This window comes from Taudactylus pleione, unplaced genomic scaffold (genome assembly GCF_031769625.1).
Source record: "Taudactylus pleione unplaced genomic scaffold, aTauple2 ptg000547l, whole genome shotgun sequence".
NCBI classification, from domain to species: Eukaryota; Metazoa; Chordata; class Amphibia; order Anura; family Myobatrachidae; genus Taudactylus; species Taudactylus pleione.
The window spans coordinates 3,536,033-3,596,980 of NW_028284949.1; the positions used below are offsets into that span (position 1 = coordinate 3,536,033).

A 60,948-nucleotide genomic window follows, 5' to 3' on the forward strand; every position below is an offset into this window, starting at 1 on the left:
ATACACCCCAAAAACAAACCCCAAAGAGGTTCTTGTGGTTCTTTTTTTATAGCAATATTTTATTTTTATTGAAACAAAGAAAACTTTACAATCATGAGGGATTATAAAATACAGAACATCACAATATATCCAAGATGTCAACATACAATAATAAAATTGAGTTTGAGTGTATCTTGTTTTACTTTGTCGTCGTGTCATCAGACAAACGAGAAGAGAAATTCCATGTCATGATGCAGGTTCCTCATGAATACATTTCACATGAAAAGTTTTTATTCTGTGTCATCAATTTTGTAATTTTCGTTGATAAACATAACAATAACACAAAGATTCATCATTGAAGAGATGAATAAGCTTAAAAGAGTTAACTAATTGTGTCTTATTTGAAGATAGGAAAAGCTCTGTAAGAGAGGAAGGAGAAGAGAAGACAAGAAAAAGGAGAGATTAGAGGAGGGGAGGGTATAGGAGAGATAGCCAGGAGAGTATGAGGGGAAGGAAGGGGAGAAGGGTGAAGGGATGTGGCAGACCCAGGACAAGGGAGCAACCATAGTGTATGATAATATGAAGTCATGAATCATGTGTCGTACTTCACAAATGGAGTCTATGGTTATCAGAAGCTAATTGAGATTGTAGCCACTTTACGCGAAGTTCCTTTTGAAGGGAGGCTTCCACCCAATCCATTTTAAATATAAAGAAGAGTTTGGGGTATATTTACTAAGGTGCGGGTTTTTAGAAGTGGTTTTGTTGCCCATAGCAACCAATCAGATTCTAGCTATTACCTTCTAGAAGGTGCTAGATAAATGTTAAGTAGAACCTGATTGGTTGCTATGGGCAACAAAACCACCTCTAAAAACCTGCACCTTAATAAATATACCCCTTTGTCTTTAAACATATTGAGAGAAGGAGGGTGAGGAGAGAGCCATTGCTGCAGGATACTCTTTCGTGCTACATTGGATATTATAGTAATGACCTTCCGACTACCCAGTGTTAAGCGAGCACAGGGATCAAGAAACCCCAGTACAGCCCATTCTGAGGTCACCGCAAATGTTTGAATGCTATTTGAAGATATAAAGTGTTCAATTTGCACCCAGAATTGTTTAATCTGATCACAGCTTCAGACACAGTGAAACAAGGTGGCAGGAGAGGTGTTGCATTTGGGGCAATAAGAACAGTTAGATAGGCCCGTGATGGGGATAAGTAGCCCCTATAAAATACGCACGTGATGGGGATATGTAGATGGGCATAAGTAGCCTCTATAAAATATTTGAAATATAATTTCTCTGTATGCGGTCACCGATAAGGCACTTAGGAGCTTATTCAGACCCGGTCGTTAGCTTTACGAGCTTGCAACCGGGTCAATGTTGCTCCAGTGCGCATGCGCATGATGGAGCCGGCTCCATCATGCGCATGCGCGAGACCCGGCTAACGATGGGTGATCCGTCGTTAGGGGTCTCGTAGCAGACGGGGCGAGCTGTCGATGTTGAGTGACAGCTCGCTCCGTTTGCTGGGTGGGCCGGGGGAGTGCCCGGCCAAACGGAGGCTTTCCTGTTGAAATGCTTGCCGTTTGGGGGCGGCCCCACTGACATCATCAGTGATGTCAGTGGGGAGCTTCATGCTCAAACAGAGCAGGAAGCTCCCTGGGGCTTAAGGTTGACGAGACCCTACCTTAGGGTCTCGTTGTAAGCCCCGATGGTCGCAATGGTCTTGACCATCACGACCATCACCCTTAGTGGTCGTTAGAGCTGTGGGTGTTAACCCACAGCCTAACGACCGACATGGAGGCGGCCGTTCAGGATGCAAGCGGCCGCCCTGTTTCAGAACGACCGCTTGCATCCTACGACCGCCTCTGAATGAGGCCCTTAGTGAGTATGAGAGAGTATTTAATATGTTGGACATTTGGAGATGTGGAAACTGTTCCTGCCATACCGTAATACCCGTGCAGTGATCACGAGAGAAAGAGGGTGCGCGTACAAGAGAATAAAAAGAAGAAATCTATCTGGGGACGTGGTTATGTTGGGTGAAGGCCGAATCTAGTAATTTGTTCCAGTCATTTAGTGAGAGATTATGGAGAACTTTGTCAACATAATGTTTAGATTGAAAATAGGCGAAGGTTTGGAGTTTTAGGAAGTCAAATTTTTCTACAGCTTGTGAAAAATGTAATGATGTGTGCAGAGAAGTATCTACTATACATCCTGCTTTTGACCAAGAGTGAAAGGGATAATTGGCTTGATCATTTTGAAATGCTGGGTTACCCCATAGTGGGAGAAAAAGAGATAAATATGGGTTTAGATTCCATGATTTTCAAATTTTAAACCATATTGATCTTGTGGAGGTTAATATTGGGTTGTCTAGAGCCGCAAGAGGAATGTCTTTTTTTTGCCAAATGTAGAAATGTCACTAAATGTGTATCCGGAATGAGCTGTTGTTCTAGCTCTGAATTAGCATAATGATTGGTAGAGTAGATCCAGTCTTTAATGTAACGGCATATGGCTGCCTGATTATAGAAGGCAATATGAGGAAAGTTTATTCCTCCTTCTTTTTTGTTTTTTTGGAGAATTTTAAGACTAGTTCTTGGTTATTACCATTCCATATAAATCTACGAAAAGCTGCATTTAAAATTTGTTAATCTTTATTAGATATTACTAAGGGCAGGACTTGTAAGGGATACAGAATTTTTGGAAAAGTTATCATTTTTATGAGCTGGGCTCGCCCCAGAAACGAGAGTTGTAGGTTTTGCCAGTTTTTAGTTCTAGCGTGATTTGTTCTTGTGGTTCTGAGCCAACAGCAACATCTCCCCCAGAGTGCCCCTTCTCTAAAAGTGAGAATACAATATATATGTTTAAGTAGGGACAAGGATAGACCACAGACTCCTCTCCAGCCTGATCATGATCCATATACATAACCAGACACCTCCCCCCTACAATATAGTCACCTTAGCAAAAACGGGCCAATAGCGAAGGAGGTGATGTCACAACTGGCAAGATAAATACCCACAACAAAGATGGCCACCATTCACTCACCCTGAGAAAGGACAGCAAGGCCGACACGCATTGGAGTACACCCACTACCATCTACCATTATACCCATGACAAAGACAAGCACCGACGGACCTAAGTCTCCTCGCTGCCCGGTCACCCAACGAGTGGAGCGTGCAGTACAGCCTCTGGAACCCTACCTACCCCGACCTCAGGAAGGATCATGCGGGCACCCGGCATGAGTATTACGGTCCGGGACATCGAGACGACCAGAAGAAAAGAATAGGATGCTACATGGATCAGATGAGGCCTCACCAAGACTTTTTTGTAGCATAAGCGAGACTGAATTTCATCCCACTAAGTGACGCCACCTGCCGCTGTTCACGGCCAAAAGTAGAGGTGAGGAATGCCCACCTACCACAGCTGGAACATCTACCTTGGGATTGATCATCCCAGATATATATGCCTTGGAACTCACCATAACCCCCTTATAAGTTGATGCAATACACTATTTTATAATAATAATTGCTGAACACTTATCCCTTCCCCTACCAGGGGACATGCACACAGAGATCTAATACACAGCCCCTCCCCTTTGTATACCCGAGAAATCCTGGAGCACTGTGACTCCCAATAACAGGATCAGGATTTTAATGCACAATTTACAGGTTATTGTCTATATACCTATAGCTGCAGAGATTCATTAAACCGGAGATCTGCATTATCCAACACAGGCACAGATATATATTAATCTTATAATCGTACAGTCAGGATATTTAAGAGCAATTATTGATTTTAATATTTGTATTTTTTTTATTTTGTCACCTTTTTTGTCTTGTTTGTGTTAGGAACACCTTCATCCACTTACTAAGGGGGGTGATATCTCTAACCCTTATTTTATAATAAATGAATAAAGAATATGTTTTAATTTGTACAACAAAACATTATACATCACAATATTTATATTGTTTACACTATCGTGTCCCCACAACAGAGTTTTTGCCTTTTTCTTTTGCAATCTGCAAAACCTTCCCTGTGTCTACTATACTATGCCTACTCAGGGGAACACCTCCAACATCATTTCATTCATTACTTTAGGATTTTCCTTAAATATCTAAAAGATTATTGGTTATATACTTCTATGTTTTGCTACGAGTTTATATTGTAGATATTCCCAGTTAAAAACCTGAGCCCGAGAGGAGATGGCGAACAACCAGGAAGAAGAAGAGAAGAAGAACTCCATAAAACAGGACAAGATCTACAGAAGGAGAACAGAGAAACCCACTGCAGGGAACACATGCAGTCACACAACATCATAATGCAGACAAACCGCAATAGAACTAGAAGATAACGAAAAATTATGGCAGGTAAGCAGTGCTGGGCGGGAGTCCAGTGTCCCCTATGGAATCGGAGAAAGGGACTTATCTGTAAGTACCAAAATCCTATTTTCTACTTTATCCACACTGGAGCACAGACAATGGGGACGTCCCAAAGCTGACCTCCTCGGTGGGAAACGCTGAGAAACTTGCCGGCCCAGCAACCAAACCTAAACCGGGACCGCGATAAAGCTGATGGTAGGACAAACTGAAGCAAGAGCTAAAGACCAAAGCACCGTATAGCACAGGAGAACTCCCCGCTAGACAGCATCAGAGAATTCCACTAATACACAGCATGAGCGGAATGGAACCAGGCGTAAAGGCAACCCTAGCCGACAACAGTGGCCAAGAACCACTGGCATCACAAGGGGGGTGCGGGCCACACCGGGTGACACCATCCGAAGGGGTGACACCAAAATAGCAGAGCTGCTCTGCTATTTTGGTGTCACCCCCTCGGATGGTGTCACCGAGCAGCTGCATCCACAGATGCAAGGGAGAGGCTGTTGGCTGTCCAGTAGTTGCTGCTGCGCTGAACTGGGAAGATTACTCAGCGTAGCAGCACAGCAGCCCCTAGCCTCTCCCCTGCCCATTGAATGCAGAGGACAGGGGGCGTGACCAAGAGTGCAAAACATAAGTGGACGTGGCTTCATGGGATGAAGCCATGCCCCCTTCCTCTCGCACGTGCCCCTCCTAAGTTATTCATAGCCCTCTGGAAAGTTGCTGGGGCTCCATGCAAACCAAAAGGCAGCATTTTGTACTGGAACAAACCCTCTGGGGAAGAGAAGGCTGTTTTTGCTTTAGCAGCTCCAAAGGAATCTGCCAATACCAATAAGACAATGGGGTTATTCCATTCACTGTTTGACTCCTCTATGACCGTTAAGTGTAGCATCTCCTCCAAATCTTGTATTACCGCTGCCAGTTTTGCCTCGGGTATGCGATAGGGTCTCTGCTCTATTATTACCCCGGGATGAGTAACAATATCATGCTGTATAATTTGGGTCTTTCCCGAAATAGCAGAGAGTACATCTTGGTTTCGTGCCACCAAGCTCACATCTTTGTTTTTGGCTAAGACTGAGGGTGACCTCCATGGGTACCTTACAGTCTGGGGTAAACTTTACCACTAAAAAGGACTGACTGGCAGCGGTAATAGATTTTAATAGATTTACATGATAAATTTGTGCCTCCTTCATTCTACCCTCCTGTCATAAAGTTTACAGGTCCCACCGCCTCTATGATCTCATAAGGGCCTCGCCATTGAGCATACAATTTGCTTTCAGTAGTAGGCACAAGCACTGTAACCTTGTCACCTGGTTGGAAAGATCGGTCGACTGTGGTAACATTGTAATTGCGTTTCTGACGCTGCTGATAAAATTGGGACACAAACTGAATGATATTAAGATCTTGACATGACTGTTGCTCCCACCCTTCTTTTAACATATAAAATTCCTCTAGGTTGCCTCCCAGAGAGGAGCTCAAAGGGACTGAACCCCGTTGAGGATTGGGGCACCTCACGAACTGCAAACATCAAATAAGGCAGGAGTAGGTCCCAATCTCACTTTTCTTGTGACAACGCCCTCTTTAACATCTGTTTAAGGGTCTGGTTAAAGCGTTCCACTAGACCATCCATTTGCGGGTGATAAACTGAGGTAGTAATCCTATCTACCCTTAATAGTCAGCACAAATCTTTCATCAATTTAGATACAAAAGGGGTTCCTTGATCTGTCAGAACCTCTTTTGGTATTCCCAGATGGGTATATAGCATCAATAACTCCAGGGCAATAGTGCTAGATTTCATGTTATGTAGCGGTATGGCCTCCATGTGCCTTGTGGCATAATCTACCACCACTAATATGTATTGATGCCCGCAAGCAGATTTGTCTACTGGCCCTAACAGATCCATACCAATTCTCTCAAAAGGTACAGAAATAACAGGGAGGGGAACCAAGGATGTCCGAAACCCTGGCCGGGGTGCTGTCTTCTGACACACTGGACATTCCTGATAATACTTTTTTACTGCTGCATGAATGCCAGGCCAGAAGACTCTAACCTGGAAAATTAAGATTGAGGGTTTTCTCCTCCCCAAATGGCCATCCCACAGGTGTGTATGAGCCACCCTCAACACCAACTGTTCGTGTTTCCGGGGAACCAACAATTGGTCTACTCTCTTACCCTGCAAATTGGTTACACGATATAACAAATCATTTTTCAATGCAAAGTATGGTACACCTTCTGCTGGTAAATCCGTGATTACTCTACCATTTAGCTCTACAACATTTTCAAATGCATTTATCAAGTTCCCATCATTCTGTTGGTCTTGGCCAAAGTCCTGCAAAGACACTTCCTTGCCAGTGGGAACCCACTGTGTCTCGGTCTCACTCCCCACCTGCTGCTCACTGGCCAAGGAGGGTGTTACAGCCACTAAACTTTAGTACACAGCAGAGCTTGGCTCCTGGGACACCTCTGATGTGGACCTAATGCTGTCATCATGCCACATAACCACCTCTTGTAATAACGGAAAGTCTCAACCTAGGATCAATGAGTAGGATGGTCTGGCTGCTACTGCATCTATCACCTTCAGAGATCGCCCTTTCATCACTATTGGGAGGTGCACTCGGGGGCATTCTTCTACATTCCCATGTACACATATACTCTTTACCGGGGGTAGCACCTGATCAGCCCCAGGTGGAACCAGGTTGGCAGAGATGATGGTTAATTCGCTGCCAGTATCAACTAAGGCCCAGACATCGCACTTGCACCATCAAATGAAACAAGGTGGTTTGCGCCGGGGAAGTGCTTCCAGCAGCCATGCTGTCCACTGGTCGAGTTGTTTTTCCAGCACTGCAGTCCATCGGCTTGCCCTGCTTTGGGCAGTCCCGGCGCAAGTGACTGGACTTGCCACAGTAAAAACACACAGCTGGATGTGGGTTGTTGGCTTTAACAACTGAGACCTGGGCTCTAAGCTTGGGTACTGGCTGGAACCCCTGCTTGGCTGTTTAACTTCCCAAGAGTCAGGTACCGTTTAACCACCACCAAACTCCTCAAACATTTGAGGATCAGCCTGTTACACCACACAATCTAGTACCCGCACAGCATGGTCTAAAGCCACCATCTCGTCTATACGCTGAGCAGAGTTTTTATCCTGCTGCAACCATGCTTTGCTAATTTGGCCAGCTGGACCCTTGGAGGCTCAGATGGGTTCAGCCACCATTCCTGAAACTCCTGAGCTTTGCTAGGGGCCAGTCACTCCAACCCTGCAGAGTATGTCCTTTTTCAAGTGAGGATAGGAGTTTGCCTCAGTAACGTTTAAATCAACATATGCTGTGAGGTTACCCTGTGAGACAGGGAGCAAGTCTGGCAGCCAACTCCTCCTTAGGTCATTTTAAACATGCAGTACGCTCAAAGGTGCTCAGAAAAGCTTCAACGTCATCAGATGGCGTAAGCTTTTGTAACACCTCTCGCTCATGCCCACCTTTCCTCATTTCAGTTAACTCTGTATGTAAAAACTGAATTTGAGTTTGTTGGCCCTGAATCAAAGTTTTCTGTCCTTGCAGCTGTGCTTGTTGCCCTGCAGCTAATTCAGTCAAACTTTTCAAACGTTCCTTCATATTACACTGCTTTATCCCTTTATGGACAAACTTAGGAGGCTTTATAAATTATCTTTCGCAAGCCAGATTTCCAGCAATCTAGATCAGCTGGCTTCCCTTAAAACTGCATTCCCTGGCCACATACAAAGGAATTAAGCAGTTTTATATTGTGCACAATTTGCATATACACATGGACAGATTATCACTGTGAACTGCTGTTTTATGGCTGGCCTGCCACACTCACCTACCCAGCTGCTAGTAATGCAACTCAGACACACCAAGCCACTGCGCAGCGGGTAGCATCCTGCAATGCGTCTCACTGCCGCTGTGGGTGGATTTTGTCCCTGTATCCAGGCTCTTGCTGCGTAGTATCCACCAAGGTCCTTGTTTGGGCACCAAATGTGACAAGAATCACATAGACAAGGTAATATTCAACATAAGCTTTATTGTTTATCAACACAGGCATATATACAGGATATGACAGTTTCACATGCAAGATGTTACAGGTTGGTGCACAGAATCTTCCAAACAGCAATACAGTTCTTTTAGTGAACTCACAGGTCCAGGATCCCTAACTCTAGTCACCCCCGGGTCTATAACCTGGGCGACTACTTCACTGCTTACTTTATTAATGCAAAGATCGTTTTGGAGACTGACTGAACTTGATACAGATTAACACTATAAGAACAAAATGAGCCATCCATTGATCTATATGGTTTACACTATAAAAAAAATAAAATAGGTTTTTCTAATATTTTTAAGGATATCTCACTTTGACAGTGTAAACTGTTTTCTTATTCTTTCCAGTTCTATAGCGCCAAGGAGATCCTATTTTCCCTGTTCCCTTTGGAAGGGTGGCTAGATACCCTTCAACTCCTCATAGGCTGCAACCAGTAACCAGACTTATACAGTGACTCTATACTAGCAACTACTCCCTCTGGTGGCGGGGCACATGTTACCATTTCCAAAATCTTTGGTTAGCTATATGGTAATGACTGGAAATGAATGGTGTTTCATTGGAACCATCAATGGTTTGGTTTCAAAGGTCGATGCCGGTTTACCCGATGACGGTGAGGTTCCAATGTTAATTTTCAAGAGAAGAAAGAAAAGAAGTCTGTAATGGGTGCACAAATATAAAATTTTACTTTTATTAGTTTAAGTAACACCAGTAAATCATCAGAACATGCAACAAAATTATGGTTAAAAAGCAGTATAGAGAATGTGTACAGGATAAAGAAAATGTGAATGAAAAAAACTGCTATTATCATCTGTGTGCCTCTAAGTCGTCTTCTATTATTTTAATGTAAACTCAGTGGTCGAAGTGGGGCGGTATACGGCGGTATGACATACCGCCACATCCCGGCCCCACTTCATCCCGGGGCTCGCGGCCGCCAGTCAATCGCAGGGCTCGCAGCCGCCAGCCAATGAAAAGCTGCCAAATGGCAGCTTCTCATTGGCTCGCAGCGGAGCCAGATAAACTGCAGGGAAGAACCGAGGATCCCGGTGGCTCCACTCCAGCAGCGCAGGTAAGAGAGAATTAGAGAGAGGGGAGGGTGTGAGAGAGGGAATAGAGAGTGGGGCAGGGGGCAGACAGAGGCAGGCTAGCTATTGTAGGGGGTGAAAGAGAGAGGGAATCAGTAAGGGCAGGGTGTGAGAGAGGGGAGCAGGCAGGGAGAAGTGTGTGTGTGTGTGGGTGGGGGGTTAGAAGTACAATGGAGTGATATAGAAGCAGGGGCCTATAGGGGGGGGGGGAGATTCAATCTCCATACCCCCACCTCTAAATTACCACTTCGAGCACTGTGTAAACTAATATGAGTTAGTGATCTGTGGATAATTAACAGTAGTTAGTCACCTAGATTACACATAGTACAACAATAAAAACTACTAGTTACCTCGGGAAGAGATACAACAGTGTTTAGATGTTACTATATTGCAAACGTCAACTGTATACAAAGCGGATACCTATACAAATTAGGCAGTCTAATAACTCCAGGAATAATTCATGAATGGTATCCGCTATTACGTTGGAAAACAAAAAAAGGATTCTATATATATGCTTTGCAGAGTTGTACATTAATGTGTCACTGATTGATTTATCAGTCCAAAGGTATTTTATAATCATATAGTATCCACCTGTTATCTTAATAAATAAAACTCTCTCCTCTGTAATCATAGGCAAAAAAAAAGTTAAAGCTCTCAATTTAGAAATACATAATTGTATGACCCAAAGTGGCACTATTATCATGTAGTGTAGGGCCACTAGAGCAAAGAAGCCTTGCCATGGCTGGGGGCTTTACCATGTGTTTGCAAATGTATGCAACTGAGATCTCTGCATTACTATTATCATGTAGGGTGTAAGCATCTTGTCTAGATTAACCCGTTGCTCACATACAACTGTGATGGAACAATACATTTATTTGAGCAACTTCCATTCTGTGTATCACTACGCCACATGGATGTCAGACAGCAAAGTGCAGGCTTTTGTTCTCTAACTTGATACCATACTCTCTGAGCTGGTATTTTATGTGGCTCATTACCAAATCTTGAATTATCCTCTGGGTGTTGCTCAGTGTTATTAGCCTGGTCCCTGCAGATGACCTCACTGCCAAATAATCTCCATCTCCTGACCCTGCACATTACTGGTGATCTCATTACATGACCCATCTCACACCGACAATTACAGCCATGTGATCACATGATGTAATAGTTTCCCACTTCCCATAGTACATCCCCAGCAAATTGTCAAGATGACAGATTAGTTAGGACCCTATATTAGGGCAAGTGGTCTTTTGTGTGTTATTGTGCAAAATGGCCAAAATCTAATAGAATAAGGAAACTGAAAGCTTTTACATGGGGAATATACTGCAGCCTTATGTTGGTGACACTCACTAACATGGGGATTTGAATTAAATTGTGATATATTAGTAAATAATGTGAAAATGCTAATGTAATTTACCCTTCATTAAGCATGAAATCTAGACTAAGATTGTATTTATGCTTGTAAAAATGTTAAAAAGAATTTTAGTACTACATATACCAATGCAATTTCTACATTTTTAGATGCTCATATACATTGTTTTTCTCCTGTGTAACGTTTCTGATAACTAAAAAGAGCTGATTTATGTTTATAACATTTCCCACACTCAGAACATGGAAATGGTTTCTCACCGGTGTGACTTCTCTGATGTTTAACAAGTGTTCCCTGCCGTGCAAAACATTTCCCACATTCAGTACAAGGAAATGGCCTCTCACCTGTGTGAGTTCTCTGATGGTCATCAAGTGTTCTCTGCCGTGCAAAACATTTCCCACATTCAGAACAAGGAAATGGCTTCTCACCTGTGTGAGTTCTCTTATGGTTATTAAGATCGCTTTTCTTTGTGAAACATTTCCTACATTCAGAGCATGAATATGGCTTCTCACCTGTGTGAATTCTCTTATGTGTAGCAAGTGCTGACTGGTTTATAAAACATTTCCCACATTCACGACATAAATATGGCCTCTCACCTGTGTGAGTTCTCTTATGTGCAGCAAGTGCTGACTGTTGTATAAAACATTTCCCACATTCAGAACATAGAAATGGCCTCTCACCTGTGTGAACTCTCTTATGTTTATTAAGATCTCCTTTCTTTGTAAAACATTTCCCACACTCAGAACACGGAAAAGGCCTCTCGCCTGTGTGAGTTCTCTGATGTTCATCAAGTGTTCCCTGACATACAAAACATTTCCCACATTCAGAACAGGAAAATTGCTTCTCACCTGTGTGAACTCTCTGATGTGCATCGAGTGCTGACTGGTATATAAAACCTTTCCCACATTCAAAACATAAAAATGGCTTCTCACTGGTGTGAGTTCTCTTATGTTTATTGAGATCTCCTTTCAGGGTAAAACCTTTACCACACTCAGAACACAGAAAAGGCCTCTCAGCTGTGTGAACTCTCTTCTGATGTAGAGAAAGACTCAGCTGCTTTTTAAAACTTTTCCCACACTCAGAACATGAAAACGGTTTATCATCTGTATGTTCTGAGCTGTGTGTAACAATACTGGGATCATCAGGGGAACACTCCTCATGATTAGCAGGGTTTATACTTGGGGTTATGGGGTTTTCTCCTGGAGAATCCTGTGAGAAGTTATCATCTAGGTCACAATCTGGAGATAATATGAGATGTCTCCCTGAGTTATTCCTGCTGTTGTGTCCATCTGCTGGGAACAAAATAAATATATGTGAATTAGCATCTCTGCAGCACTATACCATACTGTGTTACTATAATAAGACGTGCATTGCTGTACCCCGACATCTCCATACAGTCAGTGACCTCATCATTGTCACGTCTCAGGGCTTGATTCACTACGGATCGCTACTCCAATCGCAGCTGCGATTACGCACAGTCTGCTGCGAAAATATGCTAATGACTGCAATCGCAATGGCGTAGCAGAGCCAGCATAGAGACAACCACTACTGCACTTGCACATCCGTATTACCTTGAAATCCTCCGTATACATCCGGAACATGAGGAACATCGGCCCCTCCCGCAGATTTACAGCAGCTCTGACCTTACTTAGAAATTGCTAGCCTCGTAGCACGCAGTGAGCACTCAAGCTGCGTATGCCATTGCAGTGGCTAATTTATGCACACCCAAGCAACGCCTGATTTTATCCGACCACTCCCCTATCACCACCCCCCAAACGCTGCACTGAAGTCACTCACTCTGCGATGGCTCTGGCACTCCGTGAGTGATCGCGGAGCAATCGCAATGCTAACTCACACACGAGCAGAGCGATGCATACGCATGCGCATTACGCAACAATCGTCCGTCTGTGTGCGCTAATGAAATAGCGATCCATACTGTATCCAGGCCCTCGGTTTGTGACTGAGGAAGTCAGAGAGTAACTAGGTCCTATTACATGCTACGGTGTAACACTGCTGTTTGCCTTATGTTACATGTTATGGTAAGTAGTGATCACACTAGACACAGACATGTATTTGCTGATGTTTGTCATGAGGAGGTTTAGGGTGTAGGAGTAACACTGGCCGGGGAGTAGTCACTAAATAGGACACAGGGGGAGATGTATCAAATCTTGGGGCGCTATTCAATTGTTGTCGCCGGCAGCTGTCGCCCCTTCATGACCGATGGAGCTATTCAATTGTTGCTCCTGGCAGGCGTGAACAGCTGCCGGCACCAGAACTTCAGCTCGCACTTCCCGGGGGTGGCGAGCTGAAATGCACGAAAAGTGACCCATTTGGACGCGATAATCAATTGAATATTGCCCCGGGAGATTGGGTGCGATAAAACAATTAAATAGTGCCATAGGAGAGATGTTGCCCATAGCAACCAGGTTTCAGTTGTCATTGTACAGACTATGCTAGATAATTGATAGCTAGAATCTAATTTGTCGCTGAGGGGCAACTTCTCCACTTTAACTAGGGGAGATGTATCAAGCATTGGAAAGATAAAGTACTAACCAATCAGCTTCTAACTCTCATGTTACAGGCTGTGCTTGAAAAATGACAGAATCTGATTTTTTTTGGTACCTTATCTCTCTGCACTTTCTCTCTCTCCAAGGCTGGATATACCTCCCTGTAAGGCTTGTTGAATCCTAGAGAGTTTGCTTCTACATTAGTGACAGAGGAGGGTGTAGGATAAGAGAGCGCTGTAGTGACAGAGGAAGGTGTAGGATAAGAGAGTGCTGTAGTGACAGAGGAGGGTGTAGGATAAGAGATTGCTGTAGTGACAGAGGAGGGTGTAGGATAAGAGATGGCTGTAGTGACAGAGGAGGGTGTAGGATAAGAGATTGCTGTAGTGACAGAGGAGGGTGTAGGATAAGAGATTGCTGTAGTGACAGAGGAGGGTGTAGGATAAGAGATTGCTGTAGTGACAGAGGAGGGTGTAGGATAAGAGATTGTTGTAGTGACAGAGGAGGGTGTAGGATAAGAGATTGCTGTAGTGACAGAGGAGGGTGTAGGATAAGAGATTGCTGTAGTGACAGAGGAGGGTGTAGGATAAGAGATGGCTGTAGTGACAGAGGAGGGTGTAGGATAAGAGATGGCTGTAGTGACAGAGGAGGGTGTAGGATAAGAGATTGCTGTAGTGACAGAGGAGGGTGTAGGATAAGAGAGTGCTGTAGTGACAGAGGAGGGTGTAGGATAAGAGATTGCTGTAGTGACAGAGGAGGGTGTAGGATAAGAGATTGCTGTAGTGACAGAGGAGGGTGTAGGATAAGAGATGGCTGTAGTGACAGAGGAGGGTGTAGGATAAGAGATTGCTGTAGTGACAGAGGATGTAGGATAAGAGATGGCTGTAGTGACAGAGGAGGGTGTAGGATAAGAGATTGCTGTAGTGACAGAGGATGTAGGATAAGAGATGGCTGTAGTGACAGAGGAGGGTGTAGGATAAGAGATTGCTGTAGTGACAGAGGAGGGTGTAGGATAAGAGAGTGCTGTAGTGACAGAGGAGGGTGTAGGATAAGAGATTGCTGTAGTGACAGAGGAGGGTGTAGGATAAGAGAGTGCTGTAGTGACAGAGGAGGGTGTAGGATAAAAGATTGCTGTAGTGACAGAGGAGGGTGTAGGATAAGAGATTGCTGTAGTGACAGAGGAGGGTGTAGGATAAGAGATGGCTGTAGTGACAGAGGAGGGTGTAGGATAAGAGATGGCTGTAGTGACAGAGGAGGGTGTAGGATAAGAGATTGCTGTAGTGACAGAAGAGGGTGTAGGATAAGAGAGTGCTGTAGTGACAGAGGAGGGTGTAGGATAAAAGATTGCTGTAGTGACAGAGGAGGGTGTAGGATAAGAGATTGCTGTAGTGACAGAGGAGGGTGTAGGATAAGAGATGGCTGTAGTGACAGAGGAGGGTGTAGGATAAGAGATTGCTGTAGTGACAGAGGAGGGTGTAGGATAAGAGATGGCTGTAGTGACAGAACAAGGAGAATATGTGACTGTTCTGTACTTAGTGATTATTACTCACCTGTGCCGATAGCTGTAGGGATTTCCTCCTCCTTACACTGCTGATCACCCCTCACATACGTCTCTTCTTCCTCTTTTATATCTTCTACTTTAAAATCAGTCAGGTGTTCCCCCTAAATACAACAAAACGATAAAATAACACAAAGTGCGTGTGATGAGATCCAGGCATCGGTCATGTCCTAAATGCAGGTTAAGTCCATTCTGACCATGGCACCTGGGAAGTGTTATTACTGTGCGATGTCCCTCTGTAGTGTATATCAGTAATAAGACACATTGTTGTTGCCAGGTGGGTGCTGAGTGGAGAAAGCACAGTCTTATAGGTCACCAGAAGTCCCAATGAGGAATCACAAGCACTAGACTGATAAAGCCCCTCATGGGTGACCTCACAATGCAGTGAGAGAAAACAGGCACAGAGTACATTACAGTCCCACTGCCCTCTGTGTTACCATCCTGTGTTATACTCAGGGTCCTAGTAGAGATCTGTGAGCTGGACACAGCAGGGGATATCCTGGAGCAGAACGCCTGGGGATGGTGCCTGGTACTGTCTCCCAATCAGAACTGCTGTACCACTTATGGAAGGATTCTCCCCTAACTAAGAATTGTTTTGCTGGGAAAACCTGTGGATTTATCCTTGGGCTGTGCACTGTGCATGGCACTTGTTCTGCGCTATCCTGCCTGTTAGCAGGTGATACCTGGGTCCTTATTCCCGGTAACTCACCTGGCACTTGGTAACGTGTGATGTACAGATGTGGAGTGTAACTTGTATCTACATAAATACACATTGTATTGTACCCAGCGGCCCTTCCTGAGTGACCTACATAACCCCTAAGGGACCGGGACCTCTTTACAGCAGAAGAGGCTATCATGGCCACGCAGCTGGGTGGAGGTATCGCCAGGGTCAGTGTTCTCCCCAGAATTTTTTCCCAGCCGGGTGACATCAAGAAGTAGCCGGGTGGGGGCCTTCGCAATTATGCTTGCACCGGGAAAAGGGGTATCTCCCTTACCAATCCAGCCCGACACGTCTCAGGCTGCTCCCCCACTGGCGTTCAGTCAAAAGTTCCCATTATGCAGTGCCCCCTGTAGTTATCCCCAGATGCAGTGCCCCCTGTATTTGTGCCCTTTATACAGTGCCCCCTCTAGTTTTCCCCTTTATGCATTGCCCTTATGCAGTGCCCCCAGGCTGAAGTAGTGCCCCAGACTTAAATAGTGTCCCTTATGCAGTGTCCCCAGGCTGGCCCCTTATGCAGTGCCCCCAGGCTGGCCCCTTATGCAGTGCCCCCAGACTTAAATAGTGTCCCTTATGCAGTGCCCCCATGCTGAAGTAGTGCCCCTATGTAGTGTTCCTAGACTTAAATAATGTACCTTATGCAGTGCCCCCAGGCTTAAATGGTGTCCCTTATGCAGTGTCCTCAGGCTGGCCCCTTATGCAGTGCCCCCAGGCTTAAATAGTGCCCCTTAGGCAGTGCCCCCTTGGCATAAATAGTGACCCTTAGGCAGTGCCCCCAGACTGGTCCCAGCCCAGAACTTACCTAAACTTGATCGCCACTCGGGCTTTCGCTGCCTCGCTCTGACTGGATCTAACACGCTCCAGCAGGCGCGTGGGGCAGGGTCCTCACGTCGCGGGTGACATCAGGACGTCACCCGCGCTGTGCATCACTGCGAACGCTGGCCTCTGAAGCGATCGGAGGCTTCTTTAGCCTCCAGTCACTTCAGAGGCCAGCGTTCCACAGCAGGGGTCGGGGGGGGAAAGTGGCGGGCGGTAGGCTGTTTCTGCCGGGCGATGCGCCCGCAGAAAACAGCCCGGGGAGAACACTAACGGTGTTGGTTACACCCCGGTCTCCTAACAGTCCGATGGAATGACGTGAGATTAACCCCTTCATGACTTTATACCTTCCTGATCAGACCATAATACAGTTGTGCTGGGTCTCTATCCATTAGTAACACAGGGAAATAAATCTTTATTATATACATGTGTGTTGTGCTGGAGGGAAAGACAGGAAAATTACTAACAGGTGACAGGAGCTAAGTCTCTGGCCTCCCCAACTCTCACCGCGAGGCCACAGAGAGCCAATGTGGATAAACTAATTCTGGGTACACACAGTATAAACTATCATTCGTACAGCCAACGACCAATGTAGTTTCCAATGCATCTGTGGGTGTGTACACACGACTGACCCATATTCTGGCCACAGGAAGCAGCAAAATTAACGTCAGCTTCCTCTGGCCAGATATATCGATCGGCCGATTGTTAAGTGTGCATGCACAGATGCCTACTTACCAAATTCATCAGTCGGTCGGCCGATCTGTCGCTGCAGTGTGTACCCCACATTAGGCCACCACTCCCATTTATATACCCGCAGCGGGCAGGATGGGATGACAGCTAGTATCTAGCCGGTATTCAGTTATCTTCCTCTATTACTTACTTAGTATTATTAATAATCAGGACTCAACACAAATGAACCCACAAAACAATAAAAGTAACCCTCAATAATGTCAGATTTATACACTGAGATTAAATAAAAGAAAGTCAGATTATATCACGGATACAGCCTCACTACAGACCATACAATGAGAAGTCAGTGATATATTGGTGTTTCCACCTACATGATCCTCCTGTGGGACACTGTGATTCTCCTCTGTATCATCCTGGGAATAAGGAGGACGGGGACATCTCTCTGGGGTATTCCTGTTACTGGCCCCATCTGTAGGAGACACACAGTGACTGATTACACTGTATATATGTGAGTATCAGATGATGTGTATCTAGGTGGCCCTGAAACGCGTTATCCGATGGATATTTTGCACCAAGAATACGGCTATTGTATGTGCACACTGACATTGATAACGACTATAAACCAAGCGTACGGATAAGGGCGGTCCAGCCACAGAGATGCGTACAACTCCACAAACTGGAGAATAAAACACATTGCTTTCATTGAGAACAATTGCGGATGCAATTACGTACAACTTGTGCTCAACTTTGCAAAACCTCCTGAGTGTATCTCTGCTGGAATACTAGCAACCCTCCAGGTATTATACTTACAGAGAGTAAGCGAGGAATCAGCATATCACATATAATCCTGAACTGGCGCGTTTTTCTAGGACGACTCTTGGAATACATCTAGATCCAGTCTGATATCTTCATGCGTTTCCTCCAGGTTCCATAAAACCACATATGTAGAGATAAACAGCATGAGCAACGTACCGCTGTCCTGGTGTATTAAACTTAATCATTTTAATTGTCAGACTAAACTGTGATCACCGATACAATAAAAATGGATCCACATCCTCTGCTCCGGTCTGGTAACTGATCTCAGTTGGGTATTGTACTAATATTGTGGATCTAAAGGAAACAGCTCACACAGTCAACACGTTTCAATCACAGCGATCTTTCTCAAGGCTATATTGCATTATATCAGTGATCACATTTTAGTCTGACAAAATGATACAGTTTAATGCACCAGGACAGTTGTGCGCTGTTCTTTATGTTTATTTCTACATGTGTGATTTTATGGAACCTGGAGGAAACACAGAGTAGCACAGGACCTGGTGTCACACCGGGCAAGTCGCACTGCATGGAGCATTGAGGCTAGATGTATCAGGACACATCTGTAGGTCTCCGCTTCAACTCTGAGGGCAGGAAGTTCTGGCCATCTGGATTTGGGCCACAGATCTGCTATCAAGCTGTAGATCTGAGAGGGGGGTATTGGTAACCGGTTAGGAAGATGCACACAGTCTCTGCTCTGTTCTCCCGCTGACCACTCGTCAGTCCTTTTTGTGGTGGCTGCCATGCCGCTATCACCATAGGCATCCCCGCCCTTCAGTTGTGTGTCATGGCCATCAGGGCCATGGATGCAGGATGACACACCAGAGACAGAGAGTGTGGGGAGGAGACTGGTCAGGTCTCTGGGCTGGTAACACACAGTGACATGATGTGAGGGGGAGAGCAGGAGTATAATAGGGGCTGACAGATCCTGATGTATGAGATACACCAGAGAGTGTGGGAAGGAGACTGGTCAGATCTCTGGGCTGGCAACACAAAGTGACATGATGTGAGTGGGAGAGCAGGAGTATAATAGGGGCTGATGGCTCCTGATGTATGAGATACACCAGAGAGTGTGAGGAGGAGACTGGTCAGATCTCTGGGCTGGTAACACACAGTGACATGATGTGAGGGGGAGAGCAGGAGTATAATAGGGGCTGATGGCTCCTGATGTATGAGATACACCAGATAGTGTGGGGAGGAGACTGGTCAGATCTCTGGGCTGGTAACACACAGTGACATGATGTGAGGAGGAGAGCAGGAGTATAATAGGGGCTGATAGCTTCTGATGTATGAGATACACCAGAGAGTGTGGGGAGGAGACTGGTCAGATCTCTGGGCTGGTAACACACAGTGACATGATGTGAGGGAGGAGAGCAGGAGTACAATAGGGGCTGATGACTCCTGATGTATGAGATACACCAGAGAGTGTGGGTAGGAGACTGGTCAGATCTCTGGGCTGGTAACACACAGTGACATGATGTGAGGGGGAGAGCAGGAGCATAATAGCATAATGGCTCCTGACTGTTGTAGTGACAGAACAAGGAGAATATGTGACTTTTCTGTACTTAGTGATTATTACTCACCTGTGCTGATAGCTGTAGGGATTTCCTCCTCCTTACACTGATGATCACCCATCACATACGTCTCTTCTTCCTCCTTTATATCTTCTAGTTTAAAATCAGTCAGGTAATCACCCTAAATACCACAACAATAAATAAGAATTGAATAATGTCTGATTTAATGAAATGAGAAACCCCTTTATGGCTGTTATATTATACCTTCCTGATCAGACCATATATCAGATTTGCTGTGTGTCCCTTATACATTAGTAACAGTGAAATAAATCTGTATTATAAGCACATGCATTATGCTGGAGGGAATAACAAGTGATGATACATAATGGAAAGGGAAGGCAGAATACACAGCTCAGTGATACCCTGACATTACACTGTAGCTCTATTACACAGGTATCACCTTTCCCCCTATACAGACACCTGCAGCTCCTCCCACATTGTCAGTGTCCTGATGGAAGCTGATAAAGGTCACAGAGCTCACACTGAGTTGCTGTGACATCACTGCCCTGTGTATGAATGACCCAATCTGCATAATGCTTCTGTACAGCAAATCTGCCAGGCTGTCACTCAGAGAGACATTTAATTTATGTATAAACACTACAGGTATATTATGTATAATATTCAGCCGATATTCAAATAATTTCCTATACTGTAACGTTATATCAATCAAGATTTAACCCCAACTAATTCAGAAACAATGAAAATAACATTTGATAATGTCAGATTTAATAAAAGAAATTCCAGGATGTTACATTGCTACAGCTTCACTACAGATCATACAATAAGAAGTCACTGATATATTGGTGTTTCCACCTACCTGATCCCCCTGTAGGACACTGTGATTCTCCTCTGTATCATCCTGTGAATAAAGAGGACGGGGACATCTCTCTGGGGTATTCCTGTTACTGGCTCCATCTGTAGGAGACACACAGTGACTGATTACACTGTATATATGTGATTATCAGATGATGTGTATATAGGTGGCCCCATAGCTGCTCTCCCCATTACAGTACATGACAGTCTCCTCTTACCCAGTGATGTGAGGGGCCGGTGATTCTCCATCATCACGTCCTTGTACAGACCCCTGTGTCCTTCTATATACTCCCACTCCTCCATGGAGAAATAGACAGTGACATCCTCACACCTTATAAGAACCTAACACACAATAACAGGACACCAGAGTATGCTCCACCTATTTTATAAAAGGAAGCGACACTATAGTCTGCTACACCTGTATTATAAGAGGACAGGACACTAGAGTCTGCTCCACCTGTATTTAACAGGATAGGTCACTAGAGTATGCGAGACCTGCAAAAGAGGTCATAGGAATCTGCTCCACCTGTACTAATAATAACTGAGCAGGGTCTGTTTCATGTTAACTATAATAAAGTACACCAGACACTGCTCCACCTGTACTATAACAACAGAGCAGGGTCTGCTTCATGGCAACTACAATAATGTACACCAGAGACTGCTCAACCTGTACTACCTATTATTACAGTCACATTAAAGTCTCCTGTTTCCTCCTCCCCCTCCCCTCTCACCCGGAAAAGATGTTACACACACTACTTCCGGCTTCTACTGCGTTCCAAGCCTCAATCATCATCTTCCCTTGAGTCTTGGGTTGGATAGTGCCACGGTGAGGGCAGCCGTGAGGCATTATGGGAATTGCAGTCCAGAGCTTTAAGAATCTCTCAGCTTTGGTAGGAAGTTCGAACTTCAACTCCCAAAATGCATTGCAGAATCAGCCTTCTCTGTCGAAACCGTCATCCAGACTGAGCGCTGCAGGCGATTACTATATGCTAGTGCTGCCCTCCAGTGGTTTGTATGAGAATAACATTTCATAATACTTTACCAGGATCATTCTCTCCCACTGCCATCTTGTGGTCAGACAATGCAGGTGCTGAAGGGAAGTTTGAGAATAACAAAATATAATACTTTCATATCGTTTTGAAATTTCGCTCTGACATCTTGTGGTCAGTCTGAGAATTGCAGCTAATTATATAAATTAAGACTGCCCTCCAGTGGTCAGTTTGTGAGTTACACTATATAATATTTGTATCCTTATCACTATGAATTTTCTCACTGCCATCTTGTGGTCTATCTGTGAACTGCAGATGGTTTCATATGTAATGACTGCCCTCCAGTAGTAAATTTGAAAGTTACAATATTACAGTATACACTTTTATCCTTATTATGTATTCCATCAGCGCCATCCTGTGGCCAGCCTGTGAACTGCAGATGGTTTCATATGTGATGACTGCTCCTCTGGTAAATTTAAAAGTTAATGTGCAGATATGTCCTTGCTCATCTAGCTTTAATACGCCATGGAGCGCGATAAGCCTGGCGTGAGTGAGCAGTCAGGTCCTGTGCAACTCTGCTAGCGTTGTGCATTTTAAAAAAATAAATAAAATGCATCTAATACCCGGCGCAAAAAAGTGCAGAATTGGGGTTTTGGGGTGCAAATTTGCGGCAACCACCCTGCACCCTTTGGACACCCCCCGTGATGCTAACTGCGTCATAAAATGCAAAAAAAAAAACACAAAGGACACCCCAAAAAAAGCACTTAGAAAAAAATGGGTGAAAAAAAACAAAGTGGGGGTACAAAATCAAAACTAGCAAAATAGCCTTTGGGGGGGTCTGCAAATATGTGGGAGGTGTATTTTGGATTGCAGGTGCTTGCTGAAGGTGCGTTTTGGGCGCTTTTTAATGCTTGACTTTAGACATTTTAAAATATGCTTGCACCCTTTTTCATGTACCCCAAATTTGATGGGAATACTTATTTTCTCCCCAAAAAAGTAGCAAAATGCTATTCTTCACCACTTGCTGAAAGACGCTAAATAGAACCTTCTGAGAACATTTAAAAACCCCAAATACCTTTAGCAGATCTATTCGGGGCTAAACATAGTGAACCCCCATGTCAGAGCATCTTTAGGGGGGTGTCAGCCTGATTTCCCCAAAACTGACAGAACTTTTCGTTGATTTCATTTTCGCCGGGTCCCGTTTTCGCACATTTACAATTGAATACAGGGATACACGGCCAAGCGCAATACTTTTTCGCACATGAATCCAGCGATGAGGGTGAAAAGTCCGACAACTGACTTTTCGCTTCTGATTGAATACGGGCCTTAGTCGCAATGTGATGCAACTAGGACGCACCAGGAGACTGTGCTGATTAATTTGATATATTACACTTGTATATCTGTGTGTGATTGAGAATTCCGTTGCATTATAGCACTTCGTATGCTGATTGAAAGACAGTCGCACACAGATATACAAAAGTGTCACATATCATTAATCATCACAGTCTCCGTGTGCATCCTAGTCACGCATTTTCTGCAAGAAAAAAAAAAACTCAAAAGAGACACCCGACGCTAGCAGTGTTTCATGGGACCAGGCGCACCGAGAAGGGTCTTTTGGCGTGACTGCAGCAAATACAAGTAAGGACACATCTGTATACAGTCGAAAAAAATTACACTTATCTTGTGGTCAGCCTGTGAACTGTAGATGGTTTCATATATAATGACTGCCCTCCAGTGGTAAATTTGAAAGTTACACTATATAATACTTTTATCCTTATCATTATGTATTCTCACTGCCACCATGTGGTCAGTCTGTGCACTGCAGATGGCTGCTTATTAACGACTGCCCTCCAGTGGTAAATTTGAGTTACAATATACAATACTTTTATCTTTATAATTTTTATCATTCAGTGCCATCTTGTGGCCAGCCTTTCAATTGCAGATGGAATAACTAGGGCTTGCTATACCTTCTATTACCAATGGGTCCAGATCATTTCCAGCTACAGAAATACCCAGGGTCCATATTTGTCATGGTTGATCCTGATTTCCATCAATCTGTTTATTTTTATTCGTATGAGTCTCAGGTGATTCTGTGAATTTGTATGAATTAAAAGAAACATTTATATGCCTGCAGCAGCTGACTTTATGTAAGCTATAGAGTGAGCATCACCTATCATCTCGTACATGTATGGTGTGATTGTGCCATTTAGGAGAATATCTCTGCTGGTATACAGCTAAAAGAAACCTTTATATGAATATTACACATTCATTTGATGTAAGCATTAATGTGAGCATCTCCTTTTCTGTATAAATTCACAGCAGTGTTTATCTGGGGTGGAATGTGGTCCTATGACATCTGTGGGTGACCATTTTTTGGTGACGTGTACCCCCATAACCTTAGTGGGATTTTCACCAATTCCATTTTTCTGCACGAGGTGTAATTAAAGATTTAACATTAGTCTGTTACATATCATTCCCATTGAGATCTAAGCTACATACTTACAGAAGTCATTATGAAGTTATAGACATGGATCCATATTTCTAGAACAGGATTGGTGCAAGATTATATTACCTAATTTTTGTGTTTGAACTGCAGTGGTAAATTTAACAGTTACACTATATGATAATTTTACCCTTAACATTATGTATTCTCTCACTGCCATCTTTTGGTCAGTCTGTGAACTGCAGATAGCTGCTTATGTAATGACTGCCATCCAGTGGTAAATTTGAGTTACAATATATAATACTTTTATCCTTATGTATTATTTCAGTGCCATTTTGTGGCCAGCCTTTGAACTGCAGATGGTTTCATGCATAATGATTGCCCTCTAGTGGTAAATTTGAGTTACACTAAATAATACTTTTGCCCTTATTCATTTTTTCTAAATCTGTTTATTAAGATTTTTAAAGAATCAGACAGTACCGAATATACATATAAAGACACGGTCACTCAGGAATTATCTAGCATGTAAGAACACTTCATACAATTAAATTGTATCATTACAAAACTTGCAGCAGTTGAAATAAAACCTAATCTGACTGAAACAGCCAGTACAGTATCATAACAATATATGCCTCAATATGAATAATACACGTAATATTTAACAAATTACACGTAGAACAGTAAAAAAGGACAAAAACACTGAAGTAGTGTGGAGGGGCGGGGGAGATGGAACAGCAAAAAGCTAAAAATGCAAATACAAAATAAGCAGGCAGTGGGAAAAAAACAAAACAGTTAATACTAACACCATGGGGACATGGCAGACAGCATCAATATGCAGGAGAATTGTGCAACCTGCAAATTAGAGACCATTCACTAGTTTCCAAAGTATTTAAAGTAACCTGTTTAGCTAAAGATTCCAGGGCCCCAATTTTTATAGTAAGAGCCAATAACCACCTTTTCTACATCCACAAGGATGGACTGACACTCAAATTATAAAGTTTGCATAATCAATTGCAATACCATCTCAAACTGAGGAGAGGTTTTGGAGGTCCAGTGATTTCAGATAATCTTTTTAGCAATAGTGACTACAACTGGGAGAAATGGTATTAAGTGTTTATTAGGTATCAGGGATTGCCAGTTGCAAACATCTGCACACAATAATGCTAATGGGTCTACATGCAATTTAATAGACAAAATAGAGTTATTGTAATTAAGGAATTTGTACCAGAACCTTCTAATCATAAAACAGTCCCAGAAGTTATGGTAAAAACAAGAGATATGGTAAGAACTTACCTTTGTTATCTCTGTTTCTACGAAGTCCATAGGGTCCATAGGGTGATCCTGGATCCTGGATCCTCGGGCACCACGGAGTTAAAGCTTTCAGCTGCTCCCAGGATGCACTTGGGTCCAACCTCCCCTATACCCTGCCCCCGAGCCACAGGCACCTCAGTTGGTAAGCAGCCCAGGCCGGAGGAGGAGACGAAACAGAGAGAAGGAAGACTGGAACACACAAGAACCATACTCACAGAAATGGGAGACGGAAAACCGGTGACAAGTCACAGAGCCCGTATGAAGCCAGGTGCGTCAGGGCGGGTGCCCTGTGGACCCAATGGACTTCGTAGAAACAGATTTAACAAAGGTAAGTTCTTACCATATCTCTTGTTTTCTACTTCAGGGTCCATAGGGGTCCACAGGGTGACCTTGGGGATGTCCCAAAGCAGTCCAACTAAGGGCGGGGACGCTCCTGTGCTGATAGGAGAACCCGGCGCCCAAAGGATGCATCCTGAGAGGCAAAGGTGTCAAACGCATAGAACCTCAAAAAGGTCTGAATGGAAGACCAGGTGGCCGCCTTACAGAGCTGAACAGCAGAGGCGCCACGGCTAGCAGCCCAAGAAGGGCCCACAGACCGAGTGGAATGAGCCTTAACAGAGGCTGGAACAGGTAAACCCTCCTGCATATAAGCCTCAATAATAACAAAACGAAGCCAACGGGCTAGAGTCTGTTTGTTGGCAGGCCAACCCCTCTTGTGAAAACCAAAGAGGATAAACAAAGAATCCGACTTCCTCACAGAACTAGTCCGGTCCACATAAACCTGGAGTGCACGGACAACGTCTAAGGAAGCCTCCCCAGCCGAAAGATCAGGCGACTGAAAGGCTGGTACAACAATTTCCTGATTAATGTGGAACCTGGAAACCACCTTAGGCAGGAACTCAGGACGAGTGCGAAGCACCGCTCTGTCCTAATGAAAAATCAGAAAAGGGGGACGACAAGAAAGCGCCCCCAAATCTGAAACCCTCCTGGCAGAAGCAATTGCCAAGAGGAAAACAGTTTTAAAAGTTAGCCACTTGAGCTCCACTGACTCCAAGGGCTCAAAAGGCGGACCCTGTAAGGCCCGAAGAACCACCGCCAAATCCCACGGGGCCACAGGTGGCACAAAGGGAGGCTGGATTCTCAAAACTCCCTGGAAAAAGGTGTGTACGTCCGGCATAGCAGCGATCCTGCGCTGGAACCACACCGACAGAGCAGACACGTGCACCTTCAGCGAAGAAAGACGTAATCCTAAGTCCAAACCCGACTGAAGGAAAGCCAGAATACGCGAAACCCGGAACACCTGGGGATCATAGTTTCTGGCCTCGCACCACTGAAAGAAAGTGTGCCACACTCTGTGATAGATCCTCGCGGAAGCAGGCTTGCGCGCCCTCAGCATGGTGGCAATAACGGAGCTAGAAAAGCCCCGAGACCTCAGGACGGCTGTCTCAAGAGCCACGCCGTCAAAGATAGTCGACCCAGATCCGGGTGAAGACAGGGTCCCTGAGACAACAGGTCCCGCCGTTGAGGTAGGAGGTACGGAGCGTCGATGGACAGGCTCCGCAGATCGGAGTACCACGGCCTTCTGGGCCACGCTGGGGCCACCAGGATCAGTGTGCCTCCGTCCTGTTTGAACTTGCGCAGGACCCGAGACAGCAGAGATATCGGAGGGAACAAGTAAGCCAGTTGAAACAGCCATTTCACCGACAGCGCGTCTATCAGACTTGCGCCTGCGTCCCTTGTCCTTGACCCGTACACAGGCAGCTTGTGATTGTGACGGGACGCCATCAGGTCCAGCTCTGGCAGCCCCCACTTGTCCACGAGTAGTTGGAATACCTCTGGATGAAGCGACCATTCCCCGGGATGCACGTCGTAACGGCTGAGGAAGTCTGCCTCCCAATTGAGGACTCCTGGGATGAAAACTGCCGAGAGAGCTGGAAGATAGCGCTCCGCCCAAGCCAGCACGCGGGACACCTCCGACATCGCAGCTCGACTGCGAGTCCCTCCCCGGTGATTGATGTACGCCACCGTGGTGGCGTTGTCTGACTGCACCTGAACGGCCCTTCCGTGAAGAGCGGTGCCGGACAACTGCAGGGCTCTGTATACTGCCCGCAGTTCCAGGATGTTGATGGGAAAAAGTGCTTCCTCCGCCAACCAACGACCCTGAAGTGACAAGGAGCCTGTCACCGCCCCCCAACCCCGGAGACTGGCATCTGTCGTGAGCAGAACCCATTCCGGGATCCAAAAGGGGCGCCCCTCTAGGAGATGAGCCGTCTGCAGCCACCAGGCTAGGGACAGACGCACCTCCGAGGACAACACCAGCATCTGAGAGCGGATCCTGTCTGGCAATCCGTTCCATTCCAAAAGAATCAGCCCCTGCAGGGGCCTGGAATGGAACTGGGCAAACTCCACCATGTCGAATGCCGACACCATGGACCCCAAAACTCTCATCGCTGAGTGCACCGACACTCTGCCACTGCTCAGACAACTGTGAATCCGCAGCTGTAAGGAGGAGACCTTCTCTGGAGTCAGAAAAATCCGTTGCTGACGAGAGTCCAGCAGGGCCCCCAAATGAACCATCCGCTGTGATGGGATGAGGGAGGACTTCTTCCAGTTGATCAACCAGCCGTGCGCCTGTAGACAAGCGACCGTCAGGTGGAGATGCTGGATCAGTACCTCCGGGGAGCTTGCCAGCAAGAGGAGGTCGTCTAGATACGGTAGCAACCGTATTCCCTGGCTCCGAAGATGAGCCGCCATGACCGCCATCACCTTGGTAAATACCCTTGGTGCCGTGGAGAGACCAAAGGGTACAGCCCTGAATTGGTAGTGGTTGTGGAGAATAGCAAACCGCAGAAACCGTTGGTGCGATGTTGCTATAGGCACATGGAGGTAGGCGTCCTGGATATCCAGGGAGACCATATAGTCCCCTGGTTCCATCGCCAGAATGATGGAACGCAAAGTTTCCATCCTGAATTTGGGAACCCTGAGAAACCTGTTCAGGGACTTCAAATTGAGGATGGGGCGATGAGAGCCATTGGGTTTCTGCACCAGAAACAGCGTAGAGTAATACCCCATCCCACGTTGAGACTGTGGTACGGGTATAATGACCCCTGCCGTCAGCAAGGCCTCTATGGCTTCCTGAACCTGCAAGGCCTTGGTTTTGTCCTGAGAAGGACTTGTGCAAAAAAAACTGGCCAGGCGGCCTGTGCCGAAAAGACAGGGCGTACCCTGGGAGACCACTTCTCGCACCCAGGCATCCGTGGTGGTATTGTGCCAGCACTGGGTGAATTGAAGAAGTCGGCCTCCCACTCTGGGGTCCCCCAGAGGGAGGCCCGTCCCATCACGCAGAAGGCTTATCTTCTTGCTTGGAAGAAGGGCGCCTAGCACTCCAGGCTTGCTTCTTTGGCTTTGAGGCGGTCTTGGGTGCGGACTGCCTCGGGAACGACTGACCCTTTGCCTTGCCCTGAACCCGAAAGGAACGAAAGGCCGAGCTCCGGACCTTAGCAGGTGTACTAGGTGAAGGGAGGAAGGCTGACTTGGATTTTGCCAGGGTATCTACTATTTTGTCCAGGTCCGGACCAAATAGTAATTCTCCATTAAAAGGTAAGGTCTCCAAGCCTTTCTTTGAATCCGCGTCTGCTCTCCAAGACCGCAACCACAAGGATCTACGAGCAGACACTGCTGCCGCCGAAACCCTAGAGGTCAACAGGCTAGCATCCAACGATGCTTCTCCAAAGTAGGAGGCGGCATCTCATCTGTCCTAACAACGCCCTCTGGACGTCCGGAGCTTCATCCGTAAACGTGTCCTCCAAGGCGTTGGCCCACCCCTCAATGGCCTTGGCCACCCAGGAGATGGCCATGGACGGCCGGGCTACAGCCCCTGAGAGAATAAATAGACTTTAGACAAGTCTCCACCTTCCTGTCCGTAGGATCCTTCAGCGAGGATATAGACGGCAATGGCAAAGTAGCACTCCTGATGAGGCGTGTTACATGGGAATCGACTGCAGGCGGAGTTTCCCATTTCTTACAATGCGCTTCCGGGAATGGATAATTGGACGCCAAGCGTTTCTGTGGCAGGAAACGCTTACTGGGTGTCTGCCAGGCCACCGCCATGTGATCAGTCAACTGATCAGACAAGGGGAACGCTGCAGAAGTAACATTAGCTTTTTTAAAACTAGGATACCTCGACTTGGGAGCGGGTGCCTCATCCTCAATCAGAAGAATGGCCTGCACCACCTTAACCAGAGCCCGCACATTGATGGAAGACTTAGTGTCTACCTCCTGGACTGAGGCATCTGAGGCTGAGTCATCCTGCACCTCACCATCATCCGAGGACCCCTCAGAATCCGGAAGATGCGCAGCCTGCACCATGACTGAGCGTTTAGACGCCCTGGAGGGCACGTCACTGCGCAACATCGACTGAAAAGCCGAAGATGCTGCCGCCAAATCTTGGACAGTGTGGGAAAGCGCATCCACCCAGGGTGGAGGAGCTGCCACAGGAGCCTGAAATGGCACCACAGCCTGCTGTGCCACAGGGGTGGACTGAATATACATTGGCAACCCCGCATAGGGACCAACAGGCTGAGACCCCGGGGGAGTCTGCAATAATTGTGGGACACCCGAGGAATGGGGGATGGCAGGCAGGGGCAACGCCCTAGTAGGGGCGGCAGTCGGGACCGACAGACGGTCTGCGATGGACACCAGCACCTGGGAAAACATCGCCCATGGTGGCTCCTGCGACATGGGAGGTTTAGACATACCAGGGAGCGCCTGGCACCGTCCGCACAGGCCGTCCTGTGACAAATCCTCCCTATCCACTCCTGCAGAACAGCGCCTGCAGGAGAACAATACCGGAGCCCCGGAGTGCTCAATCTTCTCCTCAGACATGACTTAGGAAGAAAACGTGCGCACTCACCAGTGTGCTGAACAACAGCCCACAATATGGTACTGTGTAGCACACAACTGTATGTGACGGACCTCACAAATACGTGATTTATATAGGCGAGGTCTGTAGAAACACCCTTCCCCCGCACACCTGTAGGGCTTGTAGGAGAAGGAAAGGGATAGGTATAGGCTGACAGTAAGTAGAAAAAAGACACAGACAGGCAGCACTAGCAAAACTCACATACCATGCAGGAAGATATACTCACTGCACCTTTCCACTACAATCAACCTGCCCAGATTCAGTGTCTGGGAGGGCTATAGTGCTGTGTACACTGTCCTTGTCGGGGGAGAGGTACACAGGGGGACCGGTCCGCGTGCTCCCTGAAGATCTGCGCTGCCAGTAAGAAAATGGCCACTGGAGACCTCAGAGGAGGAGTGGCCGAGTAACTGCAGCTCAGCGACGCCAGACTCCGTGCTGAAAGGCGCGCTGAGCTGAAGGGAGGAGCCGCTAGACAGGGAAGGCTTCCTCCCCTGGCTAGCATATTTAACCCCCGGGTTGCCGGCATCCCGCTTGCCGCATAATTTACCCTGGTGGTCTAGTGGTCTGGCGGGGTATGCCTCCGCTGGAGGGGGGGCTCGCCGCCACCGCTAGCGCCCCCGGTCTGTCCCCTAGACCGGGGGCATGAGACTGCATTTACAAGGAACCCGCGCACCGCCGCTAATCAGCGGTGCGCGGTTTACCTTAATCTCCCCGGCGTCTTCCGGCAGCAGACCCGGGGGAAGCCAGAGTCCGGCTAGTACAGACTCTGGCTTCCCCCACCGCGATCCCCAGTTCAGTGCTGGCGTCGCGGCGGCAGCAGGGAGAAGGAGCGGCAGCGTGGGCGTCTGTACAGACAGCCCATCGCTGCCGCTCTGGAGAAAAAAAAAAAAAACTATAGTAAAAAAATTAAACTAAGTTAAGATAAAAAGCTTTAGGGGGCTGCTCCTGCAGCCCCCCCCCCCGCAGGGTGACCCGACTCCGGCCGGGCACAATCTTAAACTGAGGTGCCTGTGGCTCGGGGGCGGGGTATAGGGGAGGTTGGACCCAAGTGCATCCTGGGAGCAGCTGAAAGCTTTAACTCCGTGGTGCCCGAGGATCCAGGATCCAGCTATACCCCAAGGTCACCCTGTGGACCCTGAAGTAGAAATAAGACATTTTGGGCTCTATATTTCGGACACTGGCCATTTTCTTCTAGGGGCCATATGCATTCCTTGTCCTTAGGAAATGGTTTTGGGATGGTAGAGTGAAAGTACATAGATAATCAATAGGCCTACACCATATGGTCAACAAGGTCAAAAGATTTACAGTTAAATGGTCGACATGGACTTAGGTCCACAGGGTCAAAATGCAATTGGTCAACACAGAAAAGAGTTTGAAGGAATTCCTTACAGCGGTCACAAAATGGCACCATCAGAGGAGACAGCCAAACCCTACTCCTGATGCTATCGGAGCTAAATGCTGCCTAGTTACTGCTCTCACCTTCAGGAAATCTGTGCTGGAAGTATCTGAGGGTATAGCAGTTGTCACTGCCACCTTACATACACACCTTGATAAAGACTCTTCTGTGAGTGGAAACGTGTCGGTGGATATCAACAAGGAGAAGTAGTGCGAGGAGTGACATCTGAGGAGACTTTTCCACATTCGGTCATTCAGGTCCATTCCCAGGAGACCTTTGGATTCACGGTCTATGCGAAATTGGGCGTGTGGAATTTACACCCCCTAATATCTGGTACACTGCTTTGTTTTCGTGAATGGTGGATTTTTATGCCAAGTATTTTTATTGTTTTGCTTTGAATAAAATGGTATGTCACTATTTGAGATTAATTTCCTCCCCTCTATGTTCTGATCCATTGCGGAGTGATTGGGAGAATCATAAGATTCCCAAGTGGGAATGAGAAGAAATACCACAGCATCTTGTTTGGGGTCTTTGTACCGTTTGGTGGATTTCTTTTTTTTTTTTAATCCGTTATTCTTTATGATATATATACAGTTTCCTAACAAAGTGCACATTATTATACATTCTGCTTTTATCTTGTACATTGTTGGGGAAAATAGTGACCACCCCAGTATATATCTGCTGTAGCTATTTTTGGAGAGCTGGTTTACCAAATTTTTGTTTTGTTACAATATATAATACTTACTTATCACTGTGAATTTTCTGCCATCTTGTGGTCAGCTTGTGAATTGCAGATGGTAATGACTGCCCCCTAGTGGTACATTTGAAAGTGACACTATTTATTACTTTTATCCTTAAAACTGGGGCAGACACACAAATAGGAGATATAAATAGTACTCGGTGGAGCTGGAATCTGTAACTAAGAGTTAGAATGGTAACAGCAGCACAGAGTATTCCAGCTCATCCAAATCCTTCATAGATGCAGCTGCACAAAAGTACAGAGTAATGATGTAAGGCTCCTGCCATACTGGTGCAGTAACGCTGTGCTGCGTGACGTGCGCCTGTATATGGATAAGAGATCATACATCCAATGATTAGTGATATGAAGCAGCCTGGCATGTTCCATTATGTGTAGTCTGTATGTATTAGAGTCATCCATAGGGAATAGCTGTGCTGGCTTTCCTGCTGAGGTATAATATGGTCCTTTCATCAGAGATGTAATCAGTCTGTAGTTTATTATACAGAGAGTAAATCGTGACCATGAGAGTTCTGTAACGTCTAGTTCCTCAGTCATCCCTTTTATTGTTGTCTTTACAAACTATTGTAAAACCTATAATTTTATGTAAAGTATTATAACCTGACCCAATGCTGACTATCGATCTAACTCCACCACTGGCCTCTCCGGTGCGCTGCTCCTCTGTCACTGCCGGCCTACACTGCACACCACTGTTTTCACCCTGCTTCCTGGGATTGTGGAGGGGACCAATGACCGGAGGACAGGCAAGTTTTACTGAATGGCTACATAACACTACTATATATTGCATCAATATAATGCAATATATAGTGGTAATTACCAGTAGCCATTTCAGTTTTTACATGAACAGACCCCTAAGCAAGCGTGCCAAGAGCCGCGCCGGGCCCGGGTAATTTGTACCCTCTCCCCCCCCCTCTCGGCGCCGCTGCCCCTAAGTGAGATAAAATCAGAGGTTACAGAGCTCATTACATGACCCATCTCACACCGACACTTACAGCCAAGTGATCACATGATGTAATATCTCACCACTTCCCATATTACATCCCCAGCAAATTACCAACATGACAGATTAGTTAGTTATTGTGCGAAACGGATAACGAATAAGGAAACAAAGTCATTTACATGGGGAATATGCTGCAGCGTTATGTTGGTGACATTTATTTCAGCTAGGAGTGGGTTTTATCTAAATTGTGATATAACAGTATACAGTGTAAATATACAAATGTAATATACCCTTCATTAAGCAGGGACAGCATTGTATACAAGCTTGTTGTGGAAATATTCAATAAAATAATATAACTGCAAATACCGCTGAAAGGGCCAGATTCAGCACGGATGGCAGATGCCAACGCGGTTGTAATAGCTCACGCAGTTCTGCTGTGAAAATATGCTAATGACTGCGAAAGCATTGCCAGCGCAGCCCAATAAATGGACGCCTACTTCCTCTTACTCACACCTGTAATACCTTGAAATCTGCGAAAACATCGGACCCTCACGCACAATTACACAAAGTCAGACCTTGCTAAACTTCCTTCATCAGTTAGAGCTCAGGCTGCGTATGTCATCGCAGTGGCTCATTTATGCACACCCCTATAACAGAGTCCGAACGCACCGACACGCTTGCGTTTTGCCAACAACCCCCCCCGTCCCGTCAACACCCCCAAACGCTCACTTCCTGTCAATCACACTGTGATGGGTCTGTGTGAAGTCTGTGATTGCTGTGCGATCACAGTGGTGCATATGGATGCGCAAAACGTGAAAAAGGTCCGTCTGTGTACGTAAACGCATTAGTGATCCGTGCTGAATCAGGCCCCAAGTATCTGCCAAGTGGGGGAGTTAATAGGCTTTTGGCCTCTGGGTATGATTCAGTACGGATCGCAACTGCAATTACGCACGCAGTCTCACTGCGATGATATGCTAATCCACTGTGATCACTATGCCGTCGCAGCACAACATATGGACGGCCACCTTACCTTACACACATCCGTAATACTTTGCAAGACTGAAAGACCATCGGTAACACTGAGTACCATCGGAGCCTCAAGCACACTTGCACAAGCTCTGGCATTACTCAGGAATTGCTAACCTCATCGCACGCAGTGAAAGATCAGGCTGCGTAGTACATCGCAGTGGCTAATTTATGCACGCCCCTATAACGGCGTCAAAACGCACTGTCAGCCCTGCGTTTTGCCAACAATCCCCCCGTCAACACACCCAAACGCTCACTTCCTGTCAATCACACTGAGTGAAGTCTGCGATTGCTGTGCGATCACAGTGGTGCATTCACACACACGCACTGCATCGCATATGCATGCACAGAACGCGAAAATCGTCCGTGTGTGTGCGTAAACGCATTAGTGATCCATGCTGAATCAGGCCCTAAGTTTTATATTTCTAGACGCTCATATACATTGTTTTTCTCCTGTGTGACGTTTCTGATGACTAAACAGAGCTGATTTATGTTTAAAGCATGTCCCACAGTCGGAACATGAAAATGGCCTCTCACCTGTGTGAACTATTTGATGTCTATTAAGGTCTCTTTTCTGTGTAAAACATTTCCCACACTCAGAACACGGAAATGGCCTCTCACCTGTGTGAGTTCTCTGATGTTCATCAAGTGTTCCCTGACGTGCAAAACATTTCCCACACTCAGAACATGGAAATGGCTTCTCACCTGTGTGAGTTCTCTGATGTTCATCAAGTGTTCCCTGACGTGCAAAACATTTTCCACATACAGAACATGGAAACGGCTTCTCACCCGTGTGAGTTCTTTTATGTTTATCAATATCTCCTTTCTGTGTGAAGCATTTCCCACATTCAGAACATGAAAATGGTCTCTCGCCTGTGTGAGTTCTCTTATGTTTAGTAAGTGTTCCTTGATGTGCAAAACATTTCCCACATTCAGAACAAGAAAATGGCCTCTCACCTGTGTGAGTTCTCTTATGTTTTTCAAGATCTCCTTTCAGTGTAAAACATTTCTCACACTCAGAACATGGAAAAGGCCTCTCAGCTGTGTGAACTCTCTTCTGATGTAGAGAAAGACTCAGCTGCTTTGTAAAACTTTTCCCACATTCAGAACATGTAAATGGTTTATCATCTGTATGATCCGAGCTGTGTGTAACAATACAGGAATTATCAGAGGAACACTCCTCATGATTAGAAGGCTCAGATGATAGATCTGCACTGTGATATGCTGGGTGTATACTTGGGGTAATGGGGGATTCTCCTGGAGAGTCCTGTGAGAGGTTATCGTCTAGGTCACAATCTGGAGATAATATGAGATGTCTCCCCGAGTTATTCCTGCTGTTGTGTCCATCTGCTGGGAACAGAATATATATATGTGAATTAGCATCCCTGCAGCACTATACCATACTGTGTTACTATAATAAGACGTGCATTGCTGTACCCCGACATCTCCATACAGTCAGTGACTTCATCAGTGTCACGTTGTCAGACAGGACCATGGGTAATATCTAATGGGATATCACCCAGGAAGGATCATGGGTAATGTAACATGGTAGGAGTAGGAGGGGGGGGTCATGGGCAAATGTCACATTTGTAAGTGACAGGGAGGAACAACGTTACGATGTGAGGGCTCCTGATGTAAACCAGAGTGTGTGTGGAGGAGTCTAGTCAGATCTCTGGCCTGGTGACACACTGTGACATGATGTGAGGGGAGAGCAGAAGTAGAATAGCTCCTGATTCTCTCACTGGTCAGATACTTTGTCCTCATTAGTCTGTACTGACAGAGGAGGGTGTAGGATAAGAGATTGCTGTAGTGACAGAGGAGGGTGTAGGATAAGAGATTGCTGTAGTGACAGAGGAGGGTGTAGGATAAGAGATTGCTGTAGTGACAGAGGAGGGTGTAGGATAAGAGATGGCTGTAGTGACAGAGGAGGGTGTAGGATAAGAGATTGCTGTAGTGACAGAGGAGGGTGTAGGATAAGAGATGGCTGTAGTGACAGAGGAGGGTGTAGGATAAGAGATGGCTGTAGTGACAGAGGAGGATGTAGGATAAGAGATTGCTGTAGTGACAGAGGAGGGTGTAGGATAAAAGATGGCTGTAGTGACAGAGGAGGATGTAGGATAAGAGATTGCTGTAGTGACAGAGGAGGGTGTAGGATAAGAGATTGCTGTAGTGACAGAGGAGGGTGTAGGATAAGAGATTGCTGTAGTGACAGAGGAGGGTGTAGGATAAGAGATGGCTGTAGTGACAGAGGAGGGTGTAGGATAAGAGATGGCTGTAGTGACAGAGGAGGGTGTAGGATAAGAGATGGCTGTAGTGACAGAGGAGGGTGTAGGATAAGAGATGGCTGTAGTGACAGAGGAGGGTGTAGGATAAGAGATGGCTGTAGTGACAGAGGAGTGTGTAGGATAAGAGATTGCTGTAGTGACAGAGGAGGGTGTAGGATAAGAGATTGCTGTAGTGACAGAGGAGGGTGTAGGATAAGACATTGTTGTAGTGACAGAGGAGGGTGTAGGATAAGAGATTGCTGTAGTGACAGAGGAGAGTGTAGGATAAGAGATTGCTGTAGTGACAGAGGAGAGTGTAGGATAAGAGATTGCTGTAGTGACAGAGGAGGGTGTAGGATAAGAGAGTGCTGTAGTGACAGAGGAGGGTGTAGGATAAGAGATTGCTGTAGTGACAGAGGAGGGTGTAGGATAAGAGATGGCTGTAGTGACAGAGGAGGGTGTAGGATAAGAGAGTGCTGTAGTGACAGAGGAGGGTGTAGGATAAGAGATTGCTGTAGTGACAGAGGAGGGTGTAGGATAAGAGATTGCTGTAGTGACAGAGGAGGGTGTAGGATAAGAGATTGCTGTAGTGACAGAGGAGGGTGTAGGATAAGAGATTGCTGTAGTGACAGAGGAGGGTGTAGGATAAGAGATTGCTGTAGTGACAGAGGAGGGTGTAGGATAAGAGATGGCTGTAGTGACAGAGGAGGGTGTAGGATAAGAGAGTGCTGTAGTGACAGAGGAGGGTGTAGGATAAGAGATTGCTGTAGTGACAGAGGAGGGTGTAGGATAAGAGATTGCTGTAGTGACAGAGGAGGGTGTAGGATAAGAGATTGCTGTAGTGACAGAGGAGGGTGTAGGATAAGAGATTGCTGTAGTGACAGAGGAGGGTGTAGGATAAGAGATTGCTGTAGTGACAGAGGAGGGTGTAGGATAAGAGATGGCTGTAGTGACAGAGGAGGGTGTAGGATAAGAGATTGCTGTAGTGACAGAGGAGGGTGTAGGATAAGAGATTGCTGTAGTGACAGAGGAGGGTGTAGGATAAGAGAGTGCTGTAGTGACAGAACAAGGAGAATATGTGACTGTTCTGTACTTAGTGATTATTACTCACCTGTGCTGATATCTGTAGGTATCTCCTCCTCCTTACACTGATGATCACCCATCACATACGTCTCTTCTTCCTCTTTTATATCTTCTACTTTAAAATCACTGATGTGTTCCCCCTAAATAACCCATAATAAATAAATGTCTGATGTCATTTATTCAGGTTAGATAGAAGAACATCAGTGTATAAAGCACACAGAGCTTCTCTACAAAACATATAGCTACTGATATTCGGGGAGACCATAATCCCACCTACCTGATCCTCCTGTGGGACTCTGTGATTCTCCTCTGTATCATCCTGGGAATAAAGAGGACGGGGACATCTCTCTGGGGTATTCCTGTTACTGGCTCCATCTGTAGGAGACACACAGTGACTGATTACACTGTATATATGTGATTATCAGATGCTGTGTATCTAGGTGGCCCTGAAACGTGTTTTATCAGACAGATATATTGCACCAAGGATACGGCGTAGTGTAACTGCGCTGAATATGATAACGACTATAAAGGGCGGTTCGGCTGCAGAGATGCGTACAGCTCCATATATGGGAGAATAAACACATTGCTTTCCGTGGACACAATGCGGAAGCATTTACGGACAACTTGCATTCAACTCTGTATAAGCCAGAGTGTATTTCTGCTGGAAATCCGGATTCAAGGAGTGTCTGTAACGGAGTTGGCAAAATTTCAGAGTCTTTGTATAGTGTATTTATTTTTTGATGAATTTTATTAAAGGGCTGCATATACCAAATTAGATATTGTCATATGACTTCAGTGATAATAAATGTATTATTACAATAAGGAGATTTATGTTCTTAACGGGTTAAATCCTTTTGGTCAAGATCCATTGGGGATACAGGGACAACGCAGGGTATAGGCTGTGCAGAAGGACTGCCCATCAAACAGTTAACATCTTTGACATCACGGCTGCCCAGGCTCCCTCACCCCTATACCCCGCCCCAGCCCCAGGCCAGTTAAGTTAGCAAGTCCAAGGCAGGAGCGAGAAAGGAGAAAGAAGACTGACACACACAAAGATCGAAACACACCAAAGAGATGGACAGGGGAACTAGAAACAGAACAAATCTTCGCAAGCCAGATGCATCAGGGTGGGACTCCCTGTGTCCCCTATGGATCTCAAAGGATTTAACCAGGTAAGAACATAAATCTCCTTTTCTTCCTCACTCCATGACGACACAGGGACAAAGCTGGGATGTCCTAAAGCAATTGCCCTAAGGGAGGGGATGCACCTAAGCTGCACTGAGAACTCTCTGCCCAAAGGTGGCATCCACAGAGGAGAAGGTGCCAAAGGAATAGAAACGGATAATCGTGTGGACAGAAGACCACGTGGCCGCCCTGCAAAGCTGCTCAGCAAGTACCTGCCGACCTGATGGAATGAGCCGTCACCACGGCTAGTGCAGGGATGTCTGGTGCCGCGTACACCTGGCGGATGGTCAAACACAGCTAGCGGGCCAAGGTCTGTTTCGTAGCCAGCCAGCCCAGTTTGTGAAAGCCATAGAGCACAAAAGGGAATCAGACTTACGGATAAACCTGGTGCGGCCTAAATAAATCCAGAGGACCCTCACCACATCCAAAGTGGCCTCTTCTGGTAAAAAATCAGGTGACTGAAAAGAAGAAAACCACAAATGTCTGGTTGATGTGGAACTGAGATACTACCATTGGAAGAATGGCTGGTCAGAGTTTAAAACCAGAAATGGAGAGCAACACGACAGCGTGCTCAAGTCCAACACTCACCGGGCCGATGTGATGGGCAGGAGGAATACAGTTTTCCACATGAGCCAGCAAATGTCCCCAGACTCTAAAGGCTTGAAGGGAGAAGACTGAAGAGCCCTAAGCACTAAAAATAAGTCCCATGGAGCCACCTGAGGAACAAATGAGGGCTGCATGTGGAGACATCAGGCAACAACGCAATCCATCTCTGAAAGAGAGAGGGCTAATACCAGATCTTTCAAGAAAGAAAGGTGTAGACCCAAATCCAGACCCGCTTGCAAGAAGGAGAGAACTCGGGAGAGTCGAAAGAACCTGGGGTTAAGGCACCTGGCCGAGCACGATGAGAAGTAAATCCTCCATAACCGGTGACAATTCTTAGCTGAGACAGGCTTGAGGAAAATTAAGCATGGTACGAATGACCGACCTGGAAAAGCCCTTGGCCCTCAGGACGGATGTCTCAAGTGCAACCCCATCAAATCGAGATGGGCCAGATCCGGATGGAAGCATGGGCCCTGAGACAGTAAATCCAGCAGTAGCAGAAAAAGCAGTGGAGCATCGATGGAGAGGCCTTGAAGATCCGCGTACCAAGCTCGCCGATGCCAATCGGGGGCCACTAGGATCACGGTGACGCCTTCCACTTCCAGTTTGTGGAGAACCCACGGAATAAGGAGGTAATATGTACATGAGACGAAAGACCCTCCGAACTACTAAGGCATCCACCAGAAGGACTCCCAGATCCCTGGTACGGAAACAGTACAGCAGAAGCTTGTGACTGTGTCGAGACGCTATCAAGTCGACGTCCGGTAGGCTCCAGCGATGAACCAGAAGCTGAAAGCCATCTGGACGAAGAGCCCACTGAGCCTAGTGAACATCCTGAAAGCTTAGGAAGTCCACTTAAAAGTACTGGAACCCTGGAATGAAGACGACAGAGAGAGCCGGTAGATGACGCTCTGTCCAGCTGAGAATGCAGTTCACCTCCTTCATGGCGAAGCAACTGCAAGTGCCTCCCTGATGGTTGATGTAGGTGATGGCAGTTGCAGTGTCAGACTTAACCAGGCAATGCTGGAGGAGCGGTTGCACTAGACAAAGAGCTTGGAAGACCGCTCAGAACTTGATCGGAAGGCGGCTCTCATGAATCGTCCACAAACCCTGAATGGACTGCTGGTAGGTTACTGCCCCCCACTCGCGTAGACTGGCGTCTGTGGTGAGCAGTACCCAATCCTGAATCCAAAAGGGTTGGCTCTTGTCCAATTGGGACACCTGGAGCCACCACAAGAGGGAGAGCCGGACCTCCCGAGAGAGGATGATGGTCTGCGTATTGATCTGGGGAAGGGATTTATTCCATCGGGTCAGAACTGCCCTCTGAAGCGGACGGGAGCAAAACTGGGCATACTCCACCATGTTGAAAGTAGAGACAAGTGAACCCAGGATCAGCATGCAGGAGTAAATGAACGCTCGGTGCTGATGCAAGAACCTGCATATCTTGTCTTGAAGGTCCTGAAGTTTGTCGGCCAGGAGGAAAACTCTCTGAACAAAGAAGTCCAGTAAGGCCCCCAGGTGGAGCATCTGTTGAGACAGAGTTAAAGAAGATTTTCTCCAATTGATGATCCACCCGTGAAATTGGAAAATATCTACTTCCAGACAAAGGTGTTCCCTGAGGATGTCCAAAGACTGGGTGTCACGTTCGAGCTATGGTGGTCCCCTGTAGAGGGATTAGAAGACGTGTACCCAGGTTGAAAAAGGAATCTGAGGCGAGGGGCCTAGAAATATGCCTTCTTCATCCACAAGTAGCAGATGTTGGCTAGACCTGACCAAAGGCGCAGAGTCTAACTTATTTGGAAGTGTTCACCAGTGACCCCTCCAAGCGGGATTTGGGCTTAAGCTGCACCCAGCAAGCAGGTCGCGGCCCTTTGGTCAGGTATCTGGCACAAGGGGGAAATGGAAGAACACTATCACAGGGAAAGCACAGGAGAATGATACTGGAAGTTTTGTACTTGGTTGATGTACTGGGTACACAACCTGTTGATCCAGACGCAGGGCTGACACCGGAGAATAGCACTAGGAGACTGTACTTGGATGATCTATTAAGTACACACACTGTGGCTTCAGACGCAGAACTGGCACAGGAGAATGGCACTCGGAGTTTGTACTTGAATGACGTACTAAGTACACACACTGTGGCTTCAGACGCAGAACTGGCACAGGATGATGACACTTCGGAGATAGTACTCGGATGACATACTGAGTACATATGCTGTGGATAACACTAGGAGAGTATCACAGGGAAGAAAGGAGCTTGGAACCTGTAACGCTGCAGCAGCAAGTATACACTGGAAGTAACGACGTTGTACAGGCAACTTCCTGTTGTCAGGAGCCCGGCTAAATAACCTAAGGTAGCAATCCATTGTAGGATAGTGTCAGCTGACAGCAACCAATGTTACCGTTGGGTAAAGGACAATCAGGTGATGTAGACTGTCATGGCTGCGCCCATGACGTTAACCACAGGAACCAAATCACGGAGCGAGCACATGGATGTCCTAGCAGACCCCAGGTATAATCCTCAGAACGTCACTCGCCATCACACCTGTCTTCTGACCGCTTGGGAGGTCAGGGAAAGCTGGCGCCGATCCTAGGCCGCAACCTGACACTGGGCTAGGATTAGAAGATCGACCAGGTAAGAGAGAATCCTGACACTTCTGCACCGCAAATGAGCTGCCATGACCACCATGACTTTCATGAAGACACGAGGAGCCGTGGAAAGACCAAATGGCAATGCCCAAAATTGGTAATGGACTGCAAACCAGAGGAAGCGCTGAGGACTGAGAAATCCCCCGGTTCCAGTGCCAGAATGATAGAACGCAGAGATTCCATGCAAAACCTGCGGACTGCAAGAAGCGGTTGATAGACTTTAGGTTGAGTATTGGCCGAAAGTACCGGTTCGGCATTTGAACCAAGAAGAGGTTGGCATAGAAGCCCTTGCCTATTCTGAGCCCTGGGTACTGGAATAATTACCTTGGAGGCCAGAAAAGAGTGAATGAACTCCAGCAGTGCTTTTGCTTTTCCTGGATCCACTGGAAGGCCCATGGAAAAGAACTGGGCCAGAGGACGCTTTTGGAAGGTTAGAGTGTAGCCTTGAGAAACCACTCCATGTACCCAGGCGTCCGACGTGATTGCCAGTAAGGTCTCAGAAAAAAAGCAGAAGCCAGCCTTTCACGCTGGGGTCCCCCAGGTGGAGGCCCGTCCCGTCAGGCTTTTCGACAGGCTTGGTGGTGGGGCGTCTGGCAGACCAGGGTTGTTTGATTCGGGGCTTGGGGCTCTTGAAGGAAGTACACTGGAACTTGGAGAAAGATTGGCCCTTGGCCTTTCCTTGTGGACGAAAGAAACAAAAATTAGATGCTAGTGACCTAGGGGTAGAAACGCTGTCTTGTCCAATTCCGGATTAAAAAGAATGTCTCCTTAGAATCTGAGTTGGTGCGCTCCAGGAACAAAGCCAGAGGGCTCTTCTAGCCGCGAAAGAGAAAGCTGACAATTTGGAGGTTAGGATACTAGTGTCAAGGGCAGCCTCATCCAGATAGGAGGCAGGCTTCTTCATATATGCCATTAGCGATAATAACTGGCTCCTGGGTTATCAGAGGAGAGGTCCTCTTCCAAGGCATCCTTCCAATTGCCGAAGGCCTTTGTCACCCAAATGAAAGCCATAGCCGGTTGTGTGATAGTACCTGCATGGGAATAAATAGACTTAAGGAAGATTTCCAACTTCCTATCCGTTGGATCCTTAAAGGAAGCTGTATTAGGGATAGGAAGGATAGAGTTCTTAACTAGGTGGGCAAAATGCACGTCAACTGGGGGAGCAGACTCCCATTTGTGAAGCTGCTTGGCAGGGACCGGATAAATGGTCGCAATGTGCTTGGAGACCTGAAATCGTCTGATAGGAATGGTCCAAGCCTCCGTTAAGAGGTCCTTAAGCTGTTTGACTTAGGGAATTCTATCGAAACCCACTTTTGCCACTTGAAAACCGGAGCTTTGGATCTAAGGGCCGGTTTCTCATCCTTGATGTACAGGATCAGTTTAACCACCTTAATCAAGGCCTCTACATCTACTTGAGACGAGGAATCCTCCTGGACAGAGGTGGTGTCCACACACGTGTAGTTTATTCTCCTTTCTGCTTTGCACATCTCAGTATTGATAGGGTCAGAATATGCTCACGTCAGGAAACAGGCCATGAGCCTCTACTGATGGTGTCCAAATCTCTCTCAATCTTCTGAGTACCGGTTAAGGTGATATGTCACTGTGCACTTCACTATGTCTGCTACTTATTGGCCTATAGCGTGTGTTTGCTCACAGTACTTTTGCAATATTTTGTAATGAGCCTGGGTTTCTTCTTTACCGTAAAGTAACCGTCTTCTCCAAATTGAGTTATGGAGACTGCTGACTTCCTATCACTTTAGGGTCCTGCCCAGTACTGTCCACCCATTGTATTACGGTTGGGTGTTGATTCGTTAGACCACTTTATTCTGTCTTGGTTCCCTCCCCTACTTATCCCTTAGGTCCCACCTTGCCTAGGCTCCCACACATCACATTGGGGAATACAGCAGTGGTGGAGGAGCTGGTCTGGTAATATGGTCACTAGTCCTACCCTAGGCATCACAGATGGTAGGCTGTGCTGTACGCCTTATGGTGTAAATTATCCTCTGCTTTTCACTCCTCTCAGCTCTAATGGTGTAAGCCATGCCATGGCGCAGAATTACATTCTGGGAGTCTTCAGTCTCCTCTGGTTGTTGCTGTTTGTCTCTGGGCAACATTAAAACAGCAAGCAACCTATTTTCTCCTGTTCTGTTTTCAGCTAATTGAGGAGGTGCCCAGGAACAAGTGCTGCCCTGATTATGATTACCGCTGGCTCAGTACAGACCACCCACCGGACTCCAGCCTCTGTACTCAGTGTCATACGATCCAAGCAGACAGGCTCCGGTTCTTCAAGCAGCTACCAGTGAGAGGCAGTGACATACGGAGTTAGTGGAGGAGGAGGTGGGCTGTTGCCATTATCAATTTGCCTCGACAGTAGTTACATGCCACGCCTGGGGTGATCCATTACTACCACCAGCTCCAGAGCCCACCACCTCTTCCACTTCTTATCTCCTCTGTCCTCTGTGGACCAGGTATGGACAAAAATTACAACAGCCTCCCAGAGGGAGCACAACAACCCCACAGCCTCCATTAGGGATAAAAAAAGGAGAGTAAACAGTCCGACAACCAATGACCCCCACATACTGCCCCCAGTAGGTAGGGGTGCATTTTACTTCTGCTAGTTTCCAATTTGTCATGAGAACTATTGCTGTAAAATATGTGTCTGACAAGCTTACATTGTTCCCAAAGTTTATATAGTCACTGCTAGGTACTGTTATTGCATAGCACATTAGTGACCAGCCTTACTTTTAACTCCAAGTTATGTTTGCAACAGTACACATGGGATCATGGAAGGTAATGAAATATGGATTTGGAGGTAGGAGGGGCAATGATGGATATGTGGTTCGATCTGAGGGGCATTGATGGTTCATGTGAGAGGGAGAAATTATGGGCACGCCCCCAGAGTGATGGAAATGGGGGTGTGCCATGAGGCCACACCCCTTGCAGGAATGGCAGGCACAAGTAAAATGTGCCCTCCAAAATTAAAAAGTGCCCTCCTCGGTGATCAGCAGCCTGCCATAAAAAATTCTAGAGTGAACACTATGACATGATGTTAGCGATACACCAGAGTGTGTGGGGAGAAGACTGGTCAGATCTCTGGGCTGGTAACACACAGTGACATGATGTGAGGGGGAGAGCAGCAGTATAATAGGGGCTGATGGATCCTGATGTATGAGATACACCAGAGAGTGTGGGGAGGAGACTGGTCAGATCTCTGTGCTGGTAACACACAGTGACATGATGTGAGGAGGAGAGCAGGAGTATAATAGGGGCTGATGGCTCCTGATTCCCCCACTGGACAGATACTTTCCCTCATTAGTCTGTACTGTCAGAGGAGGGTGTAGGATAAGAGATTGCTGTAGTAACAGAGGAGGGTGTAGGATAAGAGATTGCTGTAGTAACAGAGGAGGGTGTAGGATAAGAGATTGCTGTAGTAATGACAGAGGAGGGTGTAGGATAAGAGATTGCTGTAGTAACAGAGGAGGGTGTAGGATAAGAGATTGCTGTAGTGACAGAGGAGGGTGTAGGATAAGAGATTGCTGTACTGACAGAGGAGGGTGTAGGATAAGAGATGGCTGTAGTGACAGAGGAGGGTGTAGGATAAGAGATGGCTGTAGTGACAGAGGAGGGTGTAGGATAAGAGATGGCTGTAGTGACAGAGGAGGGTGTAGGATAAGAGATTGCTGTAGTGACAGAGGAGGGTGTAGGATAAGAGATTGCTGTAGTGACAGTGGAGGGTGTAGGATAAGAGATTGCTGTAGTGACAGAGGAGGGTGTAGGATAAGAGATTGCTGTAGTGACAGAGGAGGGTGTAGGATAAGAGATGGCTGTAGTGACAGAGGAGGGTGTAGGATAAGAGATTGCTGTAGTGACAGAGGAGGGTGTAGGATAAGAGATTGCTGTAGTGACAGAGGAGGGTGTAGGATAAGAGATTGCTGTAGTGACAGAGGAGGGTGTAGGATAAGAGATTGCTGTAGTAACAGAGGAGGGTGTAGGATAAGAGATTGCTGTAGTGACAGAGGAGGGTGTAGGATAAGAGATTGCTGTAGTGACAGAGGAGGGTGTAGGATAAGAGATTGCTGTAGTGACAGAGGAGGGTGTAGGATAAGAGATTGCTGTAGTGACAGAGGAGGGTGTAGGATAAGAGATTGCTGTAGTGACAGAGGAGGGTGTAGGATAAGAGATTGCTGTAGTGACAGAGGAGGGTGTAGGATAAGAGATGGCTGTAGTGACAGAGGAGGGTGTAGGATAAGAGATTGCTGTAGTGACAGAGGAGGGTGTAGGATAAGAGATTGCTGTAGTGACAGAGGAGGGTGTAGGATAAGAGATTGCTGTAGTAACAGAGGAGGGTGTAGGATAAGAGATTGCTGTAGTGACAGAGGAGGGTGTAGGATAAGAGATTGCTGTAGTGACAGAGGAGGGTGTAGGATAAGAGATTGCTGTAGTGACAGAGGAGGGTGTAGGATAAGAGATGGCTGTAGTGACAGAGGAGGGTGTAGGATAAGAGATTGCTGTAGTGACAGAGGAGGGTGTAGGATAAGAGATTCTTGTAGTGACAGAGGAGGGTGTAGGATAAGAGATTGCTGTAGTGACAGAGGAGGGTGTAGGATAAGAGATTGCTGTAGTGACAGAGGAGGGTGTAGGATAAGAGATGGCTGTAGTGACAGAGGAGGGTGTAGGATAAGAGATTGCTGTAGTGACAGAGGAGGGTGTAGGATAAGAGATGGCTGTAGTGACAGAGGAGGGTGTAGGATAAGAGATTGCTGTAGTGACAGAACAAGGAGAATATGTGACTGTTCTGTACTTAGTGATTATTACTCACCTGTGCTGATATCTGTAGGTATCTCCTCCTCCTTACACTGATGATCACCCATCGCATAGGTCTCCTGTTCTCCATCTATCTCTTCCACTTTAATGACAATCAGGTCTTCACCCTAGATACCATACACAATAATTAAATTACACAATTAAAAATGTCTCATTTAATGAACTGAGGGTCTCATTCAGACACGCTCGCAAGCGGGTCGCTGGTACCCAAATGCGCATGCGCACGACGGAGGGAACTCCGTCGTGCGCATGCGCGAGACCCGGCGAGCGACGAGGAAGCCGTCACTCGGGGTCTCGCACCAAAGGGGGCGTGCTGTCGATGGTGAGTGACAGCACGCCCCCTATGGTGGGCGTGCCGGGGCGTGGCTGCCAGACGGAGGCGTTCCCATGGGAACGCCTACCATCTGGGTCAGGCCCCACTGACATCACTAGTGATGTCAGTGGGAGTGATTTTGGCTCTGATAGAGCCAAAATCACTCCAGGGCTTGCGGCAACGAGACCCTACCGCAGGGTCTCGTCGCAAGCCCGATGGTCGCAATGGTCTTGACCATCGCGACCATCATCATGGACGCTCGCATAAGCTGTGGGTGGTAACCCACAGCTATGCGAGCGTCCAAGAGGCCGCTCCAAGAATAGGTAGGAGGGCCCTGATTCAGAGCGAGCGCTCTGGTCAGAGCGTCCGGCTCTGAATCAGGCCCTGAGGTGTATAAATCCACACATATTCTCCACAGATCATGTTATGTGGAGTAAGTTGTTTTGTGATCCCCACTTCCATCTACCTGATCCTCCTGTGGGACTGTGTGATCCTCCTCTGTATATTCCTGGGAATAAAGAGGACGGGGACATCTCTCTGGGGTATTTCTGTTTCTGGCCCCATCTGTAGGAGACACACAGCGACTGATTACACTGTATATATGTGATTATCAGATGATGTGTATATAGGTGGCCCCATAGCTGCTCTCTCCATTACAATACATGAGTCTCCTCTTACCCAGTGATGTGAGGGGCCGGTGATTCTCCATCATCACGTCCTTGTACAGACCCCTGTGTTCCTCTATATACTCCCACTCCTCCATGGAGAAATAGACAGTGACGTCCTCACACCTTATAGGAACCTGACACACACAATGATACAGTCATCACCCAGACACATCCTCTGGTGTTACTGTATAATGTCCCATTCCCAGCAGTCTCCTCTCCAGTCAGCAGCTGAATGATCTTGTTGGTGAGTTCCAGGATCTTCTGGTCATTGTGTCTTTCATGTATCAGTGAGTGAGGTGGAGGCAACGTGATGGGGCTCTGGGTCCTGCTCAGTCCTCCTGACAAACGGGAATGGCCGTTGACTTATTTAATACTGTATCAAAGAAAAACAAATAGTATAAAAAGCGTAGACACCCTTCACTTGCTCACAGTTCGTTTACTTATGGTCAATATACAGTTACATTATATATCTTCATGAATTCATGTTCTCAGAATATCAGACAATGCTTAAGTGTAACAAGCATTAGAACAGTATGTTGGGCAGGCACAAGAACATAAGAACATAATCAGAAGCTCCACTGCAGATGCAGGGTAATTCACCCTGGGAATAATATCAAATGTGACTGTGTGTATGAAAAATATGACAGTGATAGTAAAGCAATATAATATTATTATTATGAGTAATATAAAGTATAACATGGAAGGAATATATATCATTATACAGCATTCTAGCCTGTCCAGCAGTAGCAGAGTCCTACTGGGAGTAATATAAAGTGTAATATGGAAGGAATATATATCATTATACAGCATTCTAGCCTGTCCGGCAGTAGCAGAGTCCTACTGGGAGTAATATAAAGTGTAATATGGAAGAAATATATATCATTATACAGCATTCTGGCCTGTCCGGCAGTAGCAGAGTCCTACTGGGAGTAATATAAAGTGCAACAGGGAAGGAATATATATCATTATACAGCATTCTGGCCTGTCCAGCAGTAGCAGAGTCCTACTGGGAGTAATATAAAGTGCAACAGTGAAGGAATATATATCATTATACAGCATTCTGGCCTGTCCAGCAGTAGCAGAGTCCTCCTGGGAGTAATATAAAGTGTAACAGTGAAGGAATATATATCATTATACAGCATTCTAGCCTGTCCGGCAGTAGCAGAGTCCTCCTGGGAGTAATATAAAGTGTAACAGGGAAGGAATATATATCATTATACAGCATTCTGGCCTGTCCAGCAGTAGCAGAGTCCTCCTGGCAGTAATATAAAGTGTAACAGTGAAGGAATATATATCATTATACAGCATTCTAGCCTGTCCGGCAGTAGCAGAGTCCTCCTGGGAGTAATATAAAGTGTAACAGTGAAGGAATATATATCATTATACAGCATTCTGGCCTGTCCGGCAGTAGCAGAGTCCTCCTGGGAGTAATATAAAGTGTAACAGGGAAGGAATATATATCATTATACAGCATTCTAGCCTGTCCGGCAGTAGCAGAGTCCTCCTGGGAGTAATATAAAGTGTAACAGGGAAGGAATATACATCATTATACAGCATTCTAGCCTGTCCGGCAGTAGCAGAGTCCTCCTGGGAGTAATATAAAGTGTAACAGGGAAGGAATATATATCATTATACAGCATTCTAGCCTGTCCGGCAGTAGCAGAGTCCTCCTGGGAGTAATATAAAGTGTAACAGGGAAGGAATAAATATCATTATACAGCATTCTAGCCTGTCCGGCAGTAGCAGAGTCCTCCTGGGAGTAATATAAAGTGTAACAGGGAAGGAATATATATCATTATACAGCATTCTAGCCTGTCCAGCAGTAGCAGAGTCCTACTGGGAGTAATATAAAGTGTAACAGGGAAGGAATATATATCATTATACAGCATTCTAGCCTGTCCGGCAGTAGCAGAGTCCTCCTGGCAGTAATATAAAGTGTAACAGGGAAGTAATATATATCATTATACAGCATTCTAGCCTGTCCGGCAGTAGAAGAGTCCTCCTGGGAGTAATATAAAGTGTAACAGGGAAGGAATATACATCATTATACAGCATTCTAGCCTGTCCGGCAGTAGCAGAGTCCTCCTGGGAGTAATATAAAGTGTAACAGGGAAGGAATATATATCATTATACAGCATTCTAGCCTGTCCGGCAGTAGCAGAGTCCTCCTGGGAGTAATATAAGGTGTAACAGGGAAGGAATATATATCATTATACAGCATTCTAGCCTGTCCGGCAGTAGCAGAGTCTTCCTGGCAGTAATATAAAGTGTAACAGGGAAGGAATATACAGTCAGGTGCATAAATATTGGGACATTGGCAGAATTTTCATATTTTGGCCTCTATTCACCACCACAATGGCTTTGAAATGAAACAAACAAAATGTGCTTTAACTGCAGACTTTCAGATTTAATTTGAGGGTAATTACATCCAAATCAGGTGAACGGTGTAGGAATTACAACGGGTTCTATATGTGCCTCCCACTTTTTAAGGGGCCAAAAGTAATGGGACTATCAACTCAAAAGCTATTTCATGGACAGGTGTGGGCTATTCCCTCGTTATTTCATTATCAATTAAGCAGGTAAAAGGTCTGGAGTTGATTCTAGGTGTGACATTTGCATTTGGGATCAGTTGCTGTCGACTCTCAATATGAGATCCAAAGAGCTGTCACTATCAGTGAAGCAAGCCATCATTAGGATGAAAAATCAAAAAAACCCACCAGAGAAATAGCAAAAATATTAGGTGTGGCCAAATCAACTGTTTGGAACATTCTTAAAAAGAAAGAACGCACCGGAGAGCTCAGCAACACCAAAAGACCCGGAAGACCACGGAAAACAACTGTGGTGGATGACAGAAGAATTATTTCCCTGGTGAAGAAAAACCCCTTCACAACAGTTGGCCAAATCAAGAACACTCTCCAGGAGGTAGGTGTATATGTGTAAAAGTCAACAATCAAGAAAAGACTTCACAAGAGTGAATATAGAGGGTTCACCACAAGATGTAAACCATTGGTGAGCCTCAAAAACAGGAAGACCAGAATAGAGTTTGCTAAACAACATCTAAAAAAGCCATTACAGTTCTGGAACAACATCCTATGGACAGATGAGACAAAGATCAACTTGTACCAGAGTGATGGGAAGAGAAGAGTATGGAGAAGGAAAGGAACTGCTCATGATCCAAAACATACCACCTCATCAGTGAAGCATGGTGGTGGTAGTGTCATGGCGTGGGCATGTATGGCTGCCAATGGAACTGGTTCCCTTGTATTTATTGATGATGTGACTGCTGACAAAAGCAGCAGAATGAATTCTGAAGTGTTTCGGGCAATATTACATGCTCATATTCAGTCAAATGCTTCAGAACTCATTGGACGGCGCTTCACAGTGCAGATGGACAATGACCCGAAGCATACTGCAAAAGCAACCAAAGAGTTTTTTAAGGCTAAAAAGTGGAATGTTATGCAATGGCCAAGTCAATCCCCTGCCCTGAATCTGATTGAGCGTGCATTTCACTTGATGAAGACAAAACTGAAGGGAAAATGCCCCAAGAACAAGCAGGAACTGAAGACATTTGCAGTAGAGGCCTGGCAGAGCATCACCAGGGATGAAAACCAGCGTCTGGTGATGGCTATGCGTTCCAGACCTCAGGCTGTAATTGCCTGCAAAGGATTTGCAACAAAGTATTAAAAAGTGAAAGTTAGATTTAGGATTGTTTAGTTTGTCCCATTACTTTTGGCTCCTTAAGAAGTGGGAAGCACATATAAAAACCGTTGTAATTCCTACACCGTTCACCTGATTTGGATGTAATTACCCTCAAATTAAATCTGAAAGTCTGCAGTTAAAGCACATCTTGTTTGTTTCATTTCAAAGCCATTGTGGTGGTGAATAGAGGCCAAAATATGAAAATTCTGTCAATGTCCCAATATTTATGCACCTGACTGTATATCATTATACAGCATTCTGGCCTGTCCGGCAGTAGCAGAGTCCTCCTGGGAGTAATATAAAGTGTAACAGGGAAGGAATATATATTATTATACTACATTCTAGTATTATACAGGAGTAATAGTAACTCCTTGAACACTTCATACTTATTTTAATAAATATCATTATTTATATAGTTATTTGACATTTCTTGTATTCACTGCTACACCACTGGACATAAAACTTTTCCATACATCATTAGAGTAGGTTAGCGCTGGACACTACTATTTAACCCATTACATTCTAGTAGTGCCTTCACCCACCACTCACACCAATGTCACTGTGTGTCCTATACACAGACTGCTATGTAGCTTATACTATTCAAGTGACCGCTGGCCCAAAACACCTCTTCCCCCACCCTTAACCTGCGTCTTAGCCCTGTATTATCCTAACATAACACCAGTCTGCTCCACCTGCATTATACTAACATGACACCAATTCTCTGCTCCTCCTGTGTTATAGTAACATGACACCAGACTCTGGGGTCGATTCAGACCCGGACGCTAAGCTGCGCTCTCTCGCAGCCATCAGGGGCCGGATATGCAAATTCCGCAATCACACTGTCTGGCTTAAGGACGCCCTCTATGTCTTAGAGAGAGACGGCAGAGTGAGCGCACGCCGGTGTAATGACGCCCACTTTTCTTTCTTAGCACACGTCATCTCCAGGAAGTGTATGATTTATCAGTAACATCGAGAGCCATCGAAGCTGCACGCAGCATTGCTGGGGGGCAAATTCCTTTTTTCTGTCCTCCTGGATTATACTAACCTGACTCCAGAGCCTGCTCCACATGTATTACACTAACATAACATCAGACTCTGCTCCACCTGTATTATACTAACATGTCACCAGAGCCTGCTCCACATGTATTACACTAACATAACATCAGACTCTGCTCCACCTGTATTATACTAACATGTCACCAGAGCCTGCTCCACATGTATTACACTAACATGACACCAGAGCCTGCTCCACCTGTATTATACTAACATGACACCAGTCTGCTGTATTATACTAACCTGACTCCAAAGCCTGCTCCACATGTATTACACTAAAATAACATCAGAGTCTGCTCCACATGTATTATACTAACCTGACACCAGAGCCTGCTCCTTCTGTATTATACAAACATGTCACCAGAGCCTGCTCCTTCTGTACTATACTAACATGACACTAGAGCCTGCTCCACCTGTATTACACTAACCTAACACTAAAGCTTGCTCCACCTGTAATATACTATGCTGACACTAGAGCCTGCTCAACCGTAATGTACTAATATGACACCAGAGTCTGCTCCACCTGTACTAACATGACACCAGAGTCTGCTCCACTAATACTATAATAATAAATGGCATTATTACCTGCTGTTCCCAATAAAAACAACGAGTACTCGATGCTTCCTTCTCTGTATTCACTCAGCGACCGCCAATCCGGAAACCTGTTACAGAGACAAAGTCCGCGCAGCCGCAGAAAGCTTCAACAAAATGGCCGCCGCCTGTGTGTGCAGTCAGAGGAGCCGGAGACAGAGCGGCCTCTATAACTGAAATACATTTCTCATATAGCACACAGAACAGAGGGTACATCTGTGAGAAGCAGAAGATTTTACTAGGCGGTGACACAAGGACAAGGGGATTGTCATAGGGAAGGCAGAGGCCGCGCTGAGGTAGCAGTTGATGAGGGGAAAGTGATGTATATGCACTGACTGGGAATGTGCAGAAAAGAGGGAAAGGCATAGACATAGAATATCCACAAAGTACTGAAGAGGCTGAGATTGTCCTACATAGGCCGTATACATTTTGACTCAAAAAGTCAGTTTGGGCGAAAAAGTATCGCGGGTGACGTCATTTCGCCAGGCGGAAACTTTTCGCCGTATTCAATTTCAGAGACTTTTCGCCTAGGCGGAAAGTCAATGCAATGGACCTGGCGGAAAAGTTTCGCCTATGAATAGCAGGTGGAAAAAAGTGCAGCATTGGGGTTTTGGGGTGCAACTTTGCGGGAACCGACGTGCAGCCTTAAAACACTCCCCCAAAGGTAAACTGCATCAAAAAAAAAAAAAAAAAAGACTTAAGAACACCCCAAAAAAGGACTTTCATTTTGGGAGTGAAAAAAAAAAAAATAGTTGGGGGACAAAGTTAAAAACTAGCGAAATACACTCCAGGTACCCAAAATTTGCTGGGAGTAGTTATTTTCTCCAAAACATACAAAAAATGCTATTCTTCACCCCTTCTGCAAATACGCAAAACAGCACCTATTGAGACCATTGAAATACACCAAATACCTCCAGCAGGCCAATTCAGGGGTATCCATAGTGATTCCCCATGTCTGTGCATCTTTTGGGGGGTGCCAGGCTGATTACCCCATTTTGGAGAGGACTTTCCACCTGTTCAAGTATCCTCTAGTGCCGTTTTTGCGTACTTTCATATTGAATACGGGAATCACCGGAACGTGCTCGAAAAGTTTCCGCACCCAAAACACGCGTTATAGGCAAAAAGTCCGGCAGGCGAAAAAGTATCGCGGGGGCGAAACTAATTGAATATGGCCCATAGTAATAGTAATGGCAGTAGAACTTTGTGGGCCCCATAGCAAAAAATTTTAAGGAGCCCTCCCACATACCTTCCAACTGTCCCTATTTCAGTGGGACAGTCCCATTTTAGAGGCACTGTCTCTCTGTTCACCGGCGGGACACACTGTCTGGCGGGCGGAGAGAAGTTGGGGAAGACCTGCTAACACCGCTGAACTGCATAGCTGAGCAGCGGTGAATGGATGATGTGCGTCTGCGCACGTTATCCATATACACAGTGCTGGCTCTTGAAGAGGCTGGGGGTCTGTCCAGTAGGTTCCAGAGCGCTGGGTAAGCCCCCAGCATGATGAAAACGGGAGCGTGGCTCGCGGGTGCTGCATTTCCCGTGAGGCCACGCCCCTTCCAGATGGCCCACGGCCCCTATTTTTGTGTGCGCGTCTACGGTGCGCGCAACTGTCCCTCGTACCAATACTAAAATGTTGGGAGGTATGCCTCCATTATCGTTATGCCATAGTTGTACTCCTTATAAACATTATGCCACGCAGTAGTAGTGCCCTTATTATAGGCGTCTTTATAATGGGTGCAAGGTGTGCAGTGCACACGGGCCCCTGGGTCCAGGGGGGCCCACACCGCACACTATGCACCAATAGGTAATTATACTTTCCTCTCCACCGATACCGATGTGCTGCTCCGCAGCGCCAGACCGGCGCAGCAAACGCTCACTGGAGCAATGGCAGCGGCCATCTTCTCCGTGATGAAAGGATGTCCCACGGGAAAGTAGGCGTCGGCAACATTTTTCCGGAGACCCACGCAGCGCTCAGTGCCGCTAAGCCGGACAGAGAGGAGGGGGCCCAAATGGAGGCTGCACACGGGCCCCCTCCTCTCTTAAAACGCCCCTGGCCCTTATAAATTATGCCCCACAGTAGTAGTGCCCTTTATACATTATGCCACAAACTCCTTATAATAACATTATGCCCCACAGTAATGCCACACAGTATTACCCCTTACCTAGGCTATTATGCCACCCCTACCATCAACTCTCCCTGTGTCCGTCCAGTAGCCTATATTCTTGTGTGCCCTGGTGAATTTGGTGCCAGGCCGCCAGCACCTGTATGCAGCCGCAGCCATGGGGAAACAGCGCCAATGTCATTTTTAATCAGGTGCCGGTCGCAAGCCAATCGGAACTCGTGGACCAGCAGCAGCTGCTGATTGGTTGCTGGTTTGCGAGTTCCTATTGGCTCGCGACTGGCGCCTGTTTAAAAATCAGACTCTTAATGACTCCTTGCAAGGCATCCAGAGAAACAACAAATCTCAGCATGACCTAGAAGAACTTGCTGGGACTTACAGTTCCCCAGCAACTGGAAAAGGAGGCTGTACAATGCATACACAGGCAGATATTAGGCTCAATGCTACATCTCAGAGAAAGCATGCAGATGTAATCCTAAATCTGGTGTACAGCAATTTGTACATACTCTGAGGCTATATTTGTGTGTCAGTATATAAACTCATGCACTCTGCCTGAGAGATTAGCACCACAGATTATAACACAGCCAGCCATGAAGAATGCACTTATATATAGCATTATATACAGCTGTGAGTAACCTGCTGCCGATGCTGACTCTTTCCCTCACCGTGTTTTACCCTAGAGCTGCTCAGTGCACACTCATCTCCTTAGCAGACAGGGACAGCAGCAGTATCCCGATCACCCTGATAAGGCAGATCAGGCAGAGGAGGAGGGTAAGACCACGGCGAGGAGCTTCTTGGCCATCTCTGCTAACAGCCGTGAGACTAGTGCCGGTCCCAGCAGCAGCTCTTACCCAGGCAGTGAGGGGGAGGAGGCGGCCAGGCCGGGCCTCTGCTGCCATTGGACGGGAATGTCAGGTGCATTATTAGGGGAAAGTGTTGCACCTGGCGACTGATTAAAAATTACTTCGCCGGCGCTGTTTCTCAAGATATGCCGCTGCTAAAAAAAAAAAAAAACTTGGCAGGGTTCAGGGGGTTGCTTGCTGGGCCAGCGGGCCCCCTAAGCTGCTGGGCCCCATAGCAAGCGCACCCCTTGCACCCTCTATAGTTACACCACTGAGTAATGGCAGTACTGTGGTCACTATGGGGGAGATCTTTTATTAGGGCCGCTGGAGTGGTGGAAAATAAGGATGGCTGTCAATTTAACAATCATCGATGGCTTACTACTAATGGTTTTGCCATCAATGGAAGAGTCAATTGTTCCCCGCCATCAATCTCAAAGTGGAACTCAAATTTTTTTTATTTTCCCGGTCAGTCGCTCTGGGGCTCGCTACAAGACGGGACGGCTGTCGATGTTGATTGACAGCTTGCCCCGTTTTGTAGGCGGGTATGGGCGGGTGGTTGAGCAAACACAGGCGTTCCTAAAGGAACAACTGGCGTTTGTGGGCGGCCCAACTGACATCACTAGTGATGTCAGTAGTGGACTTCCTGCTCTATTAGAGCAGGAAGTCCACTCGGGCTTGCGAGAGCCGAGACCCTACCACAGGGTCTCCGTGCAAACCCGATAATCGCGACCATCTCCAGGCTGCTCGCAAAAGCTGTGGGTGGTCACCCACAGCTTAGCGAGCGGCCTGAAGAAAAAAAAAAATCCCCACCCTGATTCAGAGCGAGTGGCTCTGAATCAGGCCCGGAGTCCTTTTAAAAGCACAGTGTTATTCACATATTAGACTTGGAGATCTCCATAGAGTTATTGTGATCATTATAGTTGTTTTATTGGTTGTACATATTTTTATTTTTTATATGCAGTATTTATGTATGTGTTACATGTCTAAATATTAATTAATTCTAGCCTGAATAAATATACATTGCATATAAAATATACTAATAAATTTATATATATATTTTAGTGAACATTAGACCCCCTGATTATTCTCTTTTTATTTAATAATAAGTGGTGTCTTATTAGCGCAAATACACATTTCTCTTTGTATGTCTGTTACACCAAAGTATGTGATGGTGCAGGTGTGTATTCACAAGCACACATGTCATTTTGCTGCTATTAATTAAAAATATTTTGGTAATTTGACTGCAAAAATATAGATATACTGTATATATAATATATACATATATTTTTTTTTATTAGTGCCTAATCTTTTGTTTTTGTAATTTATAGGTTCAAATGGTGACACAAAAATGGGAGACATCGTTTTTTCTTAACATTTAATCCTAACCCTTACCTAGTGCCTAACCTTCCCCTTAGTGCCATAGAAATGTATGCGTCGACTATTTTAACCTATCGACATTTTACCCTGTCAACCTTTTGACAATGTCGACATAATGACTGTCGATCTTCCATCAGGATACCCAAGGACAGATCAAAAATGTATTCTATTTACTTAAAATTACTTTGGAATAATAAAAACTTAGATTTAGTCTCAAATTACTTTAATCTAAACATAATTTCTTCTTCAGGGTCCATAGGGATCCACAGGGATACCATGGGGTTTAGGTGGAGGTTAGGACCAGACACCAGACAGTTAAAGATATTGACTCCCAGGATGCACTCACTGGTCCTTCCCCCTATACCCCACCCCCAAGCCAGAGGCCCTTCAGTTACTTCTGGTGCCTGCAGGAGTCAGATCACCATTTAGACAGTGGGCTGCTTTAGGCAGCCCATAAACTTTTATGTATTTGATTAGTTTTTATTTATTTTACCACTGAGTGTTCAGCACCAGACTGTTCATGACACATCTGTGCTGACACTCCATCACCCCTCCAGGCGTCGCGGCTCCAGTTTCGTCTGGTACTCTCGACGGGGACCTTGCTAGCTGGCCCCACGGGATGACCATAGACTGCAACTCGGAACTAGAGGGCAGGTAAGGCGAGTTACTGCTTGCGGTAACCCACACGTGGGCAGTCTTTCCTCCAGTCTCAGGGGATGGGCTGGAGGATACCGAGTGTGTACACTAGGGTAGTCCGCGTGCACCACTAAGACCACCAGGGTACATATGGTGCGGGAAACCAGCGTCCCTGGGGTCAATAATCAGCCAGGGGAGACCAGCTTTCCCTGTTTAAGCGGCCCCTCCCCCAGCTCAGGGCGCCATTCCGCAGGGTCTAATAAGCTCTGAGCTGCATTTTCTCTCCGGCCACGCCCCGTCAGAGGTCTCCGGCAGCCATTTTCTCCATAGGCTCAGCCACAGCTCTCTCTAAGAACGCAGGGTCCGGGTCCCCCTACATACCTCTCCCTGGAACCAGGTTATGTAGCGCTATAACCTACCAGACATTAGAGTCCTTGTCCTGGTTTTCTTCCCAAGGTGGTCTCTCAATTCCATATCAATGAGGAAATTGTAGTCCCAGCCTTTCTGATCAACCGGTCTTTCGGCGGGTGAGTCTTCCTTGGATGTGGACCATACCTGTTTTTTTAGGAAATTATTTATTTGTCCGCCATGGATTCCACAAGAAGGGCTGGCCAGCTAACAAACAGACCCTGGCCAGATGGATTCGCATGGCTATCTCACAGGTTTACTTGCAGACTGGTCTCCCTGTGCCAGCTACTGTTACTGCTCATTCCACTGGCTCTGTTGGACCTTCGCGGGCAGCTCACCGTGGCACCTCGGCTGAACAGCTTTGTAAGATGGCCACATTGTCTTTCTGAGGTTCTATGCCTTTGATACATTCTCAGGATGCTTCATTTGGGCACCGGATACTCCTGTCAGCTCAGGAGCGTCCCCGCCCTTGAATACTGCTTTGGGACATTCCCAAGTTATCCCTGTGGATCCTTATGGGCCCTGAAGAAGAAAATTAGAGTTATGGTAAAACTTACCTTTGTTAACTTTCTTTCTTCGAAGTCCATAAGGTCCACAGGGCGCCCGCCCTGACGCCCATTGCTTCTCTGGGTTGGTTTTCCTGGTCACCGGTCTCCGTCTCCCTTGTGTGAGAGTGCGATTCTTCTGTGTACCAGTCTTCCTTTTCTCCTGTCCTCCTGACATTGGCTTGCTAACTGAAGGGCCTCTGGCTTGGAGGTGGGGTATAGGGGGAAGGACCAGTGCATCCTGGGAGTCAACAGCTTTAACTGTCTGGTGTCTGGTCCTAACCTCCACCTAAACCCCAAGGTATCCCTGTGGACCCTATGGACTTCGAAGAAAGAGAGTTAACAAAGATAAGTTTTACCAGAACTTTCATTTTCAGAATTAATTTGCAAAAATGTGTTCCTTTAAAGTAGTGTTGGGCAATAGGCGGCCCCTAGCTGTTGTAGAACTACACATCCTAACATGCCCTTCCACAGTTTTGCTATTTGGCCATGCTAAAACTGTTGCAATGCATACTGGGATTTGTAGTTCAACAACAGCTGGGGGGGGGGGGGCGCTTATTGCCCACCCCTGCTTAAAAGTCAAGTGCCACAACTGCATTACCTTTGGGATTGGATTCATACTACTAGTATCTAAGCAAATTACCCTTTGGAGTTGAGATTTCCCCATGAGTGTTAGGGTACCAGGTAACCTGGTAGATGGTTCAGCAAACTCATTAGCCCAGTTTGGCAACACTTATTCTGTGGAGTCTAACGTAGCACAAATTCACAATTAACCACTGCAAGAGCATATGGGCTTAGCTGCTATGTTATGCAAGTTGCGGCCTCCCAGATAAGCATGGTGTGTTATAGAAGGATTTGGGTGAGACACCAGGATGTCAGTAGGCAGCTGATGGAGCAGGGTCTAGACAGGTCTAAGTCTGGGTAGGCAGCAAAACGTTTTGCGGTACAGTCCAAAGTCAAGTATTGGAGTAGTTGAAAAATCAATGCACAGTCCAATTCGGGCCAGGCAGCAGGCAAAGGGTATTCCAGAAATTAGGCCAAAGTTAGGGAAACAGAAGATCACTAATGTCAGGACAATCCAGGTCAAATACAGGAGTCAGAGAGTACCAATCCACAGTCCAGAAGGTAGTGGGATTAAATACCACTGAACACACTAGTGTTTTTTTCAAGACCGTGGTGTCACGCTTCTAACATTAAAACCCCCACTCTTAAGAAGGGGTCAAAAGAGTAGAGTTGAGTGTTCTTTATGAAAAGATTGTTGAGACTGTCCACATGTAGAAACCTTGGTAGGCACCCAAGATCTTTCCTCAGAGCAATAACCTTTCTAATGGATGAGACAGTGGACTTGACCCAGAATCTTCTTCACATGAAATTCTGACTGTCCCTGGATTAAGACTGGAGGAGGAGGAGGAGGAGCAGATTACTTTGAATGAAACGTTTTGTAATCGAACACTAATTTCAATAGTGAAGAATTAAATGTTCTTGGAATCCTCAGAGATGCTGGTAAGTATAGTTGATAAGACACAGTATTTAACTTAATCACGATTTTTAAAGACCCTAGGTATTTTTTTCCTAACTTTGCAGAGGGTAGTCTTAACTTATGCTGGGTACACACCTGGACGATATTCAGTCGAGTGGTAAATTATATATCAATAGTGCATCTGTGGACTTGTACACTCGATATATTTGTGAACAATGTAATTCAGACGGAATCAGTATGAGATGCCGGTGGCTGAATAGCAGCTGGTTCAAATACCGACAGTGAAAGCCTGAACACTGAAGATCCCGACTACGGTTGGTAAGTATCCTAACCCTCCCCTCCCCCCCCCCCCCAACCCTGACCCTCCCTTAGTGGTGCCTAACCCTAACCTCCCCCCGATGGTGTCTAACCTTCCATTCCCGCACCATAAACCTAACCCTCCCGGGGGGGTACCTAGCCCTAACCTCCCCCGGGTGTGCCTAACCCCCCCTCCCCATAG

The 60,948-nt window shown here is 46.3% G+C and overlaps 1 protein-coding gene across 1 annotated transcript; it reads right to left on the minus strand.

Moving 5' to 3' along the window:
* Positions 1 to 8,398: 8,398 nt before the first annotated feature.
* Positions 8,399 to 53,109, minus strand: LOC148500790 (uncharacterized). Its single transcript, XM_088451432.1, has 14 exons — positions 53,036 to 53,109; positions 47,709 to 48,071; positions 47,497 to 47,594; positions 46,713 to 46,824; positions 37,734 to 37,831; positions 37,485 to 37,596; positions 34,545 to 35,456; positions 31,470 to 31,675; positions 20,545 to 20,668; positions 20,331 to 20,428; positions 19,523 to 19,634; positions 17,498 to 17,595; positions 14,895 to 15,006; positions 8,399 to 12,132 (listed from the first exon to the last, which is right to left on the minus strand). The coding sequence occupies exons 2-14, from the start codon at positions 47,791 to 47,793 to the stop codon at positions 10,997 to 10,999; spliced, it is 3,303 nt and encodes a 1,100-aa protein (XP_088307558.1). The 5' UTR covers positions 47,794 to 48,071; positions 53,036 to 53,109; the 3' UTR covers positions 8,399 to 10,996.
* Between the last annotated feature and the right edge of the window lie 7,839 nt (positions 53,110 to 60,948).

Excerpts from the sequence above, each read along its gene's own strand:
- LOC148500790 (XM_088451432.1), bottom strand. The coding sequence starts at position 47,793 with ATGGAGGAGTGGGAGTATATAGAGGAACACAGGGGTCTGTACAAGGAC. Across the intron at positions 20,429-20,544 it reads CCGGCCCCTCACATCACTGG|ATGGAGCCAGTAACAGGAAT; the intron begins GTAAGAGGAGAC and ends TGTCTCCTACAG. Across the intron at positions 12,133-14,894 it reads CCCTACAGCTATCGGCACAG|CAGATGGACACAACAGCAGG; the intron begins GTGAGTAATAAT and ends TTTTGTTCCCAG.